We start from the raw sequence: 69,217 nt of genomic DNA on the forward strand, positions 1-69,217 counted from the left end.
CTCTCGTCTGAGGACAACAACTGCAGGGAGACCACATCTTTTCAGATGAACATGGGAGGGCGGAAGGCTGCCTAATACTGAAGCACCCTCAGACATTAAACCATATGCAACAACTATTGCAAGCATTCCTGGGGGAAGGTCTGCAGCAGACGGATTTGCATTCGGTGATGTCATCCAAGCAGTGGGCCAAAGTTGGCTGGAACCCTCATCTGTATATGAAAAGAGAAAAGGGGCATGCGGGGCATGGCGGTCTTTTGCGGCGCTTGGATAACCCCAAGTTTGCATTAAACACCCCCACCCTCCTTCGGTGTGGGGCTCATGTTGGCCATGCCCAAGCCCCTGAAGCATTCAAGCTGATTTCTTGCAGCAGCTGGGCACTGTAACAGCTTCAGAGCTGCTCTACAAGACAAGTAAAAGGGTGTGGGCCCTGCAGCACCACCGGTAGTTTGCATACACACATATATAGGACAGCATCTCTTATATGCCCCAGGGTCAATAAAATAGTATCCTTGTCTAGGCTATCCATCCCCTCAGATAAGGCATTTGTCCATGCCGCTACAGCACTACACACCCAGGTCGACGCAATTGCCGGTCTGAGTAAGGTACCTGAATGTGTATAAATGGACTTCAGGGTAATCTCCTGTTTGTGGTCAGCACACTCTTTGAGGGTAGCCGTATCCTGGGACGGGAGGGCTACCTTCTTGGATAAGCGTGTTAATGCTTTGTCCACCCTAGGGGAGGATTCCCATCGTAACCTATCCGTTGATGGGAAAGGATACGCCATAAGAATCCTTTTGGAAATCTGCAGTCTTTTATCTGGAGATTTCCAAGCTTTTTCACATAACTCGTTCAGCTCGTGTGAGGGGGGAAAGGTACCTCAGGCTTCTTTCCCTTGTACATATGTACCCTCTTGTCAGCGACAGGGGGTTCCTCTGTGATGTGCAAAACATCTTTTATTGCCATAATCATAAATCGAATGGATTTTGCCAATTTTGGCTGTAACTTTGCATCATCGTAATCGACACTGGAGTCAGAATCCGTGTCGGTATCTGTGTTAACAAACTGGGATAGTGGGCGCTTATGAGACCCTGACAGTCCCTGCAACATAGGATCAGGCATGGGTTGAGACCCTGACTGTCCCAAAGCTTCTGCCTTGTCTAATCTTTTGTGCAATGAGTTTACACTAGCATTTAAAACATTCCACATATCCATCCAATCAGCTGTCGGCGGAGACACCACATTCATTTGCTCCCGCTCCTCTCTAATATAGCCTTCTTCCTCAGACATGTCGACACACGTGTACCGACACACCACACACACAGGGAATGCTTTTTCTGAAGACAGTTTCCCCACAAGGCCCTTTGGAGAGACAGAGAGGGAGTATGCCAGCACACACCCCAGCGCTATATAACCCAGGAATAAAACAGTAACTTAATGTTTGCCCAGTAGTGCTGCTGTATGTAATTTGCGAATTATGTGCCCCCCCCCCCTCTTTTCAACCCTCTTGTCTAACGTGGTATAAGCAGGGTAGAGTCCGGGGAGCTTCCTCTCAGCGGTGCTGTGGAGAAAAAATGGCGCTGGTGAGTGCTGAGGGAGAAGCCCCGCCCCCTCGGAGGCGGGCTTCTGTCCCGCTTAAACTGTAAAATTGGTGGGGGCTCATACATATATACAGTGCCCAGCTGTATATATGTTATATTTTTGCGAAAGAGGTTTATATTGCTGCCCAGGGCGCCCCCCCTGCGCCCTGCACCCTTACAGTGACCGGAGTATGTGAGGTGTATGGGAGCAAAGGCACACAGCTGCAGTGCTGTGCGTTACCTCAGTGAAGATCATGAAGTCTTCTGCCGCCTCTGAAGTCTTCTTTTCTTCTCATACTCACCCGGCTTCTATCTTCCGGCTCTGCGAGGGGGACGGAGGCGCGGCTCTGGGATGGACGGCGAGGGTGAGATCCTGCGTACCAATCCCTCTGGAGCTAATGGTGTCCAGTAGCCTAAGAAGCAGGACCTTGCAACTCAGAGAGTAGGGCTGCTTCTCTCCCCTCAGTCCCTCGATGAGGGAGTCTGTTGCCAGCAGTGCTCCCTGAAAATTAAAAACCTAACAAAATACTTTCTGTCAGAAAGCACAGGAGAGCTCCTGAAAAGCACCCAGTCTCCACTGGGCACAGTATCAAACTGAGGTCTGGAGGAGGGGCATAGAGGGAGGAGCCAGTGCACACCCAGAACTAAAGTCTTTCTTAAAGTGCCCATGTCTCCTGCGGAGCCCGTCTATCCCCATGGTCCTTACGGAGTCCCCAGCATCCTCTAGGACTTTAGAGAAAATAGGATTTTAATACCTACTGGTAAATCCTTTTCTCTTAGTCCGTAGAGGATGCTGGGCACCCGTCCCAGTGCGTACTGTGTCTGCAGTTATTAAATGGCCCTTAACTCCAGAACATTTATGTGGAGACAACTTTCCTGACTTGACCATCTTCCTTGGATGTTTTCCCCCTGTGTGACTGCTCCCCAGCCTCGGAGGGTTGCATCCGTGGTCCCTAGGATCCCGTCCTGGATCCCAAACCATCGCCCCTCTAGGTGGTGAGAACTGTGCAGCCACTAATGGAGTGAGATTCTGGTCTTGGAAGACAGGATTATCCTCCGGTGCATGTGTAGGTGGGATCCGGACCACTTGTCCAACAGGTCCCACTGGAACACTCTGGCATGGAGCCTGCCAAACTGAATGGCCTCGTAGGCCGCAACCATCTTCCCCAGCAACCGAATGCATTGATGGATTAACACTCTTGCTGGTTTCAGAATTTGTTTGACCAGACTCTGGATCTCCAGAGCCATTCCACTAGAAGAAAACCTCTTCTGTGTCCAGTATCACTCCCAAAAACAACAACCGCGTCATTAGGATATCGGATTTTTCTGTATTTTGGAATAATTGCATACCATAACGAGATATTATGGTGATGGGACCTAAATCTAAGCACAGAATGCATTTATGTTTCATATATACCATATACACACAGCCTGAAGGTCATTTTAGCCAATATTTTTTATAACTTTGTGCATTAAACAAAGTGTGTGTACATTCACAGAATTCATTTATGTGTCATATACACCTTATACACACAGTCTGAAGTTCATTTAATACAATATTTTTAATAACTTTGAGTATTAAACAAAGTTTGTGTACACTGAGCCATCAAAAAACAAAGGTTTCACTATCTCAGTCTCACTCAAAAAAGTCCGTATTTCGGAATATTCCGTATTTCGGAATATTTGGATATGGGATACTCAACCTGTATTACTTTTTTCTGCTACTGGTTCTTTACCTATGCAAACAAGCATCTGACTTGCCTTTCCTATTGCTTTGTTACATTGCTCACCTGAAATAGTAATACTTAGATAGCTTTCCTCTTGCCATTATAATGCCCTTAATATTATAGTTAGCCTTTGTATTTTTGAGACGTGTATGATTTTGCATTTTTTGGCATTAAATGTTGCCATGTTCTTGACCATTCCTCTAGTCCAGGGGCGGAACTGCCAGAGACAACGGAGTCAGTTGCCGCCGGGCTCCAGCCCTAAAGGGGCTTCCTCCATTGCCCTCCGGCTGTTACGTGCCCTTCCTACTAAATAGACAAAGGCGCTACCAGCAGGGTCTCGCAGTTTGTACATTCCATGCCGTAACACCCTTCTTTCCACCTTTTTAAAGACCCAGCCCAGCAGCCTCGCCGCTGCCACCACCGCTAGCTGCAGCACTGCCAGCGGTGGGGTGCCCCTGCTTCTTCTCACACCACAGATAGCTGGGCAGCACTGCAACTGCCTGCCTGATTGCTCCGCCCCCTTCCGGCTCCCAAGCACCTCTGCTGCCCAGTGATCCAGGAGCCTGCTGCTAGGAAGAAGTGGCCGAGCTTCAGCAAGCGAGTCTGGACACTGGCGGAGGAAGCCATGATAACCAGATAATGGGGAGTGGAGAGCCAGTTCCAAGGTAATACTTTTTACAGCTGGTTGAGATCCTGGTCGGTGGATATGGATTCCAAGAAAACCCTGGAGGTGCTTCCTTTCAAGGGAGACACTCTCTTTGGAGAAGACCTCAATAAGATTGTAGCTGATCTGGCTACCGCTAAAACAGCTTGCCTACCTAGTATGACTCCTACCACGCAGAAGGCTAAAAGTACTTTCCCTTGGCCCTTTCATCCTCAAGGTAAAGCGTACCCAAGGTCAGGCATACCCAAAGCAAGCTCATGCTTCCAGACCTGCCAAGCCCAGACTGAAGCAATCCTGGGCTGCCCATCAGCCTGCTTCCAAAACGGACAAGCCTGCCGCATGACGGTGCAGGCCTCCCTCTGGGGGATCCCAGGGTGGGGGGCCCGACTTCTAGGTTTGGCATAATTCTAAGCTAGAGAATTCTGTTTGGAGCTCACCTTGTACTTTGTGAAGAAATAATCAGCATTGTGGCTGAGCAGATACATGTAGTGTGTGGCTGCAAACTGCATGGATCTGCTGCGTTGTAATGCTGATACTTTTTTTTTCAAAGTACCAATAGCTTCATATAATGTTCACAATTTTTATGCAGGATCAAATAGCTCAATAGGTAGGGTGTTTGATTAGAATTCAACAGGTTATAGGTTTGAATCCTGGGTATGGTAGTTTGAGATGTGTTATTTAATAAAGTATGTTGTTCTGACTGCCGGCATCCTATCACCTGGGATATCATACTAAATAAATGGAGTTGATCAATTTTTTTTTATTTTTTTTTTAAACTAGGGACAATTTCCAGATACTTTTCTTTATAACTGAGATTGCCCCCTGGAACTTCACATCAGTTGACAACTATGCATGAGTGGGCAGTGCTTGCTCTGGATCTGCCCACCCATTTATGTGCCGTCATAAAAGAAAGCACAACTGACAGTTATCCTGGGCGTACACTACACAATTATCTGTCAGGCTATCTATCCAGTCTGGATGGATGGAATGAAAATCTGGTAATGTATAGGAGCAAATGTCAATTAACCATTTGCTCCCAAACACTAGAAAAGTGGTCAAAAATGGTCATTACACAAATTGGTTAAACCCAAAATTTAACCAATTTGTTTAGGGGACCATTTTTGTCCATTTTCTAGTGTTTGAGAGTAAATCGTTGATGGTCATTTGCTCACATAGATAACCGGATTTCTATTCCAACCAGCCAGTGTTGGAGATATGGTCTGCCAGATTACATAATGCATACCAGAGCCATAACTAGACTTTTTGGTGCCCTGTGACAGATAATTATATGCCCCCCCCCCCTCCCCATTTTTGCAATATGGACAAAAGGCGCATGCCTTGTGGGGAAGGGGCATAACAAGATTGGTCTCAGAGAAAGCACATGAGATATGAAGATATATCTAGTATACTTGACACTCAATGGTTTGTGGTATTGCCGGGGTGCCCTCCTTAAATGCATATACAGTCACACATGGCGTGTTTGTGCAAATGGCATATCAGCAGTCAGCACTAACTGGTGACATGCCATTTGTACAAGTAAGCCATGTGTGACTAGTATATAAACATACTTTATTAAATAACACCTCAAACTATCATACCCAGGATTCAAACCTATAACCTGTTGAATTCTAATCAAATACCCTACCCATTGAGCTACTTGATCCTGCATCTATTCTAACCTCCAAAAACAGATTCAGTTGCATTTTCCAGCGTGTTTTGTTTGCGCCTTTGCAAATGTCTTACATCGACAAACTTATTTAGTACTATTTTGCAAATAGGGTTACATTGTCGCAACATTGTGTTCCCTAATTGCTTGATTTTTTTAAATGCAACAATTGATAAAGACACCTGATAATTGCTCTGTGGAGTCTTATTTTGTGTCTACTTCTTATCTACATTTAATTCCCTACCTCTAATCAAGGCATTTTTAAATGCTTGGGGCTGCCAGGACGTGAGGCCTACCTAGACTTTAGATCTGAATTTGAATGTACTTGTGAACTAACTTAATTTCCTACTTCTAAATTCATTCCTAAATTCACTACTTACATTAATCCTGTAGTTGGGCATTTTGAGCCTTCAATTGTGGGCATTGTTTTGTGTCCAGACCAGCAGCTGGTGGTGTGCATTTGCTGGAAAGGCATCGAAGACCTCCGATATGCTGCATCTCCTGATGTGTGTCTCCCTCAAGTGGCTGTCAGCAAATGCATGCTAGACACCCCATTCCAAGCTGATTGTGACATCACGGAACATGCATCATAGAACAGGCATGCTAGAATATGGGTCTTCAACCTGCGACCCTCCAGCTGCTGTGGAACTACATATACCAGCATGCCCTGCCTCAGTTTTAGCATACCTTAATAGCAAAACTGTGGCAGGGCATGCTGGGATGTGTAGTTTCACAGCAGCTGGAGGGCCACAGGATGAAGACCCATGTGCTAGAGCCAAGCCGCAGGTACATTGAATGCTAGCAAGCTGAATGTTTAAATCATTTTTGTTCCGCAGCATTCCAATGCGGAAGATTCCATGGAACCAGAGATTATTCCATTGAGAAGGACATGCTGCCTGGATGACTGCACTGTGCAAATTAAATCACGGAGCCAGTTGGCTTGTGGGTGGCTCTGGTGACTGGGTGGTTGGGTGGGCGGTGTGTCGGAGGTGGAGCACATGCAAATGAATGTGTATCATCCAGCTAGTGAGAGTGAAAACTCATGCAGGAGTGTGCCTGCTTGTCAGTGGGTTATGCACCTTGCCAGGCGTCAAATCTACATGGAGCAGCTGGAGGGGACAAGAGCAGGTTTGCAAAATATAGATAGAAGAGCATATATGCTGGCGCATTCTCCATGATTGTGTCAGCTTATGTTTTGGTGCACTGCACTTTCCTTCACTAAGTTTTAGCCATTTTGGTTAAATGCAAGTGTAGTTGCTTCTCGCCCTTTTGGCTGTGATCTTGTATCGTGGTTGAAGAGTCTGCTGGAGGGATTGTTTTCTTCATTAGCGAGAGACTGAAGATATTCCAGGATGGAAGGCTTGGGAACACTATCCGTTTTTCAGTTGTGGAAGAGTTGAAAGACCGGATTGGACTACATTCTATAGTAAAGGATATCTTTGTATTTATTAATCCTCCCTTTATATGTGTCTGTCTTTCAATAAAGCTTCGGGCTTGTGATTCCCTCACCCTCTTACACTCCACACACATAGCCTTATTAACTGTTGTATTATTGTATTGTTTAAATGTATAGTGCAGTTCATGATTTATAGTGTAGGCTGGCCTGTGCTGTAGTTCTTGAACTGTACTATACCGACAGCATTTGTATTGTGTTTTGGCTGTGCTGCAAAACGGTACTTATGTGTGTAATGTTTATGTATGTTTTTTTGCTTCTTTATGTCAATAAAGACTGCTTTTTCAATCCAATATCTGAAAACAATCAATGTTTATCTTTGATGGCAATAGAAGTGGTATGATATTTGCTGCTTTTGAAAGGCAATATCTGATATGTCCCCTATCTGGGAACCATATATTAAATGGCTTTTCAGAAAAGGGAGATGGGAGAAGAGCTTTCAGTACTTGTAGGACCGATGCTCATTTCCTATTCTAGCCTCCAAAAACAGATTCAGTTGCATTTTCCAGCGTGTTTTGGATGCGCCTTTGCAAATGTCTTACATCGACAAACTTATTTAGTACTATTTTGCAAATAGGGTTACATTGTTGCAACATTGTGTTCCCTAATTGCTTGATTTTTTAAATGCAACAATTGATAAAGACACCTGATAACTGCTCTGTGGAGTCTTATTTTGTGTCTACTTCTTATCTACATTTAATTCTCTACCTCTAATCAAGGCATTTTTAAATGCTGGGGGCTGCTAGGACGTGAGGCCTACCTAGACTTTAGATCTGAATTTGAATGTACTTGTGAACTAACTTAATTTCCTACTTCTAAATTCATTCCTAAATTCACTACTTACATGAATCCTGTAGTTGGGCATTTTGGGACTTCGATTGTGGGCATTGTTTTGTGTCCAGACCAGCAGCAGGTGGTGTGCATTTGCTGGAAAGGCATCGAAGACCTCCGATATGCTGCATCTCCTGATGTGTGTCTCCCTCAAGTGGCTGTCAGCAAATGCCTGCTAGACACCCCATTCCAAGCTGATTGTGACATCACGGTACATGCATCATAGAACAGGCATGCTAGAACATGGGTCTTCAACCTGCGACCCTCCAGCTGCTGTGGAACTACACATCCCAGCATGCCCTGCCTCAGTTTTAGCATACCTTAATAGCAAAACTGTGGCAGGGCATGCTGGGATGTGTAGTTTCACAGCAGCTGGAGGGCCACAGGATGAAGACCCATGTGCTAGAGCCAAGCCGCAGGTACATTGAATGCTAGCAAGCTGAATATTTAAATCCTTTTTGTTCCGCAGCATTCCAATGTGGAAGATTCCATGGAACCAGAGATCCTTCCATTGAGAAGGACATGCTGCCTGGATGACTACACTGTGCAAATTAAATCACGGAGCTAGTTGGTTTGTGGGTGGCTCTGGTGACTGGGTGGTTGGGTGGGTGGTGTGTCGGAGGTGGAGCACATGCAAATGATTGTGTATCATCCAGCTAGTGAGAGAGAAAACTCATGCAGGAGTGTGCCTGCTTGTCAGTGGGTTATGCACCTTGCCAGACGTCAAATCTACATAGAGCAGCTGGAGGGGACAAGAGCAGGTTTGCAAAATATAGATAGAAGAGCATATATGCTGGCACATTCTCCATGATTGTGTCAGCTTATGTTTTGGTGCACTGCACTTTCCTCCACTAAGTTTTAGCCATTTTTGTTAAGCTCAAGTGTAGTTGCTTCTCGGCCTTTTGGCTGTGATCTTGTATCGTGGTTGAAGGGTCTGCTGGAGGGAGGGATTGTTTTCTTCATTGGCGAAAGACCAAAGATATTCCAGGATGGAAGGCTTGGGAACACTATCCGTTTTTCAGTTGTGGAAGAGCACAGAGGTCGGATTGGACTACATTCTATAGTAAAGGATACCTTTCTATTTATTGCCCCTCCCCTTATATGTGTCTGTGTTACAATAAAGCTTCGGTCTTGTGATTCCCTCACCCTCTTACACTCCACACACATAGCCTTATTAACTGTTGTATTATTGTATAGTTTAAATGTATAGTGCAGTTCATGATTTATAGTGTAGGCTGGCCTGTGCTGTAGTTCTTGAACTGTACTATACCGACAGCATTTGTATTGTGTTTTGGCTGTGCTGCAACACAGTACTTATGTGTGTAATGTTTATGTATGTTTTTTTGCTTCTTTATGTCAATAAAGACTGCTTTTTCAATCCAATATCTGAAAACAATCAATGTTTATCTTTGATGGCAATAGAAGTGGTATGATATTTGCTGCTTTTGAAAGGCAATATCTGATATGTCCCCTATCTGGGAACCATATATTAAATGGCTTTTCAGAAAAGGAAGATGGTAGAAGAGCTTTCAGTACTTGTTGGACCGATGCACATTTCCTATTCTAGCCTCCAAAAACAGATTCAGTTGCATTTTCCAGTGTGTTTTAAATGCGCCTTTGCAAATGTCTTACATCGACAAACTTATTTAGTACTATTTTGCAAATAGGGTTACATTGTTGCAACATTGTGTTCCCTAATTGCTTGATTTTTTAAATGCAACAATTGATAAAGACACCTGATAACTGCTCTGTGGAGTCTTATTTTGCGTCTACTTCTTATCTACATTTAATTCCCTACCTCTAATCAAGGCATTTTTAAATGCTGGGGGCTGCCAGGACGTGAGGCCTACCTAGACTTTAGATCTGAATTTGAATGCACTTGTGAACTAACTTAATTTCCTACTTCTAAATTCATTCCTAAATTCACTACTTACATGAATCCTGTAGTTGGGCATTTTGGGACTTCGATTGTGGGCATTGTTTTGTGTCCAGACCAGCAGCAGGTGGTGTGCATTTGCTGGAAAGGCATCGAAGACCTCCGATATGCTGCATCTCCTGATGTGTGTCTACCTCAAGTGGCTGTCAGCAAATGCCTGCTAGATACCCCATTCCAAGCTGATTGTGACATCACGGAACATGCATCATAGAACAGGCATGCTAGAACATGGGTCTTCAACCTGCGACCCTCCAGCTGCTGTGGAACTACACATCCCAGCATGCCCTGCCTCAGTTTTAGCATACCTTAATAGCAAAACTGTGGCAGGGCATGCTGGGATGTGCAGTTTCACAGCAGCTGGAGGGCCACAGGATGAAGACCCATGTGCTAGAGCCAAGCCGCAGGTACATTGAATGCTAGCAAGCTGAATGTTTAAATCCTTTTTGTTCCGCAGCATTCCAATGCGGAAGATTCCATGGAACCAGAGATTATTCCATTGAGAAGGACATGCTGCCTGGATGACTGCACTGTGCAAATTAAGTCACGGAGCCAGTTGGCTTGTGGGTGGCTCTGGTGACTGGGTGGTTGGGTGGGCGGTGTGTCGGAGTTGGAGCATATGCAAATGAATGTGTATCATCCAGCTAGTGAGAGTGAAAACTCATGCAGGAGTGTGCCTGCTTGTCAGTGGGTTATGCACCTTGCCAGACGTCAAATCTACATGGAGCAGCTGGAGGGGACAAGAGCAGGTTTGCAAAATATAGATAGAAGAGCATATATGCTGGCGCATTCTCCATGATTGTGTCAGCTTATGTTTTGGTGCACTGCACTTTCCTCCACTAAGTTTTAGCTATTTTGGTTAAACGCAAGTGTAGTTGCTTCTCGCCCTTTTGGCTGTGATCTTGTATCGTGGTTAAAGAGTCTGCTGGAGGGATTGTTTTCTTCATTGGCGAGAGACTGAAGATATTCCAGGATGGAAGGCTTGGGAACACTATCCGTTTTTAAGTTGTGGAAGAGTTGAAAGACCGGATTGGACTACATTCTATAGTAAAGGATATCTTTGTATTTATTAATCCTCCCTTTATATGTGTCTGTCTTTCAATAAAGCTTCGGGCTTGTGATTCCCTCACCCTCTTACACTCCACACCCATAGCCTTATTAACTGTTGTATTATTGTATTGTTTAAATGTATAGTGCAGTTCATGATTTATAGTGTAGGCTGGCCTGTGCTGTAGTTCTTGAACTGTACTATACCGACAGCATTTGTATTGTGTTTTATCTGTGCTGCAACACAGTACTTATGTGTGTAATGTTTATGTATGTTTTTTTGCTTCTTTATGTCAATAAAGACTGCTTTTTCAATCCAATATCTGAAAACAATCAATGTTTATCTTTGATGGCAATAGAAGTGGTATGATATTTGCTGCTTTTGAAAGGCAATATCTGATATGTCCCCTATCTGGGAACCATATATTAAATGGCTTTTCAGAAAAGGGAGATGGTAGAAGAGCTTTCAGTACTGGTAGGACCGATGCACATTTCCTATTCTAGCCTCCAAAAACAGATTCAGTTGCATTTTCCAGCGTGTTTTGGATGCGCCTTTGCAAATGTCTTACATCGACAAACTTATTTAGTACTATTTTGCAAATAGGGTTACATTGTTGCAACATTGTGTTCCCTAATTGCTTGATTTTTTTAAATGCAACAATTGATAAAGACACCTGATAACTGCTCTGTGGAGTCTTATTTTGTGTCTACTTTTTATCTACATTTAATTCTCTACCTCTAATCAAGGCATTTTTAAGTGCTGGGGGCTGCCAGGACGTGAGGCCTACCTAGACTTTAGATCTGAATTTGAATGTACTTGTGAACTAACTTAATTTCCTACTTCTAAATTCATTCCTAAATTCACTACTTACATGAATCCTGTAGTTGGGCATTTTGGGACTTCGATTGTGGGCATTGTTTTGTGTCCAGACCAGCAGCAGGTGGTGTGCATTTGCTGGAAAGGCATCGAAGACCTCCGATATGCTGCATCTCCTGATGTGTGTCTCCCTCAAGTGGCTGTCAGCAAATGCCTGCTAGACACCCCATTCCAAGCTGATTGTGACATCACGGTACATGCATCATAGAACAGGCATGCTAGAACATGGGTCTTCAACCTGCGACCCTCCAGATGCTGTGGAACTACACATCCCAGCATGCCCTGCCTCAGTTTTAGCATACCTTAATAGCAAAACTGTGGCAGGGCATGCTGGGATGTGTAGTTTCACAGCAGCTGGAGGGCCACAGGATGAAGACCCATGTGCTAAAGCCAAGCCGCAGGTACTTTGAATGCTAGCAAGCTGAATATTTAAATCCTTTTTATTCCGCAGCATTCCAATGTGGAAGATTCCATGGAACCAGAGATCCTTCCATTGAGAAGGACATGCTGCCTGGATGACTACACTGTGCAAATTAAATCACGGAGCCAGTTGGCTTGTGGGTGGCTCTGGTCACTGGGTGGTTGGGTGGGTGGTGTGTCGGAGGTGGAGCACATGCAAATGATTGTGTATCATCCAGCTAGTGAGAGAGAAAACTCATGCAGGAGTGTGCCTGCTTGTCAGTGGGTTATGCACCTTTCCAGACGTCAAATCTACATGGAGCAGCTGGAGAGGACAAGAGCAGGTTTGCAAAATATAGACAGAAGAGCTCTCCAGCCTAGTTTGCTGTCTGTTTCCACTTCTCTTTTCTTGAGCCGCTCCCTTCTATGCCCTTGCGCACTATCCTGACTTCTCCCATCTGCTTACTTTGTGCCTTCCAACGCACAATGCGAACTACAGGTAGTGCTGCAGGGCCCACACCCTTTTACTTGCCATACAGAGCAGCTCTGGAGCTGTTACAGTGCCCAGCTTCTGCAAGAAATCAGCTTGAATGCTTCAGGGGCTGGGGCATAGCCAACATGAGCCCCACACCGAAGGAGCGTGGAGGTGTTTAATGCGAACTAGGGGTCATCCAAGCGCTGCAAAAGGCCGACATGCCCTGCACGCCCCTTTTCTCTTTTCATATGCAGACGAGGGTTGAAGCCAACTTTGACCCACTGCTTGGATGACATCACCATATGCAAATCCATCTGCTGCAGGCCTTCCTCCAGGAATGCTTGCACTAGTTGTTGCATTTGGTTTGTTGTTTGGGGGTGCTTCAGTATTAGGCAGCCTTCTGCCCTCCCATGTTCATCTGAAAATATGTGTTCTCCCTGCAGTTGTTGTCCCCAGATGAGAGTTCCCTTGTGCTGCCTCAGTTGAATCTTCTTTACTTGACAGAGATGTGCCTGAGCAGCGGCCCTCCCCAGCCCTATCCCAAATCATACTTATTTTGCATAGGAGATACCATGGTCATGAAGATTGTTCTCCCAGGGTGAGGTTCATTCATTGCATTCTGGGTATGCTGACCCCTGTGATTTCCCCAAATGTGGGAAACTTGACTGCATTATTTGTGGTAGTGGGGGACTGTGTTTGTGCTTTCCTCTGGTCAGCTCTGGTAAAAGTCAGATTTCTTTGTCTCAGATCTTCCTCTAGCCTTGTTCTTCTTTCGAGAGTTCCCTTGTGCTGCCTCAGTTGGATCTCCTTTACTTGACAGGGGGGTGCCCAAGCAGCGACCCTCCCCAGCTCTAGCCCAACTCCTACTTACCTGCCAGGTGAGATACTATGATCATGAAGGTGCTTCTCCCAGGGCAAGGCTCACCCATTGCACTCTGGGTGTGCTGCCCCTGTGATTTCCCCAAATGTGGGAAACTTGACTGCATAATTTGTGTTTCCACTGGTCGGCTTTCATATAATTCAGATCTCTTTGTCTCAGGTCTCTCTCCAGCCTAGTTTGCAGTCTGTTTCCACTTCTTTTTTTTTGAGCCCCTCCCTTCTATACCCTTGTGCACTATCCTGACTTCTCCTCCTGTCTGCTTACTTTGTGCCTTCCAATGCACAATGCAAACTACAGGTAGTGCTGCAGGGCCCACAAACTTTTACTTGCATTACAGAGCAGCTCTGGAGCTGTTACAGTGCCAAGCTGCTGCAAGAAATCAGCTTGAATGCTTCAGGGGCTGGGGCATTGCCAACATGAGCCCCACACCGAAGGAGGGTGGGGGTGTTTAATGCGAACTAAGGGTCATCCAAGCGCCGCAAAAGGCCGCCATTCCCTGCATACCCCTTTTCTCTTTTCATATGCAGATGAGGGTTCCAGCCAACTTTGGCCCACTGCTTGGATGACATCACTGTATGCAAATCCGTCTTCTGCAGACCTTCCCCCAGGAATGCTTGTACTAGTTGTTGCATTTGGTTTGTTGTTTGGGGGTGCTTCAGTATTAGGCAGCCTTCTGCCCTCCCATGTTCATCTGAAAATATGTGTTCTCCCTGCAGTTGTTGTCCCCAGATGAGAGTTCCCTTGTGCTGCCTCAGTTGAATCTCCTTTACTTGACAGAGATGTGCCTGAGCAGCGGCCCTCCCCAGCCCTATCCCAAATCATACTTATTTTGCATAGGAGATATCATGGTAATGAAGACTGTTATCCCAGGGTGAGGTTCATTCATTGCATTCTGGGTATGCTGACCCCTGTGATTTCCCCAAATGTGGGAAACTCGACTTCATTATTTGTGGTAGTGTTTGTGCTTTCCTCTGGTCAGCTCTGGTAAAAGTCAGATTTATTTGTCTCAGATCTTCCTCTAGCCTTGTTCTTCTTTCGAGAGTTCCCTTGTGCTGACTCAGTTGGATCTCCTTCACTTGACAGGGAAGTGCCCGAGCAGCGACCCTACCAAGCTCTAGCCCAACTCCTACTTACCTGCCAGGTGAGATACTATGATCATGTAGGTGCTTCTCCCAGGGCAAGGCTCACCCATTGCACTCTGGGTGTGCTGCCCCTGTGATTTCCCCAAATGTGGGAAACTTGACTGCATAATTTGTGTTTCCCCTGGTCGGCTCTCGTATAATTCAGATCTCTTTGTCTCAGGTCTCTCTCCAGCCTAGTTTGCTGTCTGTTTCCACTTCTCTTTTCTTGAGCCGCTCCCTTCTATGCCCTTGCGCACTATTCTGACCTCTCCTGTCTGCTTACTTTGTGCCTTCCAACGCACAATGCAAACTACAGGTAGTGCTGCAGGGCCCACACCCTTTTACATGCTTTACAGAGCAGCTCTGGAGCTGTTACAGTGCCCAGCTGCTGCAAGAAATCAGCTTGAATGCTTCAGGGGCTGGGGCATAACCAACATGAGCCCCACACCGAAGGAGGGTGGAGATGTTTAATGCGAATTAGGGGTCATCCAAGCGCCGCAAAAGGCCGCCATTCCCTGCACATCCCTTTTTTCTTTTCATATGCAGATGAGGGTTGAAGCCAACTTTGACCCACTGCTTGGATGACATCACCATATGCAAATCCATCTGCTGCAGGCCTTCCCCAGGAATGCTTGCACTAGTTGTTGCATTTGGTTTGTTGTTTGGGGGTGCTTCAGTATTAGGCAGCCTTCTGCCCTCCCATGTTCATCTGAAAATATGTGTTCTCCCTGCAGTTGTTGTCCCAAGATGAGAGTTCCCTTGTGCTGCCTCAGTTGAATTGCCTTTACTTGACAGAGATGTGCCTGAGCAGCGGCCCTCCCCAGCCCTGTCCCAAATCATACTTATTTTGCATAGGAGATACCATGGTCATGAAGATTGTTCTCCCAGGGTGAGGTTCATTCATTGCATTCTGGGTATGCTGACCCCTGTGATTTCCCCAAATGTTGGAAACTCGACTGCATTATTTGTGGTAGTGGGGGGCTGTGTTTGTGGTTTCCTCTGGTCAGCTCTGGTAAAAGTCAGATTTCTTTGTCTCAGATCTTCCTCTAGCCTTGTTCTTCTTTCGAGAGTTCCCTTGTGCTGCCTAAGTTGGATCTCCTTCACTTGACAGGGGGGTGCCCGAGCAGCGACCCTCCCCAGCTCTAGCCTAACTCCTACTTACCTGCCAGGTGAGATACTATGATCATGTAGGTGCTTCTCCCAGGGCAAGGCTCACCCATCGCACTCTTGGTGTGCTGCCCCTGTGATTTCCCCAAATGTGGGAAACTTGACTGCATAATTTGTGTTTCCCCTGGTCGGCTCTCGTATAATTCAGATGTCTTTGTCTCAGGTCTCTCTCCAGCCTAGTTTGCTGTCTGTTTCCACTTCTCTTTTCTTGAGCCGCTCCCTTCTATGCCCTTGCGCACTATCCTGACTTCTCCCGTCTGCTTACTTTGTGCCTTCCAACGCACAATGCGAACTACAGGTAGTGCTGCAGGGCCCACACCCTTTTACTTGCCTTACAGAGCAGCTCTGGAGCTGTTACAGTGCCCAGCTGCTGCAAGAAATCAGCTTGAATGCTTCAGGGGCTGGGGCATAGCCAACATGAGCCCCACACCGAAGGAGGGTGGAGGTGTTTAATGCGAACTAGGGGTCATCCAAGCGCCGCAAAAGGCCGCCATGCCCTGCATGCCCCTCTTCTCTATTCATATGCAGATGAGTGTTGAAGCCAACTTTGACCCACTGCTTGGATGACATCACCATATGCAAATCCATCTGCTGCAGGCCTTCCCCCAGGAATGATTGCACTAGTTGTTGCATTTGGTTTGTTGTTTGGGGGTGCTTCAGTATTAGGCAGCCTTCTGCCCTCCCATGTTCATCTGAAAATTTGTGTTCTCCCTGCAGTTGTTGTCCCCCGATGAGAGTTCCCTTGTGCTGCCTCAGTTGAATCTCCTTTACTTGACAGAGATGTGCCTGAGCAGCGGCCCTCCCCAGCTCTATCCCAAATCATACTTATTTTGCATAGGAGATACCATGGTCATGAAGATTGTTTTCCCAGGGTGAGGTTCATTCATTGCATTCTGGGTATGCTGACCCCTGTGATTTCCCCAAATGTGGGAAACTGGACTGCATTATTTGTGGTAGTGAGGGACTGTGTTTGTGCTTTCCTCTGGTCAGCTCTGGTAAAAGTCAGATTTCTTTGTCTCAGATCTTCCTCTAGCCTTGTTCTTCTTTCGAGAGTTCCCTTGTGCTGCCTCAGTTGGATCTCCTTCACTTGACAGGGGGGTGCCCGAGCAGCGACCCTCCCCAGCTCTAGCCCAGCTCCTACTTACCTGCCAGGTGAGATACTATGATCATGAAGGTGCTTCTCCCAGGGCAAGGCTCACCCATTGCACTCTGGGTGTGCTACTCCTGCGGTTTCCCCAAATGTTGGACACTTGACTGCATAATTTGTGTTTCACCTGGTCGGCTCTCGTATAATTCAGATCTCTTTGTCTCAGGTCTCTCTCCAGCCTAATTTGCAGTCTGTTTCCACTTCTCTTTTCTTGAGTTGCTCCCTTCTATGCCCTTGCGCACTGTCCTGACTTCTCCCGTCTGCTTACTTTGTGCCTTCCAACGCACAATGCAAACTACAGGTAGTGCTGCAGGGCCCACACCCTTTTACTTGCCTTACAGAGCAGCTCTGGAGCTGTTACAGTGCCCAGCTGCTGCAAGAAATCAGCTTGAATGCTTCAGGGGCTGGGGCATAGCCATCATGAGCCCCACACCGAAGGAGGGTGGAGGTGTTTAATGCGAACTAGGGGTCATCCAAGCACCGCAAAAGGCCGCCATGCCCTGCATGCCAATTTTATCTTTTCATATGCAGACGAGGGTTGAAGCCAACTTTGACCCACTGCTTGGATGACATCACCATATGCAAATCCATCTGCTGCAGGCCTTCCCCCAGGAATGCTTGCACTAGTTGTTGCATTTGGTTTGTTGTTTGGGGGTGCTTCAGTATTAGGCAGCCTTCTGCCCTCCCATGTTCATCTGAAAATATGTGTACCTCCTGCAGTTGTTGTCCCCAGATGAGAGTTCCCTTGTGCTGCCTCAGTTGAATCTCCTTTACTTGACAGAGATGTGCCTGAGCAGCGGCCCTCTCCAGCCCTATCCCAACTCATACTTATTTTGCATAGGAGATACCATGGTCATGAAGATTGTTCTCTCAGGGTGAGGTTCATTCATTGCATTCTGGGTATGCTGACCCCTGTTATTTCCCCAAATGTGGTAAACTTGACAGCATTATTTGTGGTAGTGGGGGACTGTGTTTGTGCTTTCCTCTGGTCAGCTCTGGTAAAAGTCAGATTTCTTTGTCTCAGATCTTCCTCTAGCCTTGTTCTTCTTTCGAGAGTTCCCTTGTGCTGCCTCAGTTGGATCTCCTTCACTTGACAGGGGGGTGCCCGAGCAGCGACCCTCCCCAGCTCTAGCCCAACTCCTACTTACCTGCTAGGTGAGATACTATGATCATGAAGGTGCTTCTCCCAGGGCAAGGCTCACCAATTGCACTCTGGGTGTGCTGCTCCTGCGATATCCCCAAATGTGGGAAACTTGACTGCATAATTTGTGTTTCCCCTGGTCGGCTCTCGTATAATTCAGATCTCTTTGTCTCATGTCTCTCTCCAGCCTAGTTTGCTGTCTGTTTACACTTCTCTTTTCTTGAGCCACTCCCTTCTATGCCCTTGCGCACTATCTTGACTTCTCCCGTCTGCTTACTTTGTGCCGTCCAACGCACAATGCGAACTACAGGTAGTGCTGCAGGGCCCACACCCTTTTAGTTGCCTTACAGAGCAGCTCTGGAGCTATTACAGTGCCCAGCTGCTGCAAGTAATCAGCTTGAATGCTTCAGGGGCTGGGGCATAGCCAACATGAGCCCCACACCGAAGTAGGGTGGAGGTGTTTAATGCGAACTAGGGGTCATCCAAGCGCCGCAAAAGGCCGCCATGCCCTGCACGCCCCTTTTCTCTTTTCATATGCAGACGAGGGTTGAAGCCAACTTTGACCCACTGCTTGGATGACATCACCATATGCAAATCCATCTGCTGCAGGCCTTCCCCCAGGAATGCTTGTACTAGTTGTTGCATTTGGTTTGTTGTTTGGGGGTGCTTCAGTATTAGGCAGCCTTCTGCCCTCCCATGTTCATCTGAAAATATGTGTTCTCCCTGCAGTTGTTGTCCCCAGATGAGAGTTCCCTTGTGCTGCCTCAGTTGAATCTCCTTTACTTGACAAGGGAGGCATTTTGGATTTTTTCTTTGGGTACCCTTACACCTGATGGTCTGAATGAGAGCATCGAACTGAACAACATTGGCAGTCTCTGAAGATTTTATCTATTGATTTACCTAATATATTATTTATTGAATATCCATTTATTGTATGTTTAATAAATAAACAAAATTATTAGAAGTAGCTATTTTGGAAACAGCTTTCCTCTTAGGATGAAACTGTATAATCCTGTTGTGTGTGTTCCTTTAAAGTTCTTTAGTAAAATCCACTAGTAATGATGAACATCAGATTTCTTCCTCCATCCTCTTTTTACACTTTCTCTTGGTTCTATATATATTTTTTTTTCTATTTTTATTTTTTTCCCCTCCTTCTCCCAAAAGGCCCCCCCCCTCCCTGTTTTAAATTTTAAAATCTTTAAATATTTAAATCTTCAAATCCTTAAATTGTCTGTTTAATATTTATTTTTTCTTCAATTCTTTTTGTTGTTTAAACAGCAATGTAGTTATTCCAGGGGTTAAAATAATGAAATATAGAAATAATATTAACAAAAATTAAAGGTAAAAATGAATTGATAGAATGATCCCATTAAAAGTAAATAAATAATATGGATGTTAAGCTGAGCAGGTTGGATTCGAACATGGGACTAGCTGCATAGAGTGCATTTGATGTTTCCCCTGCGCCACAAGAACTGCTTTAGTAGTGGCATGGATTTATGTTACCCTAAAAGGTTTTATATAAGTAAATGGGGATCCTTAGTGCTGAGTCTCTGAATTATGTATATGTGATTATAGATATGAGGTATTGATTGAAAGATTATAGGTTAATCTGTATATAGATTATATATTTTCTGTTATTTTTTAAACCACCTTGTTGCTTATTTTATTATTATTTTTAATCACCATGTTGCTTATTTTTATATTATGAAATGCCTTTATATGTGCAATTGCAATTAGAAAGTTGTTCCATATGTGAGTCATTACATGTATGCATCCAATTAGTACATGTATGTATCCAATCAACTAATTAGTAATGCTATTGGTCCGGTGCATTTTAAAAAGAGCCTGCTAGGCTGCTGATGTATCCTCTGACGAAACCGCTCTTGGATAACAGCGGAAAAACGCGTAAGGAAGGTGATTACCGGACACTCTGATTGCTGAGATATAAGCCCGTTCATGAACGAGCTACATCACGGCGGACGTCTGATGTAAAGACAGCGGTGAAGGGGAAAAAGCAATTTGAGACCGAGCAAAAGGAGGTCTCTACCCCACGGCAGGGAGAAATATCCCGACCGCGAGTGCCAATAAGATCCAGCCACGGTTAACGGGGGTCGTAGCATACCGCTGTGTTTCACCAACCATCACAGCGCTCTCCCCCTGTTTTCTTTCATTACTCACGTGAGTTACATATGAACTTTAACTGCAGTAAATAAGAGGCGTTGGTTACAACTGTTGCTGTTCATCCACAAGAAGGAATTTAATGTATCAATTACAATTGGAAAGTAATGATTAAATTACAACAGCTGTATCCAGGAGGATTTTTTGGACACTTTAATAAACATTCCGTTGTCATCAAGGGCAATATGAAATAGATCCTGATTACATTTAGATATGGATAGTGGTGCCTATATATGTTGACTCCTTTGTATTTTATTGAATGTGGGTTTCTTCTGTCTATATATATTTTTTAAAAATAAAGAGCTTGTATATTTTATTTTTTGTGCTCCCTTAATAACAAGTGTGATTATCTTTAAAATTTGGTTTATTATTGGTAGAACAGTACTACCTATGGGAGCAGCATTTTATAATATATGGTGAAAATTAATAGATGTATAAAGATTAAATAAGCAACAAATTGGTGAAATAGATAAGTTTTGATAGGAGCGCTGGGTTCTATATATATATATTGACATTTGGTTATATATATGTATAGACTTTATAAATTCTTGACAGAGATGTGCCTGAGCAGCGGCCCTCCCCAGCCCTATCCCAAATCATACTTATTTTGCATAGGAGATACCATGGTCATGAAGATTGTTCTCCCATGGTGAGGTTCATTCATTGCATTCTGGGTATGCTGACCCCTGTGATTTCCCCAAATGTGGGAAACTCGACTGCATTATTTGTGGTAGTGGGGGACTGTGTTTGTGCTTTCCTCTGGTCAGCTCTGGTAAAAGTCAGATTTATTTGTCTCAGATCTTCCTCTAGCCTTGTTCTTCTTTCGAGAGTTTCCATGTGCTGCCTCAGTTGGATCTTCATACACTTGACAGGGGGGTGCCCGAGCAGCGACCCTCCCCAGCTCTAGCCCAACTCCTACTTACCTGCCAGGTGAGATACTATGATCATGAAGGTGCTTCTCCCAGGGCAAGGCTCACCCATTGCACTCTGGGTGTGCTGCTCCTGCGGTTTCCCCAAATGTTGGACACTTGACTGCATAATTTGTGTTTCCTCTGGTCGGCTCTCGTATAATTCAGATCTCTTTGTCTCAGGTCTCTCTCCAGCCTAGTTTGCTGTCTGTTTCCACTTCTCTTTTCTTGAGTTGCTCCCTTCTATGCCCTTGCGCACTATCCTGACTTCTCCCGTCTGCTTACTTTGTGCCTTCCAACGCACAATGCAAACTACAGGTAGTGCTGCAGGGCCCACACCCTTTTACTTGCCTTACAGAGCAGCTCTGGAGCTGTTACAGTGCCCAGCTGCTGCAAGAAATCAGCTTGAATGCTTCAGGGGCTGGGGCATAGCCCCACACCGAAGGAGGGTGGAGGTGTTTAATGCGAACTAGGGGTCATCCAAGCGCCGCAAAAGGCCGCCATGCCCTGCACGCCCCTTTTCTCTTTTCATATGCAGACGAGGGTTGAAGCCAACTTTGACCCACTGCTTGGATGACATCACCATATGCAAATCCATCTGCTGCAGGCCTTCCCCCAGGAATGCTTGCACTAGTTGTTGCATTTGGTTTGTTGTTTGGGGGTGCTTCAGTATTATGCAGCCTTCTGCCCTCCAATGTTCATCTGAAAATTTGTGTTCTCCCTGCAGTTGTTGTCCCCAGATGAGAGTTCCCTTGTGCTGCCTCAGTTGAATCTCCTTTACTTGACAGAGATGTGCCTGAGCAGCGGCCCTCCCCAGCCCTATCCCAAGTCATACTTATTTTGCATAGGAGATACCATGGTCATGAAGATTGTTCTCCCAGGGTGAGGTTCATTCATTGCATTCTGGGTATGCTGACCCCTATGATTTCCCCAAATGTGGGAAACTCGACTGCATTATTTGTGGCAGTGGGGGACTGTGTTTGTTCTTTCCTCTGGTCAGCTCTGGTAAAAGTCAGATTTATTTGTCTCAGATCTTCCTCTAGCCTTGATCTTCTATCGAGAGTTTCCTTGTGCTGCCTCAGTTGGATCTACTTCACTTGACAGGGGGGTGCCCGAGCAGCGACCCTCCCCAGCTCTATCCCAAATCCTACTTACCTGCCAGGTGAGATACTATGATCATGAAGGTGCTTCTCCCAGGGCAAGTCTCACCCATTGCACTCTGGGTGTGCTGCTCCTGCGATTTCCCCAAATGTGGGAAACTTGACTGCATAATTTGTGTTTCCCCTGGTCGGCTCTCGTATAATTCAGATCTCTTTGTCTCAGGTCTCTCTCCAGCCTAGTTTGCTGTCTATTTCCACTTCTTTTTTCTTGAGCCGCTCCCTTCTATGCCCTTGCGCACTATCCTGACTTCTCCCGTCTGCTTAATTTGTGCCTTCCAACGCACAATGCGAACTAAAGGTAGTGCTGCAGGGCCCACACCCTTTTACTTGCCTTACAGAGCAGCTCTGGAGCTGTTACAGTGCCTAGCTGCTGCAAGAAATCAGCTTGAATGCTTCAGGGGCTGGGGCATAGCCAACATGAGCCCCACACCGAAGGAGGGTGGAGGTGTTTAATGCGAACTAGGGGTCATCCAATCGCCGCAAAAGGCCGCCATGCCCTGCACGCCCCTTTTCTCTTTTCATATGCAGACGAGGGTTGAAGCCAACTTTGACCCACTGCTTGGATGACATCACCATATGCAAATCCATCTGCTGCAGCCTTCCCCCAGGAATGCTTGCACTAGTTGTTGCATTTGGTTTGTTGTTTGGGGGTGCTTCAGTATTAGGCAGCCTTCTGCCCTCCCATGTTCATCTGAAAATATGTGTTCTCCCTGCAGTTGTTGTCCCCAGATGAGAGTTCCCTTGTGCTGCCTCAGTTGAATCTTCTTTACTTGACAGAGATGTGCCTGAGCAGCGGCCCTCCCCAGCCCTATCCCAAATCATACTTATTTTGCATAGGAGATACCATGGTCATGAAGATTGTTCTCCCAGGGTGAGGTTCATTCATTGCATTCTGGGTATGCTGACCCCTGTGATTTCCCTAAATGTGGGAAACTCGACTGCATTATTTGTGGTAGTGGGGGACTGTGTTTGTGCTTTCCTCTGGTCAGCTCTGGTAAAAGTCAGATTTCTTTGTCTCAGATTTTCCTCTAGCCTTGTTCTTCTTTCGAGAGTTCCCTTGTGCTGCCTCAGTTGGATCTCCTTCACTTGACAGGGGGGTGCCCGAGCAGCGACCCTCCCCAGCTCTAGCCCAACTCCTACTTACCTGCCAGGTGAGATACTATGATCATGAAGTTGCTTCTCCCTGGGCAAGGATCACCCATTGCACTCTGGGTGTGCTGCCCCTGTGATTTCCCCAAATGTGGGAAACTTGACTGCGTAATTTGTGTTTCCCCTGGTCGGCTCTCATATAATTCAGATCTCTTTGTCTCAGGTCTCTCTCCAGCCTAGTTTGCTGTCTGTTTCCACTTCTTTTTTCTTGAGCCCCTCCCTTCTATACCCTTGTGCACTATCCTGACTTCTCCTCCCGTCTGCTTACTTTGTGCCTTACAATGCACAATGCAAACTACAGGTAGTGCTGCAGGGCCCACACCCTTTTACTTGCCTTACAGAGCAGCTCTGGAGCTGTTACAGTGCCCAGCTGCTGCAAGAAATCAGCTTGAATGCTTCAGGGGCTGGGGCATGGCCAACATGAGCCCCACACAGAAGGAGGGTGGGGGTATTTAATGCGAACTAGGGGTCATCCAAGCGCCGCAAAAGGCCGCCATGCCCTGCATACCCCTTTTCTCTTTTCATATGCAGATGAGGGTTCCAGACAACTTTGGCCCACTGCTTGGATGACATCACCGTATGCAAATCCGTCTTCTGCAGACCTTCCCCCAGGAATGCTTGTACTAGTTGTTGCATTTGGTTTGTTGTTTGGGGGTGCTTCAGTATTAGGCAGCCTTCTGCCCTCCCATGTTCATCTGAAAATATGTGTTCTCCCTGCAGTTGTTGTCCCCAGATGAGAGTTCCCTTGTGCTGCCTCAGTTGAATCTCCTTTACTTGACAGAGATGTGCCTGAGCAGCGGCCCTCCCCAGCCCTATCCCAAATCATACTTATTTTGCATAGGAGATACCATGGTCATGAAGATTGTTCTCCCAGGGTGAGGTTCATTCATTGCATTCTGGGTATGCTGACCCCTGTGATTTCCCCAAATGTGGGAAACTGGACTGCATTATTTGTGGTAGTGAGGGACTGTGTTTGTGCTTTCCTCTGGTCAGCTCTGGTAAAAGTCAGATTTCTTTGTCTCAGATCTTCCTCTAGCCTTGTTCTTCTTTCGAGAGTTTCCTTGTGCTGCCTCAGTTGGATCTCCTTCACTTGACAGGGGGGTGCCCGAGCAGCGACCCTCCCCAGCTCTAGCCCAACTCCTACTTACCTGCCAGGTAAGATACTATGATCATGAAGGTGCTTCTCCCAGGGCAAGGCTCACCCATTGCACTCTGGGTGTGCTGCTCCTGCGATTTCCCCAAATGTGGGAAACTTGACTGCATAATTTGTGTTTCCCCTGGTCGGCTCTCGTATAATTCAGATCTCTTTGTCTCAGGTCTCTCCCCAGCCTAGTTTGCTGTCTGTTTCCACTTCTCTTTTCTTGAGCCGCTCCCTTCTATGCCCTTGCGCACTATCCCAGGATAATTATTGTAGCTGGTCTGCGGGTAACAGCTCTCAGATCCACTTCTAGAAAAAATGCAACAATGTAATTTGAGTGACAAACTGCAGAGATGAACCCTTTCTGTGACTGCTGCACAGGGATCACACAAACTCTATTCATAGGGCTGACTTCACTTAGGGGAGATGTTCTCGCCCCGCAAAGAAGTGCGAGTATATACCGCACTTACGGTACCATTGGATTTACAGATATTTTCTTGCAATACACTATGGGGGTCATTCTGAGTTGATTGCTCGCTAGCAGTTTTTAGCAGCCTTAAAACGGTGGAGTTAACATATCTCACGTGGAAGGTGGTCATGTTATTAGCCTTGGCTTCGGCTAGGCGAGTGTCGGAATTAGCGGCTTTGTCACATAAAAGCCCATATTTGGTGTTCCATGTGGATAGAGCGGAATTGCGGACCCATCCTCAATTCCTACCAAAAGTGGTCTCATCTTTTCATATGAACCAATCTATTGTGGTGCCTTTGGCTACGCGTGACTTGGAGGATTCCGAGTTACTTGATGTGGTCAGGGCTTTGAAAATTTACGTGGCCAGGACGGCTAGAGTCAGGAAAACTGAAGCGCTGTTTGTCCTGTATGCAACCAACAAGATTGGTGCCCCTGCTTCAAAGCAGGCTATTGCTCGCTGGATTTGTAACACGATTCAGCAAGCGCATTCTATGGCTGGATTGCAGTTACCGAAATCGGTCTAGGCCCATTCCACGAGGAAAGTGGGCTCTTCTTGGGCGGCTGCCCGAGGGGTCTCGGCACTACAGCTGTGTCGAGCTGCTACTTGGTCAGGTTCAAACACCTTTTCAAAATACTATAAGTTTGATACCCTGGCTGAGGAGGAACTCATGTTTGCTCAATCGGTGCTGCAGAGTCATCCGCACTCTCCCGCCCGTTTTGGAGCTTTGGTATAATCCCCATGGTCCTTATGGAGTCCCCAGCATCCTCTAGGACGTTAGAGAAAATAAGATTTTAAACCTACCGGTAAATCTTTTTCTCGTAGTCCGTAGAGGATGCTGGGCGCCCGTCCCAAGTGCGGACTACTTCTGCAATACTTGTATATAGTTATTGCTTCAATAAGGGTTATGTTATAGTTGCATCGGTCCTGCACTGATGCTACAGTATGTTGTTTTTTCGTACTCATAACTGGGTAGTTTATCACAAGTTATACGGTGTGATTGGTGTGGCTGGTATGAATCTTGCCCTGGATTAACAAAATCCTTTCCTCATACTGTCAGTCTCCTCTGGGCACAGTTTCTCTAACTGTGGCATAGAGGCGCATAGAGGGAGGAGCCAGTGCACACCCAGAACTAAAGTCTTTCTTAAAGTGCCCATGTCTCCTGCGGAGCCCGTCTATCCCCATGGTCCTTACGGAGTCCCCAGCACCCTCTACGGACTACGAGAAAAAGATTTACCGGTAGGTTTAAAATCTTATTTTCTACTTTATTCTTTTCTATCCTAGTTTATTACGACCAACTCTCATCCAAGGAGTTTGATATTCTACTACCTGCATGCAATTTAAATTGCTTAAATTGTTTATATGGTTGATTTGTCCTTCACAACCCATAATCTGCAACTTGGATGTACTTGTGTCATTGAAAATCTTATAATAAAAATGTTTATATATTGAAAAAAAAAGTTATAAGACATATGCATTCAATATTTGAAGAAACAAAATAAAATAAAGCTATGTATTGGGTTTCACTAACAAGCACATTGGAAGACTTGACTACTGTTAAAAGACATGCATTACATGGTATAGAGCCACAAACCACAATGTAGTAAAATAAAAACAAACTTACATGTGCTAGAGCTGGGGAGGGTCGCTGCTCGGGCAGCCCCCTGTCAAGTGAAGGAGATCCAACTGAGGCAGCACAAGGGAACTCTCGAAAGAAGAACAAGGCTAGAGGAAAATCTGAGACAAAGAAATCTGACTTTTACCAGAGCTGACCAGAGGAAAGCACAAACACAGTCCCCCACTACCACAAATAATGCAGTCGAGTTTCCCACATTTGTGGAAATCACAGGGGTCAGCAAACCCAGAATGCAATGAATGAACCTCACCCTGGGAGAACAATCTTCATGACCATGGTATCTCCTATGCAAAATAAGTATGATTTGGGATAGGGCTGGGGAGGGCCGCTGCTCAGGCACATCTCTGTCAAGTAAAGGAGATTCAACTGAGGCAGCACAAGGGAACTCTCATCTGGGGACAACAACTGCAGGGAGAACACATATTTTCAGATGAACATGGGAGGGCAGAAGGCTACCTAATACTGAAGCACCCCCAAACAACAAACAAAATGCAACAACTAGTGCAAGCATTCCTGGGGGAAGGCCTGCAGCAGATGGATTTGCATATGGTGATGTCATCCAAGCAGTGGGTCAAAGTTGGCTTCAACCCTCGTCTGCATATGAAAAGAGAAAAGGGGCGTGCAGGGCATGGCAGCCTTTTGCGGCGCTTGGATGACCCCTAGCTCGCATTAAACACCTCCACCCTCCTTCGGTGTGGGGCTCATGTTGGCCATGCCCCAGCCCCTGAAGCATTCAAGCTGATTTCTTGCAGCAGCTGGGCACTGTAACAGCTCCAGAGCTGCTCTGTAAGGCAAGTAAAAGGGCGTGGGCCCTGCAGCACTACCTGTAGTTCGCATTGTGCGTTGGAAGGCACAAATTAAGCAGACGGGAGAAGTCAGGATAGTGCGCAAGGGCATAGAAGGGAGCGGCTCAAGAAAAAAGAAGTGTAAACAGACAGCAAACTAGGCTGGAGAGAGACATGAGACAAAGAGATCTGAATTATACGAGAGCCGACCAGGGGAAACACAAATTATGCAGTCAAGTTTCCCACATTTGGGGAAATCGCAGGAGCAGCACACCCAGAGTGCAATTGGTGAGCCTTGCCCTGGGAGAAGCACCTTCATGATCATAGTATCTTACCTAGCAGGTAAGTAGGAGTTGGGCTAGAGCTGGGGAGGGTCGCTGCTCGGGCACCCCCCTGTCAAGTGAAGGAGATCCAACTGAGGCAGCACAAGGGAACTCTCGAAAGAAGAACAAGGCTAGAGGAAGATCTGAGACAAAGAAATCTGACTTTTACCAAAGCTGACCAGAGGAAAGCACAAACACAGTCCCCCACTACCACAAATAATGCTGTCAAGTTTACCACATTTGGGGAAATAACAGGGGTCAGCATACCCAGAATGCAATGAATGAACCTCACCCTGGGAGAACAATCTTCATGACCATGGTATCTCCTATGCAAAATAAGTATGATTTGGGATAGGGCTGGGGAGGGCCGCTGCTCAGGCACATCTCTGTCAAGTAAAGGAGATTCAACTGAGGCAGCACAAGGGAACTCTCATCTGGGGACAACAACTGCAGGAGTTACACATATTTTCAGATGAACATGGGAGGGCAGAAGGCTGCCTAATACTGAAGCACCCCCAAACAACAAACCAAATGCAACAACTAGTGCAAGCATTCCTGGGGGAAGGCCTGCAGCAGATGGATTTGCATATGGTGATGTCATCCAAGCAGTGGGTCAAAGTTGGCTTCAACCCTCGTCTGCATATGAAAAGAGAAAATTGGCATGCAGGGCATGGCGGCCTTTTGCGGTGCTTGGATGACCCCTAGTTCGCATTAAACACCTCCACCCTCCTTCGGTGTGGGGCTCATGATGGCTATGCCCCAGCCCCTGAAGCATTCAAGCTGATTTCTTGCAGCAGCTGGGCACTGTAACAGCTCCAGAGCTGCTCTGTAAGGCAAGTAAAAGGGTGTGGGCCCTGCAGCACTACCTGTAGTTTGCATTGTGCGTTGGAAGGCACAAAGTAAGCAGACGGGAGAAGTCAGGATAGTGCGCAAGGGCATAGAAGGGAGCAACTCAAGAAAAGAGAAGTGGAAACAGACTGCACATTAGGCTGGAGAGAGACCTGAGACAAAGAGATCTGAATTATACGAGAGCCGACCAGGTGAAACACAAATTATGCAGTCAAGTGTCCAACATTTGGGGAAACCGCAGGAGTTGCACACCCAGAGTGCAATGGGTGAGCCTTGCCCTGGGAGAAGCACCTTCATGATCATAGTATCTCACCTGGCAGGTAAGTAGGAGCTGGGCTAGAGCTGGGGAGGGTCGCTGCTCGGGCACCCCCCTGTCAAGTGAAGGAGATCCAACTGAGGCAGCACAAGGGAACTCTCGAAAGAAGAACAAGGCTAGAGGAAGATCTGAGACAAAGAAATCTGACTTTTACCAGAGCTGACCAGAGGAAAGCACAAACACAGTCCCTCACTACCACAAATAATGCAGTCCAGTTTCCCACATTTGGGGAAATCACAGGGGTCAGCATACCCAGAATGCAATGAATGAACCTCACCCTGGGAAAACAATCTTCATGACCATGGTATTTCCTATGCAAAATAAGTATGATTTGGGATAGAGCTGGGGAGGGCCGCTGCTCAGGCACATCTCTGTCAAGTAAAGGAGATTCAACTGAGGCAGCACAAGGGAACTCTCATCTGGGGGCAACAACTGCAGGGAGAACACATATTTTCAGATGAACATGGGAGGGCAGAGGCTGCCTAATACTGAAGCACCCCCAAACAACAAACCAAATGCAACAACTAGTGCAAGCATTCCTGGGGGAAGGCCTGCAGCAGATGGATTTGCATATGGTGATGTCATCCAAGCAGTGGGTCAAAGTTGGCATCAACCCTCATCTGCATATGAATAGAGAAGAGGGGCGTGCAGGGCATGGCGGCCTTTTGCGGCGCTTGGATGACCCCTAGTTCGCATTAAACACCTCCACCCTCCTTCGGTGTGGGGCTCATGTTGGCTATGCCCCAGCCCCTGAAGCATTCAAGCTGATTTCTTGCAGCAGCTGGGCACTGTAACAGCTCCAGAGCTGCTCTGTAAGGCAAGTAAAAGGGTGTGGGCCCTGCAGCACTACCTGTAGTTTGCATTGTGCATTGTAAGGCACTAAGTAAGCAGACGGGAGGAGAAGTCAGGATAGTGCACTAGGGTATAGAAGGGAGGGGCTCAAGAAAAAAGAAGTGGAAACAGACAGCAAACTAGGCTGGAGAGAGACCTGAGACAAAGAGATCTGAATTATATGAGAGCTGACCAGGGGAAACACAAATTATGCAGTCAAGTTTCCCACATTTGGGGAAATCGCAGGAGCAGCACACCCAGAGTGCAATGGGTGATCCTTGTCCTGGGAGAAGCAACTTCATGATCATAGTATCTCACCTGGCAGGTAAGTAGGAGTTGGGCTAGAGCTGGGGAGGGTCGCTGCTCGGGCACCCCCCTGTCAAGTGAAGTAGATCCAACTGAGGCAGCATAAGGAAACTCTCGATAGAAGAACAAGGCTAGAGGAAGATCTGAGACAAATAAATCTGACTTTTACCAGAGCTGACCAGAGGAAAGAACAAACACAGTCCCCCACTACCACAAATAATGCAGTCGAGTTTCCCACATTTGTGGAAATCACAGGGGTCAGCATACCCAGAATGCAATGAATGAACCTCACCCTGGGAGAACAATCTTCATGACCATGGTATCTCCTATGCAAAATAAGTATGACTTGGGATAGGGCTGGGGAGGGCCGCTGCTCAGGCACATCTCTGTCATGTAAAGGAGATTCAACTGAGGCAGCACAAGGGAACTCTCATCTGGGGACAACAACTGCAGGGAGAACACATATTTTCAGATGAACATGGTAGGGCAGAAGGCTGCCTAATACTGAAGCACCCCCAAACAACAAACCAAATGCAACAACTAGTGCAAGCATTCCTGGGGGAAGTCCTGCAGCAGATGGATCCAATAACAGCTCCAGAGTTGCTCTACAAGACAAGTAAAAGGGTGTGAGCCCTGCAGCACCACCTGTACTTTGCATACACACATATAGGACAGCATCTCTTATATGCCCCAGGGTCAATAAAATAGTATCCTTATCTAGGGTATCCATCCCCTCAGATAAGGTATCCGTCCATGCTGCTACAGCACTACACACCCAGGCCGACGCAATTGCCGGTCTGAGTAAGGTACCCGAATGTGTATAAATGGACTTCAGGGTTATCTCCTGTTTGCGGTCAGCAGACTCTTTGAGGGTAGCCGTATCCTGGGACGGGAGGGCTACCTTCTTGGATAAGCGTGTTAATGCTTTGTCCACCCTAGGGGAGGATTCCCATCTTAACCTATCCATTGATGGGAAAGGATACGCCATAAGAATCCTTTTGGAAATCTGCAGTCTTTTATCTTGAGATTCCCAGGCTTTTTCACATAACTCGTTCAGCTCGTGTGAGGGGGGAAAGGTTACCTCAGGCTTCTTTCCCTTGTACTTATGTACCCTCTTGTCAGGGACAGGGGGTTCCTCTGTGATGTGCAAAACATCTTTTATTGCCATAATCCTATATCGAATGGATTTTGCCAATTTTGGCTGTAACTTTGCATCATCGTAATCGACACTGGAGTCAGAATCCGTGTCAGTATCTGTGTCAACAATCTGGGATAGTGGGCGCTTATGAGACCCTGACAGTCCCTGCGACATAGGATCAGGCATGGGTTGAGACCCTGACTGTCCCAAAGCTTCAGCCTTGTCTAATCTTTTGTGCACTGAGTTTACACTAGCATTTAAAACATTCCACATATCCATCCAATCAGCTGTCGCAGAGACACCACATTAATTTGCTCCCGCTCCTCTCTAATATAGCCTTCTTCCTCAGACATGTCGACACACGTGTACCGACACACCACACACACAGGGAATGCTTTTTCTGAAAACAGTTTCCCCACAAGGCCCTTTGGAGAGACAGAGAGAGAGAGTATGCCAGCACACACCCCAGCGCTATATAACCCAGGAATAACACAGTAACTTAATGTTTGCCCAGTAGTGCTGCTGTATGTAATTTGCGCCGAATTATGTGCCCCCCCTCCTCTTTTCAACCCTCTTGTCTACCGTGGTTTCAGCAGGCGAGAGTCTGGGGAGCTGCCTCAGCGGTGCTGTGGAGAAAAAATGGCGCTGGTGAGTGCTGAGGGAGAAGCCCCGCCCCCTCGGCGGCGGGCCTCTGTCCCGCTTAAACTGTAAAATTGGCGGGGGCTCATACATATATACAGTGCTCAGCTGTATATATGTTATATTTTTGGCAAAAAGAGGTTTATATTGCTGCCCAGGGCGCCCTGCACCCTTACAGTGACCAGAGTATGTGAGGTGTATGGGAGCAATGGCGCACAGCTGCAGTGCTGTGCATTACTTCAGTGAAGATCATGAAGTCTTCTGCCACCGCTGAAGTCTCTTTTCTTCTCATACTCACCCGGCTTCTATCTTCCGGCTCTGCGAGGGGGACGGCGGCGCGGCTCTGGGACGGACGGCGAGGGTGAGATCCTGCGTACCAATCCCGCTGGAGCTAATGGTGTCCAGTAGCCTAAGAAGCAGGACCTTGCAACTCAGAGAGTAGGGCTGCTTCTCTCCCCTCAGTCCCTCGATGCAGGGAGTCTGTTGCCAGCAGTGCTCCCTGAAAATTAAAAACCTAACAAAATACTTTCTGTCAGAAAGCTCAGGAGAGCTCCTGAAAAGCACACAGTTTCCACTGGGCACAGTATCAAACTGAGGTATGGAGGAGGGGCATAGAGGGAGGAGCCACTGCACACCCAGAACTAAAGTCTTTCTTAAAGTGCCCATGTCTCCTGCGGAGCCCGTCTATCCCCATGGTCCTTACAGAGTCCCCAGCATCCTCTAGGACATTAGAGAAAATAGGATTTTAATACCTACCGGTAAATCCTTTTCTCTTAGTCCGTAGAGGATGCAGGGCACCCGTCCCAGTGCGTACTGTGTCTGCAGTTATTAAATGGCCCTTAACTCCAGAACATTTATGTGGAGACAACTTTCCCGACTTGACCATCTTCCTTGGATGTTTTCCCCCTGTGTGACTGCTCCCCAGCCTCGGAGGGTTGCATCCGTGGTCCCTAGGATCCAGTCCTGGATCCCGAACCATCGCCCCTCTAGGAGGTGAGAACTGTGCAGCCGCCAATGGAGTGATATTCTGGTCTTGGAAGATAGGATTATCCTCCGGTGCATGTGTAGGTGGGATCCGGACCACTTGTCCAACAGGTCCCACTGGAACACTCTAGCATGGAACCTGCCAAACTGAATGGCCTCGTAGGCCGCAACCATCTTCCCCAGCAACCGAATGCATTGATGGATTAACACTCTTGCTGGTTTCAGAATTTGTTTGACCAGACTCTGGATCTCCATAGCCTTTCCACTGGAAGAAAACCTCTTCTGTGTCCAGTATCACTCCCAAAAACAACAACCGCGTCATTGGGACCAACTGCGATTTTGGCAAGTTTAGGAGCCAACCATGTTGTTGAAGAACTGTCAGGGAGAGTGCAATGTTTTGCAACAACTGGTCCCTGGATCTCGCCTTTATCAAGAGATCATCCAAGTACGGGATAATTGTGACTCCTTGTTTGCGAAGGAGAACCATCATTTCCGCCATCACCCTGGTGAAAATCCTCGGAGCCGTGGACAGACCAAACGGCAACGTCTGAAATTGGTAATGACAATACTGAATTGCAAACCTCAGGTAGCTTGATGCAGTGGCTAAACGGAACATGTAAGTAGGCATCCTTATGTCTACCAAAACCATGAAATCTCCTTCCTCCGGACTGGAGATCCCTACCCTGAGAGATTCCATCTTGAAATTGAATTTCTTTAGGTAGAAATTGAGGGATTTCAGATTTCAGATTGGTCTGACTGAGCCTTCCGGCTTCGGGACCACGAAGAGGCTTGAATAAAAGCCTTCTCCCTGCTGACTAAGGCCGATTTGAACAATCGGTGAGGGGGAACGTCTTGAAACCCCAGTTTGTACCCTTGGGACACTATTTGTAAAACCCACGAGTCCAGGTCCAAATTATTCCAGAACTGACTGAAGTGTTTTAGACGTGCCCCCACTGGTGTGGGCTCCTGCAAGAGAGCCCCAGCGTCATGCAGTGGATTTGGCAGAAGCAGAGGACGATCTCTGCTCCTGCGATCTTGAAGAGGCTACAGACCTCTTCCCTCTTCTCCTTCCTCTACCTGCAAAGAAAGGGGAATCTTAACTTCTTGCATATCTATTGGGCCAAAATGACTGCGTTAGATAATGATGCGTCTTCATCCGTTGAGAGGGAACATAGGGCAAGAAGGTTGACTTACCTGCGGGAGCTGCCGAGATCAAATTAACTAGGCCGTCGCCAAACAAGGCTTCACCTTCATAGGGAAGAGACTCCCTTTCTTCTTGGAGTCAGCATCAGCATTCCCTTGGTGAATCCACAATGCCCTCCTATCCGAGACTGCCATGAAATTGGCCCGTGAACTCAAGAGTCCTATATCCCTTGCAGTCGTAAGTATGCTGCAGTGTCCTTGATATGATCCAACGTAAGGAGCATCCCATGTCTCCAGGATATCTATATCGGATGACAAGGTATTCGACCAATTCTTGAATACTACTACTCACCCATGCGCATGTAATGGCAGGTCTAAGTAATGTACCCGTGGTTACATAACTAGAAATAATGTAGCTTCCTGCATACGATCCGCTGGATTTGTGACAGGGCCCCATGCAGAACAGGGGGTGATTCCCACTTTATTCTGTCCGCGGCAGGAAATGAATAAACAACCGGAAACCTTTTGGGGATTTGAAACCATCTTGTCGAGCTGGCCCAGACTTTCTCAAACAGAGATGGAGGAACGTTACATCAGCTTTCATTATATATCTATATATATACATACATATAGACCCATTTGTCAGGAACAGCAGGGTCCTCAGTGATGTTAATATGTCCTTAATATCCACAATCATGTACTGAATGCTCCTTGCCAATATTGGATCTAATCAGGAAATATTATGGTCGACATAGGAATCAGTATCCGAGTCAGTATCAGTGTGTAGTAACTGGGCAAAATAACATTTTTGCGGGGCCTGAGGGAAAAGAAGCATAGCCATGAACATCACATCTTTTCTCTACGTCTGTGTCTGAGACACAGATTTATCCAACCTCACTCTGATATTACTGAAACTTTCACCCAGTCAGTTATTGGTGGTGCCAACAGGGCCACCATCATATGTCTGCATTCCTAATATAGTTTCCTCTTGGGAAAAACATTCAGCCACCGACATGTTGACACACATGTACCAAGTACCCACAGACACATCGGCTTATGGGGGATAGACCTACAGTAAATCTGTCAGAGGGACAGATGGGATTTTTCAGCTCACAACCCAGCGTCAAAAGTACACAGTCTGGGAAATAATAAACTCTATAGTGATAGACTTGTAACGCTCTATAGATGTGCTGGTGAGGTGAGGAAGAAGCCCCGCCGCTGTAATGGCACGCTTCTGTCCCGCTCAGAAACAAATAATTAATTACGCTGGTGGGGTAAGGACAGTGCCCAGGCACTAATGTCCACTTTTGCCAGCCTTTTGTGAGGAATTTATGCTGCCCAGGGTGCCCCCCCCCCCCAACGCCCTGCACCCTGCAGTGCCTGTGTTTGTGTGGGAGCATGGCGCACAGCATTCCGCTCGCTGCGTGGTACCTCAGAATGCCATCTGTTCTTCTGCTACTCGCCTGTCTTCTGACTTCTGGCTCTGTAAGGGGGTGATGGCAGGCTACGGGAGTGGGCATCTAGGCGTACCCAGCGATCAGCACCCTCAGGAGCTAATGGTGTCCTGTCAGCCAGAAGTAGAGCCATTGAACTCACTAGAAGTTGGTCATACTTCTCTCGCCTAAGTCCCACGAAGCAGGGAGACTGTTGCCAGCAGCCTCCCTGAAAATAAGAAAAACTAACATAAGTCTTTTCAGAGAAACTCAGTAGAGCTCCCCTGTAGTGCATCCAGTCTCACTGGGCACAATTCTAAAACTGGAGTCTGGAGGAGGGGCATAGAGGGAGGAGACAGTTCACACCCTTTGAAAGTCTTAAAGTGCCCATGTCTCCTGCGGATCCCGTCTATACCCCATGGTTCTTAATGTGATCCCAGCATCCTCTAGGACGTATGAGAAAACAAATAACGCACACACGAGGAGAGAACAAAGGAAGGGGGGGGGGAGGGGGGGGGGGGTAAGGTAAGGTAGTAAAGGCATATTGGATAAACTACAACCTTATACATATTCATTAATGTACCAGTAGTTAGAAGTAGAAGAGCTCTAACAGAAACCACAAAGCTTATCTAAAGCCACACCACACTGGATATGCCCAATCTCATTTGATCTTTGAAGCAAAGCAGTATTGGACTTTGTTACTACCAAGCAGTCTCCCATCCATGTATTATCAGATTCTTTAGGTGTTTTTAAACTACCAACACCCTTTTCTTGGTACATTTAATTTTTACATGTATTCTTTTATGTACCAGAAGTTAGAAGTAGAAAAGCTCTAACAGAAACCACCAGCTCATCTACAGCCACAGCACACTGGATTTGCCCAATCTCTCCTGATCATGGAAGCTGAGCAGTGTTGGTCCTGGTTTTAGTACTTGGATGGGAGACCACCAGGAAATACCAGGAGCTGTGTGTATTTTTACAATACCAACACCGTTCTCTTGATGCATTCCATTTTGAAACATTGGGGCAGATCTATTAAGCCTGGTGAACTGATAAAGTGCAAGGTGATAAAGTACCAGCCAGTCAGCTCCTAACTGTCATTTTTCAAACCCAGCCTGTGACATGGCAATTAGGAGCTGATTGGCTGGTACTTTATCACCATGCAAATTATCATTCCACCAGGTTTAATAAATCGGCCGCTTATTCATTTATGTACTAGTAGTTAGAAGTAGAAGAACTCTAACAGAAACCACTAAGCTCATCTACAGCCACACCACACTGTATATGCCCAATATCACCTGATCTTAGGCCTGGTTTGTTCTTGGATGTGAGACCACCTGGGAATACCAGGTGCTGTAGGTAGTTTTATACTACCAACACCGTTCTCTTGATGCATTCTATTTTGAAACTTATTCATTGATGTAGAAGTTAGAAACAGCAAAAATCATCTACAGCCGCATCACACTGGATATGTCCAATCTCATCTTATGTTGGAAGCTAAGCAGTGTTGTGCCTGGTTAGTTTTTGGATTTCAGATCCTGCCTTCTGGTTTGGCCACGGCACCTCGGAAATTCACCAAGGTCATGGCCGTGATGACGACCCTTCACCATCGGTGGACCAGGGAGGAATCTCTCCTCCCGATAAACATTCTGGAATTGCGGGCAGTGTTCAATTCATTGATACTGGCCCTGCCTCTAGTACAGAACAGGCCTGTTCAAGTACAATCGGACAACGCCACCACGGTAGTGTACACAAATCATCAAGTCGGCACTCGAAACTGCATGGCAAAGCTGGAAGTATAAAAAAATCCTCAGTTGGGTAGAACGTCATCTGCCAGCAATATCGGCAGTGTTCATTCCCGGAGTCCTCAACTGGGAAGCGGATTTCCTCAGTCGTCAGGACGTTCACGCTGGAGAGTGGAGAGGCTGCAGCAGAAATATCTACACTGGTGTCAGTAGGTGACTGAGGCAGGGATGACTGGGAGATAGTGGGTGACTGAAGCATGTATGAGTGGGATATAGTGGGTGACTGAAGCCGGGGTGACTGGGAGATAGTGGGTGACTGATGCAGGGGTGACAGTGATAGTGGGTGACTTAGGCAGGGGTGACAGGGAGATAGTTGGTTACTGAGGGAGGGGTGATAGGAAGGGGTTGGGTAAGTATGGGAAGAAAGTGGGTGACAGGGATAATAAATGAATAAGGCAGGGATGATAGGGAGATAGTGGATGACTGTGGCAGGGGTGACAGGGACAGTAAGAGACTGAGGCAGGGGTCGCAGGTATAGTGGTTGACTGAGGCAGCGGTGACTGGGAGATAGTGGGTAACTGAGGCAGGGGTGACAGGGAAAGTGTGCGACTCAGGCAGGGGTGATAGGGAGATAGTGGGCAGCATATCTCTGCCTCACTGCAGCAGCACATTCCTGCTTCACTGACAGCAGCACATCCCTGCAACGTTGACAGCAACACATCCCTGCAACATTGACGGCAGCACATCCCTGCCTCATTGACGGCAGCACATCCCTGCCTCACTTATAGCAGCACATCCCTGCCTCGCTGACAGCAGCACATCACTGCCTCGCTGACAGCAGCACATCACTGCTTCACTGACAGCAGCACATCACTGCTTCACTGACAGCAGAACATCCCTGCCTCACTGGCAGCAGCACATCCCTGCTTTACTGACAGCTGTATATAGGGCCTAATTAAGACCTGATCCCTGCTGTGCATATTCACACAACAGGAGATCAGGTCTGAAGTGCGTGTGTGCTGGTGCCACAGTGCACCGGCACATGCCAGAGATGCGATCAGCATCTCTGCCCAGTGAGCGCCTCAGCCTGATTGACAGGTAGAGGCGGTCACTGGGCAGGAGGAGTCGGGCCAGCGGCGTTGTGCCGCCATTTTGGGGGCACAGTCAGGACAACGCAGACATGACCGGACCGTATGGGGGCGGGGCCGTGACGGCTGTGTGACCCGGACAGCAACAGGCCTTATTTACTAAAATCTAAGATAAATTTTATGGCATTTATGTGCAGTCTAGTTTGCACAGTTGATAGAGTGTTGATCTTGCACTATCAATGTAAGCCTCACATAGGTTTGATACACATGTAAGTTTGTTTTTATTTTACTACATTGTGGTTTGTGGCTCTATACCATGTAATGCATGTCTTTTAACAGTAGTCAAGTCTTCCAATGTGCTTGTTAGTGAAACCCAATACATAGCTTTATTTTATTTTGTTTCTTCAAATATTACATAGTAACATAGTAACATAGTATCTGAGGTTGAAAAAAGACAATTGTCCATCGAGTTCAACCTATTTGTGGTGTCCTATGCATGATGATTTTACTAAAATGTCTGACTGATGCTGCTGTCAGCCATTGCATTTTATCCCTATTTATAGTAATTATAATGCATGACTATGCACCATACCCCTGGATATCCTTATCCAATAGGAATTTATCTAACCCATTCTTAAAGGTGTTGACAGATTCCGCCATTACAACTCCCTCGGGCAGGGAATTCCAAACACGTATTGTCCTTACCGTGAAAAAGCCTTTACGCTGTATTGTGCGGAATCTCCTCTCCTCTAACCTGAGCGAGTGTCCACGAGTCCTCTGTGTTGATCTAACCAGAAACAGGTCCCACGCAAGCTCTGTGTATTGTCCCCTTATATATTTGTAGATGTTGATCATATCCCCTCTTAGTCTCCGCTTTTCCAATGTAAACATGCCTAGTCTTTCAAGCCTTTCCTTGTATGCCATCATCTCCATGCCCTTAATTAGTTTGGTCGCCCTCCTCTGTACCTTTTCAAGCTCCAGGATATCCTTTTTGTAGTACGGTGCCCAGAACTGTACACAGTATTCAAGGTGTGGCCTCACTAGTGATTTATATAACGGGAGTATAATACTCTCGTCCCTAGCATCAATACCCCGTTTTATGCATGCTAATATCTTATTAGCCTTCTTTGCTGCAGTCCTACTTTGGGTACTACTGCTTAGCTTGCTATCTATGAGGACACCTAAGTCCTTTTCCAGTACAGAATCCCCTAATTTTACCCCATTTAGTAGGTAGGCATATGTCTTATAACTTTTTTTTTCAATATATAAACATTTTTATTATAAGATTTTCAATGACACAAGTACATCCAAGTTGCAGATTATGGATTGTGAAGGACAAATCAACCATATAAACAATTTAAGCAATTTAAATTGCATGCAGGTAGTAGAATATCAAACTCCTTGGATGAAAGTTGGTCGTAATAAACTAGGATAGAAAATAATAAAGTAGAAAATAAGATTTTAAACCTACCGGTAAATCTTTTTCTCGTAGTCCGTAGAGGATGCTGGGGACTCCGTAATGACCATGGGGATAGACGGGCTCCGCAGGAGACATGGGCACTTTAAGAAAGACTTTAGTTCTGGGTGTGCACTGGCTCCTCCCTCTATGCCCCTCTATGCCACAGTTAGAGAAACTGTGCCCAGAGGAGACTGACAGTATGAGGAAAGGATTTTGTTAATCCAGGGCAAGATTCATACCAGCCACACCAATCACACCGTATAACTTGTGATAAACTACCCAGTTATGAGTACGAAAAAACAACATACTGTAGCATCAGTGCAGGATTGATGCAACTCTAACATAACCCTTATTGAAGCAATAACTATATACAAGTATTGCAGAAGTAGTCCGCACTTGGGACGGTCACCCAGCATCCTCTACGGACTACGAGAAAAAGATTTACCGGTAGGTTTAAAATCTTATTTTCTCTAACATCCTAGAGGATGCTGGGGACTCCGTAAGGACCATGGGGATTATACCAAAGCTCCAAAACGGGCGGGAGAGTGCGGATGACTCTGCAGCACCGATTGAGCAAACATGAGTTCCTCCTCAGCCAGGGTATCAAACTTATAGTATTTTGAAAAGGTGTTTGAACCTGACCAAGTAGCAGCTCGACACAGCTGTAGTGCCGAGACCCCTCGGGCAGCCGCCCAAGAAGAGCCCACTTTCCTCGTGGAATGGGCCTAGACCGATTTCGGTAACTGCAATCCAGCCATAGAATGCGCTTGCTGAATCGTGTTACAAATCCAGCGAGCAATAGCCTGCTTTGAAGCAGGGGCACCAATCTTGTTGGTTGCATACAGGACAAACAGCGCTTCAGTTTTCCTGACTCTAGCCGTCCTGGCCACGTAAATTTTCAAAGCCCTGACCACATCAAGTAACTCGGAATCCTCCAAGTCACGCGTAGCCAAAGGCACCACAATAGGTTGGTTCATGTGAAAAGATGAGACCACTTTTGGTAGGAATTGAAAATGGGTCCGCAATTCCGCTCTATCCACATGGTACACCAAATATGGGCTTTTATGTGACAAAGCCGCTAATTCCGACACTCGCCTAGCCGAAGCCAAGGCTAATAACATGACCACCTTCCATGTGAGATATTTTAACTCCACCGTTTTAAGTGGTTCAAACCAGTGTGATTTTAGAAAACTTAACACCACGTTAAGGTCCCAAGGTGCCACCGGAGGCACAAAAGGAGGCTGAATATGCAGCACTCCTTTTACAAAAGTCTGAACTTCTGGAAGAGAAACCAATTCTTTTTGAAAGAAAATGGATAAGGCCGAAATCTGGACCTTAATAGAGCCTAATTTTAGGCCCAAATTCACTCCAGTTTGTAGGAAGTGAAGGAAACGGCCCAGATGGAATTCTTCCGTAGGAGCATTCCTGGCCTCACACCAAGAAACATAATTTCACCATATACGGTGTAATGTTTTGACGTTACATCCTTCCTAGCCTTTATCAGCGTAGGGATGACCTCAACCGGAATGCCTTTCACTGCTAGGATCCGGCATTCAACCGCCATGCCGTCAAACGCAGCCGCGGTAAGTCTTGGAACAGACAGGGCCCCTGATGCAACAGGTCCTGTCTTAGAGGAAGAGGCCACGGATCTTCTGTGAGCATTTCCTGCAGATCCGGATACCAGGTCCTCCGTGGCCAATCTGGAACAATGAGGATTGTTCTCACTCCTCTTTGTCTTATTATCCTTAACACCTTGGGTATGAGAGGAAGAGGAGGAAATACATAGACCGGCCGGAACACCCACGGTGTCACTAGGGTGTCTACAGCTACTGCCTGAGGGTCTCTTGACCTTGCGCAATACCTCTGTAGCTTTTTGTTGAGCCGGGACGCCATCATGTCTATCTGTGGCAGTTCCCACCGACTTGTAATCTGTGCAAAGACTTCCTGATGAAGTCCCCACTCTCCCGGATGTAGGTCGTGTCTGCTGAGGAAGTCTGCTTCCCAGTTGTCCACTCCCAGAATGAACACTGCTGACAGTGCGCTTGCGTGATTCTCCACCCAGCGAAGAATTCTGGTGGCTTGTGCCATCGCCACTCTGCTCCTTGTGCCGCCTTGGCGGTTTACATGAGCCACTGCGGTGACGTTGTCTGACTGGATCAGAACCGGTTGGTCGCGAAGTAAGGTCTCCGCTTGACGTAGGGCATTGTATATGGCCCCTAGTTTCAGGATGTTGATGTGAAGACAAGTCTCTTGACTTGACCAAAGACCTTGGATATTTCTTCCCTGTGTGACTGCTCCCCAACCTTGGAGGCTTGCCTCTGTGGTCACCAGGATCCAGTCCTGAATGCCGAATCTGCGTCACTCGAGAAGGTGAGCACTCTGCAGCCACCACAGGAGTGATACCCTGACCCTGGGGGACAGGGTGATCAACCAATGCATCTGCAAATGTGACCCAGACCACTTGTCCAGTAGGTCCCATTGGAAAGTCCTCGCATGGAACCTGCCGAATGGAATGGCTTCGTATGATGCCACCATCTTTCCCAGGACTCGAGTGCAGTGATGCACTGACACAAGTTTTGGTTTCAATAGGTTCCTGACAAGAGTCATGAGTTCCTGGGCCTTTCCTATCGGGAGATAAACTCTCTTCTGGTCTGTGTCCAGAATCATGCCCAAGAAAGACAGACGAGTCGTAGAAACCAACTGCGACTTTGGGATATTGAAAATCCAGCCGTGTTGCTGTAACACTTTCAGTGAAAGTGATACGCTGTTCAGCAACTGCTCTCTTGATCTCGCTTTTATGAGATCGCTCAAGTACGGGATAATTGTGACACCTTGCTTACGCAGGAGAACCATCATTTCCGCCATTACCTTGGTGAAAATTCTCTGGGCCGTGGAGAGACCAAACAGCAACGTCTGAAATTGGCAATGACAATCCTGTACCGCAAATCTGAGGTACGCCTGATGAGATGGATAAATGGGGACATGAAGGTATGCATCCTGTACACAAATGCGGACAACAGGTGTCAAGCCGTGTGTTGCCTTTGTCAAGCTGTAATAAGTAGGGGTAAGGACGTTAACCACCTCAGAACATCCTCCCTTATACGTCACCTGCAGCGCATTAATCATAAGTCAGTGACAAGTTCAAAAACTTTGGATGACAGCGGAAGCAGTCCACTGACCACTAAATCCCTTCCTCTTGTAACCAAGCTCCTGCAAACCACACCACCAACTCCCTCAGTGTCAATTTCCTCCTTAGACAGGAAAGCCAATAGTCCTGCAGGCCATGTCACTGGCAAGTCTGACGAGTCCTCTCCTGCCTGGGATTCCTCCGATGCATCCTTGAGTGTAACGCCTACTGCTGCTGGCGCTGCTGTTGTTGCTGCTGGGAGTCGATCGTCATCCCAGAGGGGAAGTCGGAAGACCACTTGTACTACTTCCAGTAGGCAATTGACTGTCCAACAGTCCTTTGCGAGGAAGATGAAATATCACAGCAGTCATCCTGCTGCAAAGCGGATAACTCAGGTCTTGTCAGCCTGGGTGGTGAGAAACGTGGTTCCGGTATCCATCGTTAATTCAGAGGCAACTAGAGACTTGATTGAGGTACTGTGTCCCCGGTACCAAATGCCATCTAGGTTCCATTTCTCTAGGCAGGCGATACCGAAAATGTACACAGACCTCAGAAAAAGAGTCACCAGTGTCCTAAAAAATGCAGTTGTACCCAAGGTCCACTAGTCCACATGTCCGTGGTTAAGTGGAGCAGGGCAGACTCAGGACTATATGACTGTGACAGCCCACTGGGTAGATGTATTGCCTCCCGCAGCAAGAACAGCAGCGGCGGCACCAGTAGCAGCATCTCGCAAATGCCAACTCGTTCCTAGGCAGACTACGCTTTGTATCACCGCTTTCCATAAGAGGCACACAGCTGACAACCTCTTACGGAAACTGAGGAACATCATCGCAGAATGGCTTACCCCAATTGGACTCTCCTGGGGATTTGTGACATCGGACAATGCCACCAATATTGTGCGTGCATTACATCTGGGCAAATTCCAGCACGTCCCATGTTTTGCACATACATTGAATTTGGTGGTGCAGAATTATTTAAAAAAACGACAGGGGCGTGCAAGAGATGCTGTCGGAGGCCCGAAGAATTGCGGGCCACTTTCTGCATTCAGCCACCGCGTGCCGAAGACTGGAGCACCACCAAACATTCCTGCACCTGCCCTGCCATCCTCTGACGCAAGAGGTGGTAACGAGGTGGAATTCAACCCTCTATATGCTTCAGAGGATGGAGGAGCAGCAAAAGGCCATTCAAGCCTATACATCTACCCACGATATAGACAAAGGAGGGGGAATGCACCTGACTCAAGCGCAGTGGAGAATGATTTCAACGTTGTGTAAGGTTCTGCAACCCTTTGAACTTGCCACACGTGAAGTCAGTTCAGACACTGCCAGGCTTTTGCAGAAGAAGCTGGAGACATTGAAGGAGGAGCTAAAACAGAGCGATTCCGCTAGGCATGTGGGACTTGTGGATGGAGCCCTTAATTCGCTTAACCAGGATTCAATCTGTTGAAATCAGAGCAATACATTTCGGCCACCGTGCTCGATCCTAGATTTAAAACCTACATTGTATCTCTCTTTCCGGCAGACACAAGTCTGCAGAGGTTCAAAGACCTGCTGGTGAGAAAATTGTCAAGTCAAGCGGAACGTGACCCGTCAACAGCTCCTCCTTCACATTCTCCCGCAACTGGGGGTGCAAGGAAAAGGCTAAGAATTCCGAGCCCACCCGCTGGCGGTGATGCAGGGCAGTTTGGAGTGAGTGCTGACATCTGGTCCGGACTGAAGGACCTGGCAACGATTACTGACATGTCGTCTACTGTCACTACATATGATTCTGTCACCTTTGAAAGAATGGTGGAGGATTATATGAGTGACCGCATCCAGGTAGGCACGTCAGACAGTCCGTATGTATACTGGCAGGAAAAAGAGGCAATTTGGAGGCCCTTGCACAAACTGGCTTTATTCTACCTAAGTTGCCCTCCCTCCAGTGTGTACTCCAAAAGAGTGTTTAGTGCAGCCGCTCACCTTGTCAGCAATCGGCGTACGAGGTTACTTCCAGAAAATGTGGAGAAGATGATGATCATCAAAATGAATTATAATCAATTCCTCCGTGGAGACATTTACCAGCAATTGCCTCCAGAAAGTACACAGGGATCTGAGATGGTGGATTCCAGTGGGGACGAATTAATAATATGTGAGGGGGGCGATGTACACAGTGAAAGGGGTGAGGAATCGGAGGATGATGAGGTGGACATCTTGCCTCTGTAGAGCCAGTTTGTGCAAGGAGAGATTGATTGCTTCTTTTTTGGTGGGGACCCAAACCAACCAGTCATTTCAGTCAGCCGTGTGGCAGACCCTGTTGCTGAAATGATGGGTTCGTCAATGTTTTTCTTTTCAATCTAAGCCCCTGCAGTTTTCTGTAAGAATCTGCTTCGCTATGATGATCAACAAGTCACAAGGGCAAACACTCAGGGCTGGAGGTGTAGATCTTAGGACCAGCTGCTACAAGCATGGCAAAGGTGTCACTATCATTGGTGACACCCAGAGAGGCAGCGAGGGAGATTGTAATGCAGTGCGCGCAGATAAGCAGCGCAATGGTAAAAAGGAGGCATGGTCTCATAGGTAGGGGTGTGGCCTGTTTTCCTGAATCTCCATTTTGTTGCTCCGGGTATCCCGGGGGTTGAGTGCTGCACCCGGGGACTAGTGTGTGAGTGGTGCTGGCTCCTGCACAGTGACAGAAACTGGGTGTTGCACGTAATGTTACAGTGAAACACCCATATTCTGTCACTGAAGAGGAGCCGGCACTTTGGTGTCACCCCCCTTGGCGGGTGACACTCGGGTGTGGGCCGCAACCCCGTTGTGATGCCACTGACCCATGGGAAGCTTTACGTGGCTTACCCATGTGTTAGTAGCCCCAAGCATCTTTTGTGTTAGTCCCTGAAGAAAAACTTCAAATATTTACAAATACATTTTGTAATCAATGGGCCTAATTCAGTAAGGATTGCAAATTCTGTAACTTACTTAGTTACTTTGGTTCGCATGCTGGGGCCACCCAGCATGCCGCCTCCCTTCTTGACCACGCTGAAATTGCAGTCTCAGTGCAGTTCAGCGTGATCATAAAAAATGGGTTAGCCTCCTGTTGGTGCAGACTGTATGTGTGCGCAGGAAGCCGCCACCATTTTTGTGATCGCAGCTGCTGCATGTGATGTCATGCAGCAGCTCTGACCACGCCTCCTGTTTCTCCGTTGCCGACCCCATTTTGTAGCCCTGCCCATGCACCGCTCCATCTCCGACTTGGAAATGGATTGTTGCTGCCCCTTCCCCCCAGCACCGATTGACAGTCAGAAGCGATCGCATTATCTGCGGGGTGCCGCAGAAAATGCAGGCGCATGCGTATGCTCTTAGCAATTTTTGCAGTTGGATTGCTTATTGCGATTGCAATCCAACCTGAATCAGGCTCTATTACCTATCACAATGCACTGCGGGTAGTACAAAATGGGGTTAATATAAGAGAAAACCCCCCCAGAGCTGTGCTCCTTAACTGTCCCTGGTGGCTAGTGGAGCGGCTGCCCAGTAATCAGTGTCCACGCCAGTGCGCACATGGCCCACCCCCTACAGCCACGCTGGATCACGGTATAGTGTGGGCACAGAAGTCCCTTACCTCCCTTTCATCAGCGGCCTCGTGATCCCGGAGGGCGGTGTGTGTGTGACTGACCTTAGGAAGAAACCGGAGCCTCCGCTGCAGTGACCCAGCAACCAGGGCACGGGAGTATACTGCGCCGCTGGGAGTGATGGAGCTGCAGTAAAGATGTCTATTAGACCTAACCTGCTGCAGCCCTTGTAGATTCTTATAAAAAAAGTTCTTCTTTTCTTGTCAAAATTAATAGCTAAGAATAGGCTGCCTGAGGCAGCCCCCTGTTAAGTGGCCTGCTACTGAAGGCACCAACTACAAACTGAGCTCCCTGTTCATGGAAGCGAGGTTATAGAGCAGGGGACGCTGAGCATCTTGGGAACAGTCAAAAGCTTTGAGCCTGTTGGTGCCTCAGATCAAGATCCTACTCTACACCCCAATGTGAATCCTTGTGGAGTCCAGTGTACCCCACAGAAGAAATGAATGTGTCACACCCATTGGCAGCAACATTAGAATAGCTGCTGATGGGCACAATTGAGAAAGGAAGGGGGGAAAACATTTGAATCCAGCACATATATGTAATTTGAATATGTAATTTGTACCTTCCTACTTTAAAATGTAATGGATGAACCTCACCCTGTGAGAACTATCTTCATGATCAAGAGATCTCATACGCAAGAAAAGCATGTGTTGGGATAGGGCTGTGGAGGGCGGCTGCTCGAGCACACCCCCGTCAAGTTAAGGAGATTCAACTGAGGAAGCACAAGGGAACTCTTGTCTGGGGACAACAACTGCAGGGAGACCACATCTTTTCAGATGAAAATGAGAGGGCGGAAGGCTGCCTAATACTGAAGCACCCTCAAACATCAAACCATATGCAACAACTAGTACAAGCATTCCTGGGGAAAGGTCTGCAGCAGACGGATTTGCATACGGTGATGTCATCCAAGCAGTGGGCCAAAGTTGGCTGGAACCCTCATCTGCATATGAAAAGAGAAAAGGGGCACTTGGATGACCCCTAGTTCGCATTGAACACCCCCCACCCTCCTTTGGTGTGGGGCTCATGTTGGCCATGCCCCAGCCCCTGAAGCATTCAAGCTGATTTCTTGCAGCAGCTGGGCACTGTAACAGCTCCAGAGCTGCTCTGTAATGCAAATAAAAGGGTGTGGGCCCTGCAACACCACCTGTAGTTCGCATTGTGCGTTGGAAGGCACAAAGTAAGCAGACGGGAGAAGTCAGGATAGTGCGCAAGGGCATAGAAGGGAGGGGCTCAAGAAAAGAGAAGTGGAAACAGACAGCAAGCTAGGCGGGAGAGAGACCTGAGACAATGAGATCTAAATTATACCAGAGCCAACCAGGGGAAAGCACAAATGCAGTCCCCCCCCCCTACCACAAATTATGCAGTCGAGATTCCCACATTTGGGGAAATCACAGAGGTCAGCATACCCAGAATGCAATGAATGAACCTCACCCTGGGAAAACAATCTTCATGACCATGGTATCACCTAAGCAAAATAAGTATGATTTGAGATAGGGCTGGGGAGGGCCGCTGCTCAGGCACACCTCCGTCAAGTAAAGGAGATTCAACTGAGGCAGCACAAGGGAACTCTCATCTGGGGACAACAACTGCAGGGAGAACACATTTTCAGACGAATGTGTGAGGGCAGAAGGCTGCCTAATACTGAAGCACCCCCCAAACAACAAACCAAATGCAACAACTAGTGCAAGCATTCCTGGGGGAAGGCCTGCAGCAGATGGATTCGCATATGGTGATGTCATCCAAGCAATGGGTATAGTTGGCTGCAACCCTCGTCTGCATATGAAAAGAGAAAATGGTCACGCAGGGCATGGCGGCCTTTGTGGGGTTGCGCTTGGATGACCCCTAGATCGCTTTATACACCCCCATCAGTGTGGGGCTCATGTTGGCCATGCCCCAGCCCCTGAAGCATTCAAGCTGATTTCTTGCAGCAGCTGGACCCAGTAACAGCTCCAGAGTTGCTCTACAAGACAAGTAAAAGGGTGTGAGCCATGCAGCACCACCTGTAGTTTGCATACACACATATATAGGACAGCATCTCTTATATGCCCCAGGGGCAATAAAATAGTATCCTTATCTAGAGTATCCGTCCATGCCGCTACAGCACTACACATACACACCCAGGCTGACGCAATTGCCGGTCTGAGTAAGGTACCTGAATGTGTATAAATGGACTTCAGGGTAATCTCCTGTTTGCGGTCAGCAGACTCTTTGAGGGTAGCCGTATCCTGGGACGGGAGGGCTAACTTCTTGGATAAGCGTGTTAATGCTTTGTCCACCCAAGGGGAGGATTCCCATCGTAACCTATCCGTTGATGGGAAAGGATACGCCATAAGAATCCTTTTGGAAATCTGCAGGAGATTCCCAAGCTTTTTCACATAACTCGTTCAGCTCGTGTGAGGGGAAAAGGTTACCTCAGGCTTCTTTCCCTTGTACATATGTACCCTCTTGTCAGGGATAGGGGGCTCCTCTGTGATGTGCAAAACATCTTTTATTGCCATAATCATATATCAAATGTATTTTGCCAATTTTGGCTGTAACTTTGCATCATCGTAATCGACACTGGAGTCAGAATCCGTGTCGGTATCTGTGTCAACAATCTGGATAGTGGGCACTTATGAGACCCTGACAGTCCCTGCGACATAGGATCAGGCATGGGTTGAGACCCTGACTGTCCCAAAGCTTCAGCCTTGTCTAATCTTTTGTGCAATGAGTTTACACTAGCATTTAAAACATTCCACATATCCATCCAATCAGGTGTCGGCGGAGACACCACATTCATTTGCTCCCGCTCCTCTCTAATATAGCCTTCTTCCTCAGACATGTCGACACACGCGTACCGACACACCACACACACAGGGAATGCTTTTACTGAAGACATTTCCCCCACAAGGCCCTTTGGCAGAGCTGGCCCTAACCAATATGATGCCCTAGGCAAGATTTTGCCTGGTGCCCCCTAGCACCACCGCTGGTTCCGCCTCTGACCTTGCACCTCTTTCCCAGCACCATCAACCCTCACCCATAACAGTACTTATTTTGGTGTTTGTACCCCCTATATTTTAAACAGGAACAGTTCGCACATTTGGCGCACAGTCCAAAAAGGGGTGTGTTTTTGCTGGCAATGGGCATGTCCTCACAATAGTACCCCCAATTAAAATTCCGCCACACAGTACTGCAATTTTATTCACATTTGATCACGCGATAGTGTCCATAATTCACATTACATCCCACAGTAGTATTACTTTACCTTATAAACGTTACTTCTCACAGTAGTGCTCCTTATTCACATTACATCACACTGAATTGCTCCTTATTTACATTACACCACACCCTATTGCTCTTTATTCACATTAGACGACACAGTAAATGCCCTTTCTATACGCAACGCTACATATTAGAGCACCTTATACACATAATGCCACACATTAGTAATGCATTTATACACATAATTCCACACAGTAATGCCCCTTACACATATGAGACACATCACTAATGTCCTTATAAACATAATGCGTCTTACACATTATGACAACCTTTATTAATGCCCTTTTACACATAATGGCCCTCATTCCGAGTTGTTAGCTCGCAAGCTGCTTTTAGCAGCATTGCACACGTTAAGCCGCCGCCTACTGGGAGTGAATCTTAGCTTATCAAAATTGCGAACGAAAGATTAGCAGAATTGCGAATAGACACTTCTTAGCAGTTTCTGAGTAGCTCCAGACTTACTCGACAACTGTGATCAGTTCAGTCAGTTTCGTTCCTGGTTTGACATCACAAACACACCCAGCGTTCGCCCAGACACTCCCCCGTTTCTTCAGACACTCCCGCGTTTTACCCAGAAACGGCAGCGTTTTTTCACACACACCCATAAAACGGCCAGTTTCCGCCCAGAAACACCCACTTCCTGTCAATCACACTACGATCAGCAGAACAAAGAAAAAACCTCGTAATGCCGTGAGTAAAATACCTAACTGCATAGCAAATTTACTTTGCGCAGTCGCAGAGCGAACATTGCGCATGCGCAATTAGCGGAAAATCGCTGCGATGCGAAGAAAATTACCGAGCGAACAACTCGGAATGACCACCCTTGCGCATGCGCAATTAGCGGAAAATCGCTGCGATGCGAAGAAAATTACCGAGCGAACAACTCGAAATGACCACCAATGTCCCTTACACATATGCCGCACATTATTAATGCCCTTATACACATAATGACACACATAGTGCCCCTTACCCATATGTTGCACATTATTAATGCATTTTTACATGACACACATAATGCTCCTTACTCATATTCCGAACACTACTGCACAATCAACCCACTCACATGCACACAGCACTCACACTGCCACTAACACTGTGACCTCTGCCTCTGCTTGGATACAGATGTGTCCTCATAAATCTTGCCTCAATGCTAACGTTGGGGCACCTTTTTTTTATTAAAATGCATCTTATTTGCATTGCTATGTTGTTAGGATGCACACGCAGCTTCTGCCGATTAAAATGATATGCAGCACGCCTATATACTGTGTGAGACTGTGGCTGTATCTGCATATGAAATGCTACACACAGAATATAGGCATGCCGCATATCATTTTAATCAGCAGAAGTTGCTGATGCCCCTAGGCATATCAAATGCCCTAGGCAATTGCCTAGTTTGCCTATGCCTATGGCCGGCTCTGCCCTTTGGAGAGACAGAGAGAGAGTATGCCAGCACATACCCCAGCGCTATATAACCCAGGAATAGCACAGTAACTTAATGTTTGCACAGTAGCGCTGCTGTAAGTAATTTGCGCCAAATTATGTGCCCCCCCCTCTCTTTTCAACCCTCTTGTCTACCGTGGTATAAGCAGGGGAGAGTCCGGGGAGCTTCCTCTCAGCGGTGCTGTGGAGAAAAAATGGCGTTGGTGAGTGCTGAGGGAGAAGCCCCGACCCCTCGGCGGCGGGCTTCTGTCCTGCTTAAACTGTACAATTGGCGGGGGCTCATACATATATACAGTGCCCAGCTGTATATATGTTATATTTCTGCCAAAAAGAGGTTTATATTGCAGCCCAGGGCGCCCCCCCTGCGCCCTGCACCCTTACAGTGACCGGAGTATGTGAGGTGTATGGGAGCAATGGCGCACAGCTGCAGTGCTGTGCGTTACCTCAATGAAGATCATGAAGTCCTCTGCCGCCTCTGAAGTCTTCTTTTCTTCTCATACTCACCCGGCTTCTATCTTCCGGCTCTGCGAGGGGGACGGCGGCGCGGCTCTGGGACGGACGGCGAGGGTGAGATCCTGCGTACCAATCCCTTTGGAGCTAATCCCTTTGGAGCTAATGGTGTCCAGTAGCTTAAGAAGCAGGACCTTGCAACTCGGAGAGTAGGGCTGCTTCTCTCCCCTCAGTCCCTCGTTGCAGGGAGTCTGTTGCCAGCAGTGCTCCCTGAAAATTAAAAACCTAACAAAATACTTTCTGTCAGAAAGCTCAGGAGAGCTCCTGAAAAGCACCCAGTCTCCACTGGGCACAGTATCAAACTGAGGTATGGAGGAGGGGCATAGAGGGAGGAGCCAGTGCACACCCAGAACTAAAGTCTTTCTTAAAGTGCCCATGTCTCCTGCGGAGCCGTCTATCCCCATGGTCCTTACGGAGTCCCCAGCATCCTCTAGGACGTTAGAGAAAATAGGATTTTAATACCTACAGGTAAATCCTTTTCTCTTATTCCGTAGAGGATGCTGGGCACCCGTCCCAGTGCGTACTGTGTCTGCAGTTATTAAATGGCCCTTAACTCCAGAACATTTATGTGGAGACAACTTTCCCGACTTGACCATCTTCCTTGGACGTTTTCCCCCTGTGTGACTGCTCCCCAGCCTCGGAGGGTTGCATCCATGGTCCCTAGGATCCAGTCCTGGATCCCGAACCTTTGCCCCTCTAGGAGGTGAGAACTGTGCAGCCACCAATGGAGTGAGATTCTGGTCTTGGAAGACAGGATTATCCTCCGGTGCGTGTGTAGGTGGGATCCGGACCACTTGTCCAACAGGTCCCACTGGAACACTCTGGCATGGAACCAGCCAAACTGAATGGGCTCGTAGGCCGCAACCATCTTACCCAGCAACCAAATGCATTGATGGATTAACACTCTTGCTGGTTTCAGAATTTGTTTGACCAGACTCTGGATCTCCAGAGCCTTTCCACTGGAAGAAAACCTCTTCTGTGTCCAGTATCACTCCCAAAAACAACAACCGCGTCATTGGGACCAACTGCGATTTTGGCAAGTTTAGGAGCCAACTATGTTGTTGAAGAACTGTCAGGGAGAGTGCAATGTTTTGCACTAACTGGTCCCTGGATTTCGCCTTTATCAAAAGATCATCCAAGTACGGGATAATTGTTACTCCTTGCTTGCGATCACCCTGGTGAAAATCCTCAGAGCCGTGGACAGACCAAACGGCAATGTCTGAAATTGGTAATGGCAATACTGAATTGCAAACCTCAGGTAGCTTGATGCAGAGGCTAAATGGGAACATGTAAGTAGGCATCCTTTATGTCTACCAAAACCATGAAATCTCCTTCCTCCGGACTGGAGATCACTGCACTGAGAGATTCCATCTTGAAATTTAATTTCCTTACGTAGAAATTGAGGGATTTCAGATTTCAGATTGGTCTGACTGAGCTGTCCGGCTTAGGGACCACGAAGAGGCTTGAATAAAAACCTTCTCCCTGCTGACTAAAGCCGATTTGAACAATCGGTGAGGGGGAACGTCTTGAAACCCCAGTTTGTACCCTTGGGACACTATTTGTAAAACACACGAGTCCATGTCCGAATGAATCCAGAACTGACTGAAGAGTTTTAGACGTGCCCCCACTGGTGCGGGCTCCTGCAAGAGAGCCCCAGCGTCATGCGGTGGATTTGGCAGAAGCAGAGGATGATCTCTGCTCCTGCGATCTTGAAGAGGATGCAGACCTCTTCCCTCTTCTCCTTCCTCTACCTGCAAAGAAAGGGGAATCTTAACTTCTTGCATATCTATTGGGCCGAAATGACTGCATCAGATAATGATGCGTCTTCATCCGTTGGGAGGGAACATAGGGCAAGAAGGTTGACTTACCTGCGGGAGCTGCCGAGATCAAATTAACTAGGCAGTCACCAAACAACGCTTCACCTTCATAGGGAAGGGACTCCCTTTCTTCTTGGAGTCAGCATCAGCATTCTCTTGGTGAATCCACAATGCCCTCCTATCCGAGACTGCCATGAAATTGGCCCGTGAACTCAAGAGTCCTATATCCCTTGCAGTCTCACGTAAGTATGCTGCAGTGTCCTTGATATGATACAACGTAAGGAGTATCCCATCTCTCCAAGGTATCTATATCGGATGACAAGGTATTCGACCAATTCTTGAATACTACTACTCACCCATGCACATGTAATGGCAGGTCTAAGTAATGTACCCTTGGTTACATAACTAGAAATAATGTAGCTTCCTGCATACGATCCGCTGGATTTGTGACAGGGCCCCGTGCAGAACAGGGGGTGACTCCCACTTTATTCTGTCCGCGGCGGGAAATGAATAAACAACCAGAATCCTTTTGGGGATTTGAAACCATCTTGTCGAGCTGGCCCAGACTTTCTCAAACAGAGATGGAGGAACGTTACATCAGCTTTCATTATATATCTATATATACATACATATAGACCCCTTTCTCAGGAACAGCAGGGTCTTCAGTGATTTTAATATGTCCTTAATATCCACAATCATGTACTGAATGCTCCTTGCCAATATTGGATCTAATCAGGAAACATTATGGTCGACATAGGAATCAGTATCCGTGTCAGTATCAGTGTGTAGTAACTGGGCAAAATAACATTTTTGCGACCCCGCGGGGCCTGAGGGAAAAGAAACATAGCCAAGAACATCACATCTATTCTCTACGGCTGTGTCTGGGACACAGATTTATCCAACCTTACTCTGATATTACTGAAACTTTTACCCAGTCAGTTATTGGTGGTGCCAACAGGGCCACCATCATATGTCTGCATTCCTAATATAGTTTCCTCTTGGGAAAAACATTCAGCCATCGACATGTTGACACACATGTACCAAGTACCCACAGACACATCGGCTTATGGGGGACAGACCGTCAGTAAATCTGTCAGAGGGACACAGAGGATTTTTCAGCTCACAATCCAGCGCCAAAAGTACACAGTCTGGGAAATAATAAACTCTATAGTGATAGACTTGTAATGCTCTAAAGATGTTCTGGTGAGGTGAGGAAGAAGCCCCGCTACTGTAATGGCGCGTATCTGTCCTGCTCAGAAATAATTAATTACGCTAGCGGGGTAAGGACAGTGCCCAGGCACTAATGTCCACTTTTTCCAGCCTTTTGTGAGGAATTTATGCTGCCCAGGGTGCCCCCCCCCCCCCCTGTGCCCTGCACCCTGCAGTGCCTGTGTTTGTGTGGGAGCATGGCGCGCAGCGTTCCGCTCGCTGCTCGGTACCTCAGAATGCCATCACTGGAGAAGAAGTCTTCTGTTCTTCTGCTACTCACCTGTCTTCTGGCTCTGTAAGGGGGTGACGGCAGGCTGCGGGAGTGTGCATCTAGGCGTACCCAGCGATCAGCACCCTCAGGAGCTAATGGTGTCCTGTCAGCCTGAAGCAGAGCTATTGAACTCACTAGAAGTTGGTCATACTTCTCTCCCCTAAGTCCCACGAAGCAGGGAGACTGTTGCCAGCAGCCTCCCTGAGAATAAAAAAAACTAACAAGTCTTTTCAGAGAAACTCAGTAGAGCTCCCCTGTAGTGCATCCAGTATCACTGCGCACAATACTAAAACTGGAGTCTGGAGGAGGGGCATAGAGGGAGGAGACAGTTCACACCCTTTGAAAGTCTTAAAGTGCCCATGTCTCCTGCGGATCCAGTCTATACCCCAAGGTTCTTAATGTGACCCCAGCATCATCTAGGACGTATGAGAAAACAAATAACGCACACATGAGGAGGAGAGAACTAAGGAAGCTATAAGGAGAAGAGGGGAGGGGGGGTTGAAAGGTAAGGTAGTAAAGGCATATTGGATAAACTACAACCTTATACATATTCATTAATGTACCAGTAGTTAGAAGTAGAAGAGCTCTAACAGAAACCACAAAGCTTATCTAAAGCCACACCACACTGGATATGCCCAATCTCATTTGATTTTTGAAGCAAAGCAGTATTGGACTTTGTTAATACATGGATGGGAGACTGCTTGGTAGTATCAGATTCTTTAGGTGTTTTTAAACTACCAACACCATTTTCTTGGTACATTTAATTTTTACATGTATTCTTTTATGTACCAGAAGTTAGAAGTAGAAGAGCTGTAATAAAAACCACCAGCTCATCTACAGCCACAGCACACTGGATTTGCCCAATCTCTCCTGATCATGGAAGCTGAGCAGTGTTGGTCCTGGTTTTAGTACTTGGATGGGAGACCACCAGGAAATACCAGGAGCTGTGTGTATTTTTACAATACTAACACCGTTCTCTTGATGCATTCCATTTTGAAACATTGGGGCAGATCTATTAAGCCTGGTGAACTGATAAAGTGCAAGGTGATAAAGTACCAGCCAGTCAGCTCCTAACTGTCATTTTTCAAACCCAGCCTGTGACATGGCAATTAGGAGCTGATTGGCTGGTACTTTATCACCATGCAAATTATCATTTCACCAGGTTTAATAAATCGTCCGCTTACTCATTTATGTACGAGTAGTTAGAAGTAGAAGAACTCTAACAGAAACCACTAAGCTCATCTACAGCCACACCACACTGTATATGCCCAATATCACCTGATTTTAGGCCTGGTATGTTCTTGGATGTGAGACCACCTGGGAATACCAGGTGCTGTAGGTAGTTTTATACTACCAACACCGTTCTCTTGATGCATTCTATTTTGAAACTTATTCATTGATGTACCAGTAGTTAGAAGTAGAAGTTAGAAACAGCAAAAATCATCTACAGCCGCATCACACTGGATATGTCCAATCTCATCTGATGTTGGAAGCTAAGCAGTGTTGTGCCTGGTTAGTTTTTGGATTTCAGGTCCTGCCTTCTGGTTTGGCCACGGCACCTCGGAAATTCACCAAGGTCATGGCCGTGATGACGACCCTTCACCATCGGTGGACCAGGGAGGAATCTCTCCTCCCGATAAACATTCTGGAATTGCAGGCAGTGTTCAATTCATTGACACTGGCCCTGCCTCTAGTACAGAACAGGCCTGTTCAAGTACAATCGGACAACGCCACCACGGTAGTGTACACAAATCATCAAGGCGGCACTCGAAATTGCATAGCAAAGCTGGAAGTATCAAAAATCCTCAGTTGGGTAGAACGTCATCTGCCAGCAATATCGGCAGTGTTCATTCCCGGAGTCCTCAACTGGGAAGCGGATTTCCTCAGTCGTCAGGACGTTCACGCTGGAGAGTGGAGAGTCCGCAGCAGAAATGTCTGCACTGGTGTCAGTAGGTGACTGAGGCAGGGATGACTGGGAGATAGTGGGTGACTGAAGCATGTATGAGTGGGAGATAGTGGGTGACTGAGGCCGGGGTGACAGAGATAGTGGGTGACTAAAGCAGGGGTGACTGGTATAGTGGGTGACTGAGGCAGGGGTCGCAGGTATAGTGGTTAACTGAGGCAGCGGCGACTGGGAGATAGCGGGTAACTGGGGCAGGGGTGACAGGGAAAGTGTGTGACTCAGGCAGGGGTGATAGGGAGATAGTGGGCAGCAGATCACTGCCTTGCTGACAGCAGCACATCCCTGCTTCACTGACAGCAGCACATCCCTGCCTCACTTATAGCAGCACATCCCTGCCTTACTGACAGCAGCAGATCACTGCCTCACTGACAGCAGCAGATCACTGCTTCACTGACAGCAGCACATCCCTGCCTCACTGGCAGCAGCAGATCCCTGCCTCACTGGCAGCAGCAGATCCCTGCCTCACTGGCAGCAGCAGATCCCTGCCTTACTGACAGCTGTATATAGGGCCTAATTCAGACCTGATCTCTGCTGTGCATATTCACACAACAGGAGATCAGGTCTGAAGTGTGTGTGTGTGCTGGTGCCGCAGTGCACCGGCACATGCCAGAGATGCGATCAGCATCTCTGCCCAGTGAGCGCCTCTGCCAACACATACTTATCTTGCATATGAGATCTCTTGATCATAAAGATAGTTCTCACAGGGTGAGGTTCATCCATTACATTTTAAAGTAGGAAGGTACAAATTACATATTCAAATTACATATATGTGCTGGATTCAAATGTTTTCCCCCCTTCCTTTCTCAATTGTGCCCATCAGCAGCTATTCTAATGTTGCTGCCAATAAGTGTGACACATTCATTTCTTCTGTGGGGTACACTGGACTCCACAAGGATTCACATTGGGGTGTAGAGTAGGATCTTGATCTGAGGCACCAACAGGCTAAAAGTTTTTGACTGTTCCCAAGATGCTCAGCGCCCCCTGCTCTATAACCTCGCTTCCATGAACAGGGAGCTCAGTTTGTAGTTGGTGCCTTCAGTAGCAGGCCACTTAACAGGGGGCTGCCTCAGGCAGCCTATTCTTAGCTATTAATTTTGACAAGAAAAGAAGAACTTTTTTTATAAGAATCTACAAGGGCTGCAGCAGGCAAGGTCTAATAGACATCTTTACTGCAGCTCCATCACTCCCAGCGGCGCAGTATACTCCCGTGCCCTGGTTGCTGGGTCACTGCAGCGGAGGCTCCGGTTTCTTCCTAAGGTCAGTCACACACACACCGCCCTCCGGGATCACGAGGCCGCTGATGAAAGGGAGGTAAGGGGCTTCTGTGGCCACACTATACCGAGATCCAGCGTGGCTGTAGGGGGCGGGCCGTGTGCGCACTGGCGTGGACACTGATTACTGGGCAGCAGCTCCACTAGCCACCAGGGACAGTTAAGGAGCACAGCTCTGGGGGTTTTTCTCCTATATTAACCCCATTTTGTACTACCTGCAGTGCATTGTGATAGGTAATAGAGCCTGATTCATGTTGGATTGTAATCGCAAAGAGCTGCGCATTGGAAAATTCAGGGCTATGCCGTGTAGATGATGGCCTAACAGGAGGCTTTAAAATTTTCTTTCTAGTGTCCTTCGTTTGGAATTTTAAAGCCTCCTGTTAGGCCATCATCTACACGGCATAGCCCTGAATTTTCCAATGCGCAGCTCTTTGCAAAAGAGAGATATTGGCAAGGAAAAGGTGTCTTGTACCTTTGCATTTTTCTCCCAAACGAAGGACACTAGAAAGAAAATTTTAAAGCCTCCTGTTAGGCCATCATCTACACGGCATAGCCCTGAATTTTCCAATGCGCAGCTCTTTGCAAAAGAGAGATATTGGCAAGGAAAAGCTGTCTTGTACCATTGGATTTTTCTCCCAAACGAAGGACACTAGAATGAAAATGTTAAAGCCTCCTGTTAGTGCTTCATCTACACGGTATAGCCCTGAATTTTCCAATGCGTAGCTCTTTGCAAAAGAGAGATATTGGCAAGGAAAAGCTGTCTTGTACCTTTGCATTTTTCTCCCAAGCAAATGTAGTTTGTTTTTGTCAATTACCATTTTAATAATAGGGTAAAAAAAATTAAGTAGATTTTTGAAAGAAAACAATACTGTCAATATACTATTAAAACAAATTAAAATGGTAAAAGTTATTGTACTTTAAGAAAACATAAAAGAGCTAACATATCAATCCCAGTTTTGGATTACTTTAATTAACAAAAAAAATGCATATAGCAGAGGATAGTTTCAATCTGCCTACCTCTGGGTAATGGGCCCAGCATGCTTCCATTGCAGTACTCTGCTGCACATGTAAGTGCAAGAGATCCTAAAGCACTCACTCATCATGGGAAAGTACCAATGTGTTTCTTCGTTGGTTGATGGAAGAAACATCTTCAAAAAAACTCTCCAGATTATTGACTTTTTAAAGTTTTTCTAGGAAAAGTTTTAGATGTATGCTTATTAGCCTTTGTCAGTATGTACTTTTCGCGAAGTGTCTCTGTGGCGCAATCGGTTAGTGTGTCCGGCTACTAACCAAAAGGTTGGTGGTTCAATCCCACCCAGGGATGTAATTGACCATGTTATCAGATTTTGGTGATCTTTAAGTAGACAAGTCAAAATTTCAAACCCCCTGTTATGGTGTAGGGTACCTGGCCTTTTCTGATGTAATCAGAGTTAGATTTGATTCAGTGATTTAATAAAAACAGCTAGGAAGCACAATTTAGCAGTGGGTTGCAGAGAAAAAGAAATATGCTGGCAAAAAAAATCCAATTGAGTGATTAAACAGCTCTTCATTTTCTGGCTTTATTTTTATGCTAACAAATTTGTTCTCTGAAAAGTGTCCACAAAGCCAAGTCTCTGATTAACACCTTTGTAGGGATGGTTTTTCACCTATTACTAAATTAAACTTGCTTCATTGGAAAGGCAGCAAGATGCATCCTCATTTCAATGTCTACTGAAATAATACAGGTTGACACCAGGAAACATTAACGCCACTGCATCCTTGCTGCTTTCTCATGTAGAAGTCTGTTTAATGTGAAAACAAGGTGATATCTAATTAGCACACAGGTAAGGAATTAAGAAAATCTTTATTTAAGGGTGAAGATGTTTCTCACAAAATCGTTGCCCCAATGCATCATTGAAATTCAAGCTGGAAAGATGATTTTAATATATCACTTGTACATTTTGTATTGCTCTTCTGGTGACAATGTAGTTTGTTTTTGTCAATTACCCTTTTAATAATAGGGTAAAGAAAATTAAGTGGATTTTTTAAAGAAAACAATACTGTCAATATACTATTAAAACAAATTAAAATGGTAAAAGTTATTGTACTTTAAGTAAAAATAAAAGAGCAAAAATATCAATCCCAGTTTTGATAACTTAAATTAACAAAAAAAATTCATATAGCAAAGGATAGTTTCAATCTGCCTACCTCTGGGTTATGGGCCCAGCATGCTTCCATTGCAGTACTCTGCTGCACATGTAAGTGCAAGAGATCCTGAAGCACTCACTCATCATGGGAAAGTACCAATGTGTTTCTTCATTGGTTGATGTAAGAAACATCTTACAAAAACTCTCCAGATTATTGACTTTTTAAAGTTTTTCTAGGAAACGTTCTAGATGTATGCTTATTAGACTTTGTCAGTATGTACTTTTTGCAAAGTGTCTCTGTGGCGCAATCGGTTAGTGTGTCCGGCTACTAACCAAAAGGTTAGTGGTTCAATCCCAACCAGGGACGTAATTGACCTTGTTATCAGATTTTGGTGATCTTTAAGTAGACAAGTCAAAATTTCAAACCCCCTGTTATGGTGTAGGGTACCTGGCCTTCTCTGATGTAATCAGAGTTAGATTTGATTCAGTGATTTAATAAAAACAGCTAGGAAGCACAATTTAGCAGTGGGTTGCAGAGAAAAAGAAATATGCTGGCAAAAAAAATCCAATTGAGTGATTAAACAGCTCTTCATTTTCTGGCTTTATTTTTATGCTAACAAATTTGTTCTTTGAAAAGTGTCCACAAAGCCAAGTCTCTGATTAACACCTTTGTAGGGATGGTTTTTCACCTATTACTAAATTAAACTTGCTTCATTGGAAAGGCATCAAGATGCATCCTCATTTCAATTTCTACTGAAATAATACAGGTTGACACCAGGAAACATTAACGCCACTGTATCCTTGCTGCTTTCTCATGTGGAAGTCTGTTTAATGTGAAAACAAGGTGATATCTAATTAGCACACAGGTAAGGAATTAAGAAAATCTTTATTTAAGGGTGAAGATGTTTCTCACAAAATCGTTGCCCCAATGCATCATTGAAATTCAAGCTGGAAAGATGATTTTAATATATCACTTGTACATTTTGTATTGCTCTTCTGGTGACAATGTAGTTTGTTTTTGTCAATTACCATTTTAATAATAGGGTAAAGAAAATTAAGTGGATTTTTGAAAGAAAACAATACTGTCAATATACTATTAAAACAAATTAAAATGGTAAAAGTTATTGTACTTTAAGTAAAAATAAAAGAGCCAAAATATCAATCCCAGTTTTGGATTACTTTAATTAACAAAAAAAAATGCATATAGCAGAGGATAGTTTCAATCTGCCTACCGCTGGGTTATGGGCCCAGCATGCTTCCATTGCTGTACTCTGCTGCACATGTAAGTGCAAGAGATCCTGAAGCACTCACTCATCATGGGAAAGTACCAATGTGTTTCTTCGTTGGTTGATGGAAGAAACATCTTACAAAAACTCTCCAGATTATTGACTTTTTAAAGTTTTTCTAGGAAACGTTTTAGATGAATGCTTATTAGCCTTTGTCAGTATGGACTTTCACAAAGTGTCTCTGTGGCGCAATCAGTTAGTGTGCATGACTATTAACCAAAAGGTTGGTGGTTCAATCACACCCAGGGACGTAATTGACCTTGTTATCAGATTTTGGTGATCTTTAAGTAGACAAGTCAAAATTTCAAACCCCCTGTTCTGGTGTAGGGTACCTGGCCTTCTCTGATGTAATCAGAGTTAGATTTGATTCAGTGATTTTATAAAAACAGCTAGGAAGCACATTTTAGCAGTGGGTTGCAGAGAAAAAGAAATATGCTGGCAAAAAAAATCCAATTGAGTGATTAAACAGCTCTTAATTTTCTAGCTTTATTTTTATGCTAACAAATTTGTTCTCTGAAAAGTGTCCACAAAGCTAAGTCTCTGATTAACACCTTTGTAAGGATGGTTTTTAACCTATTACTAAATTAAACTTGCTTCATTGGAAAGGCAGCAAGATGCATCCTCATTTCAATGTCTACTGAAATAATACAGGTTGACACCAGGAAACATTAACGCCACTGCATCCTTGCTGCTTTCTCATGTGGAAGTCTGTTTAATGTGAAAACAAGGTGATATCTAATTAGCACACAGGTAAGGAATTAAGAAAATCTTTATTTAAGGGTGAAAATGTTTCTCACAAAATCGTTGCCCCAATGCATCATTGAAATTCAAGCTGGAAAGATGATTTTAATATATCACTTGTACATTATGTATTGCTCTTCTGGTGACAATGTAGTTTGTTTTTGTCAATTACCATTTTAATAATAGGGTAAAGAAAATTAAGTGGATTTTTGAAAGAAAACAATACTGTCAATATACTATTAAAACAAATTAAAATGGTAAAAGTTATTGTACTGTAAGTAAAAATAAAAGAGCCAACATATCAATCCCAGTTTTGGATTACTTTAATTAACAAAAAAAAATGCATATAGCAGAGGATAGTTTCAATCTGCCTACCTCTGGGTTATGTGCCCAGCATGCTTCCATTGCTGTACTCTGCTGCACATGTAAGTGCAGTAGATCCTGAAGCACTCACTCATCATGGGAAAGTACCAATGTGTTTCTTCGTTTGTTGATGGAAGAAACATCTTACATAAACTCTCCAGATTATTGAATTTTTAAAGTTTTTCTAGGAAACGTTTTAGATGAATGCTTATTAGCCTTTGTCAGTATGTGCTTTTGCAAAGTGTCTCTGTGGCGCAATCAGTTAGTGTGTATGGCTATTAACCAAAAGGTTGGTGGTTCAATCCCACCCTGAGACGTAATTGGCCTTGTTATCAGATTTTGGTGATCTTTAAGTAGACAAGTCAAAATTTCAAACCCCCTCTTATGGTGTAGGGTACCTGGCCTTCTCTGATGTAATCAGAGTTAGATTTGATTCAGTGATTTTATAAAAACAGCTAGGAAGCACAATTTAGCAGTGGGTTGCAGAGAAATAGAAATATGCTGGCAAAAAAATCCAATTGAGTGATTAAACAGCTCTTCATTTTCTGGCTTTATTTTTATGCTAACAAATTTGTTCTCTGAATAGTGTCCACAAAGCCAAGTCTCTGATTAACACCTTTGTAAGGATGGTTTTTCACCTATTACTAAATTAAACTTGCTTCATTGGAAAGGCAGCAAGATGCATCCTCATTTCAATGTCTACTGAAATAATACAGGTTGACACCAGGAAACATTAACGCCACTGCATCCTTGCTGCTTTCTCATGTGGAAGTCTGTTTAATGTGAAAACAAGGTGATATCTAATTAGCACACAGGTAAGGAATTAAGAAAATCTTTATTTAAGGGTGAAAATGTTTCTCACAAAATCGTTGCCCCAATGCATCATTGAAATTCAAGCTGGAAAGATGATTTTAATATATCACTTGTACATTTTGTATTGCTCTTCTGGTGACAATGTAGTTTGTTTTTGTCAATTACCATTTTAATAATAGGGTAAAGAAAATTAAGTGGATTTTTAAAAGAAAACAATACTTTCAATATACTATTAAAACAAATTAAAATGGTAAAAGTTATTGTACTTTAATGAAAAATAAAAGAGCAAAAATATCAATCCCAGTTTTGGATTACTTTAATTAACAAAAAAAAATGCATATAGCAGAGGATAGTTGTAATCTGCCTACCTCTGGGTTATGGGCCCAGCATGCTTCCATTGCAGTACTCTGCTGCACATGTAAGTGCAAGAGATCCTGAAGCACTCAGTCATCATGGGAAAGTACCAATGTGTTTCTTCGTTGGTGGATGGAAGAAACATCTTACAAAAACTCTCCAGATTATTGACTTTTTAAAGTTTTTCTAGGAAACGTTTTAGATGAATGCTTATTAGCCTTTGTCAGTATGTACTATCGCAAAGTGTCTCTGTGGTGCAATCAGTTAGTGTGTACAGCTATAAACCAAAACGTTGGTGGTTCAATCCCACCCAGGGACGTAATTGACCTTGTGATCAGATTGTGGTGATCTTTAAGTAGACAAGTCAAAATTTCAAATCCCCTCTTATGGTGTAGGGTACCTGGCCTTCTCTGATGTAATCAGAGTTAGATTTGATTCAGTGATTTTATAAAAACAGCTAGGAAGCACAATTTAGCAGTGGGTTGCAGAGAAAAAGAAATATGCTGGCAAAAAAATCCAATTGAGTGATTAAACAGCTCTTCATTTTCTGGCTTTATTTTTATGCTAACAAATTTGTTCTCTGAAAAGTGTCCACAAAGCCAAGTCTCTGATGAACACCTTTGTAAGGATGGTTTTTCACCTCTTACTAAATTAAACTTGCTTCATTGGAAAGGCAGCAAGATGCATCCTCATTTCAATGTCTACTGAAATAATACAGGTTGACACCAGGAAACATTAACGCCAATGCATCCTTGCTGCTTTCTCATGTGGAAGTCTGTTTAATGTGAAAACAAGGTGATATCTAATTAGCACACAGGTAAGGAATTAAGAAAATCTTTATTTAAGGGTGAAGATGTTTCTCACAAAATCGTTGCCCCAATGCATCATTGAAATTCAAGCTGGAAAGATGATTTTAATATATCACTTGTACATTTTGTATTGCTCTTCTGGTGACAATGTAGTTTGTTTTTGTCAATTACCATTTTAATAATAGGGTAAAGAAAATTAAGTGGATTTTTGAAAGAAAACAATACTGTCAATATACTATTAAAACAAATTAAAATGGTAAAAGTTATTGTACTTTAAGTAAACATAAAATAGCTAACATATCAATCCCAGTTTTGGATTACTTTAATTAACAAAAAAAATGCATATAGCAGAGGATAGTTTCAATCTGCCTACCTCTGGGTAATGGGCCCAGCATGCTTCCATTGCAGTACTCTGCTGCACATGTAAGTGCAAGAGATCCTGAAGCACTCACTCATCATGGGAAAGTACCAATGTGTTTCTTCGTTGGTTGATTTAAGAAAATTCTTACAAAAACTCTCCAGATTATTGACTTTTTAAAGTTTTTCTAGGAAACGTTCTAGATGAATGCTTATTAGCCTTTGTCAGTATGTACTTTTTGCAAAGTGTCTCTGTGGCGCAATCGGTTAGTGTGTCTGGCTACTAACCAAAAGGTTGGTGGTTCAATCCCACCCAGGGACATAATTGACCTTGTGATCGGGTTTTGGTGATATTTAAGTAGACAAGTCAAAATGTCAAACCCCCTCTTATGGTGTAGGGTACCTGGCCTTCTCTGATGTAATCAGAGTTAGATTTGATTCAGTGATTTTATAAAAAAACAGCTAGGAAGCACAATTTAGCAATGGGTTGCAGAGAAAAAAAATATGCTGGCAGAAAAATCCAATTGAGTGATTAAACAGCTCTTCATTTTCTGCCTTTATTTTTATGCTAACAAATTTGTTCTCTAAAAAGTGTCCACAAAGCCAAGTCTCTGATTAACACCTTTGTAGGGATGGTTTTTCACCTATAACTAAATTAAACTTGCTTCATTGGAAAGGCAGCAAGATGCATCCTCATTTCAATGTCTACTGAAATAATACAGGTTGACACCAGGAAACATTAATGCCACTGCATCCTTGCTGCTTTCTCATGTAGAAGTCTGTTTAATGTGAAAACAAGGTGATATCTAATTAGCACACAGGTAAGGAATTAAGAAAATCTTTATTTAAGGGTGAAGATGTTTCTCGCAAAATCGTTGCCCCAATGCATCATTGAAATTCAAGCTGGAAAGATGATTTTAATATATCACTTGTACATTTTGTATTGCTCTTCTGGTGTTTTTGTCAATTACCCTTTTAATAATAGGGTAAAGAAAATTAAGTGGATTTTTTAAAGAAAACTATACTGTCAATATACTATTAAAACAAATTAAAATGGTAAAAGTTATTGTACTTTAAGTAAAAATAAAAGAGCAAAAATATCAATCCCAGTTTTGATTACTTAAATTAACAAAAAAAGTGCATATAGCAAAAGATAGTTTCAATCTGCCTACCTCTGGGTTATGGGCCCAGCATGCTTCCATTGCAGTACTCTGCTGCACATGTAAGTGCAAGAGATCCTGAAGCACTCACTCATCATGGGAAAGTACCAATGTGTTTCTTCGTTGGTTGATGGAAGAAACATCTTACAAAAACTCTCCAGATTATTGACTTTTTAAAGTTTTTCTAGGAAACGTTCTAGATGTATGCTTATTAGCCTTTGTCAGTACGCACTTTTTACAAAGTGTCTCTGTGGCGCAATCGGTTAGTGTGTCTGGCTACTAACCAAAAGGTTGGTGGTTCAATCCCACCCAGGGACGTAATTGACCTTGTTATCAGATTTTGGTGATCTTTAAGTAGACAAGTCAAAATTTCAAACCCCCTGTTATGGTGTTGGGTACCTGGCCTTCTCTGATGTAATCAGAGTTAGATTTGATTCAGTGATTTTATAAAAACAGATAGGAAGCACAATTTAGCAGTGGGTTGCAGAGAAAAAGAAATATGCTGGAAAAAAAATCCAATTGAGTGATTAAACAGCTCTTCATTTTCTGGCTTTATTTTTATGCTAACAAATTTGTTCTCTGAAAAGTGTCCACAAAGCCAAGTCTCTGATTAACACCTTTGTAGGGATGGTTTTTCACCTATTACTAAATTAAACTTGCTTCATTGGAAAGGCAGCAAGATGCATCCTCATTTCAATGTCTACTGAAATAATACAGGTTGACACCAGGAAACATTAACGCCACTGCATCCTTGCTGCTTTCTCATGTGGAAGTCTGTTTAATGTGAAAACAAGGTGATATCTAATTAGCACACAGGTAAGGAATTAAGAAAATCTTTATTTAAGGGTGAAGATGTTTCTCACAAAATCGTTGCCCCAATGCATCATTGAAATTCAAGCTGGAAAGATGATTTTAATATATCACTTGTACATTTTGTATTGCTCTTCTGGTGACAATGTAGTTTGTTTTTGTCAATTACCCTTTTAATAATAGGGTAAAGAAAATTAAGTTGATTTTTTAAAGAAAACTATACTGTCAATATACTATTCAAACAAATTAAAATGGTAAAAGTTATTGTACTTCAAGTAAAAATAAAAGAGCAAAAATATCAATCCCAGTTTTGATTACTTAAATTAACAAAAAAAATGCATATAGCAAAGGATAGTTTCAATCTGCCTACCTCTGGGTTATGGGCCCAGCATGCTTCCATTGCAGTACTCTGCTGCACATGTAAGTGCAAGAGATCCTGAAGCACTCACTCATCATGGGAAAGTACCAATGTGTTTCTTCGTTGGTGGATGGAAGAAACATCTTACAAAAACTCTCCAGATTATTGACTTTTTAAAGTTTTTCTAGGAAACGTTTTAGATGAATGCTTATTAGCCTTTGTCAGTATGTACTTTTGCAAAGTGTCTCTGTGGTGCAATCAGTTAGTGTGTACGGCTATAAACCAAAAGGATGGTTGTTCAATCCCACCCAGGGACGTAATTGACCTTGTTATCAGATTTTGGTGATCTTTAAGTAGACAAGTCAAAATTTCAAATCCCCTCTTATGGTGTAGGGTACCTGGCCTTCTCTGATATAATCAGAGTTAGATTTGATTCAGTGATTTTATAAAAACAGCTAGGAAGCACAATTTAGCAGTGGGTTGCAGAGAAAAAGAAATATGCTGGCAAAAAAATCCAATTGAGTGATTAAACAGCTCTTCATTTTCTGGCTTTATTTTTATGCTAACAAATTTGTTCTCTGAAAAGTGTCCACAAAGCCAAGTCTCTGATGAACACCTTTGTAAGGATGGTTTTTCACCTATTACTAAATTAAACTTGCTTCATTGGAAAGGCAGCAAGATGCATCCTCATTTCAATGTCTACTGAAATAATACAGGTTGACACCAGGAAACATTAACGCCAATGCATCCTTGCTGCTTTCTCATGTGGAAGTCTGTTTAATGTGAAAACAAGGTGATATCTAATTAGCACACAGGTAAGGAATTAAGAAAATCTTTATTTAAGGGTGAAGATGTTTCTCACAAAATCGTTGCCCCAATGCATCATTGAAATTCAAGCTGGAAAGATGATTTTAATATATCACTTGTACATTTTGTATTGCTCTTCTGGTGACAATGTAGTTTGTTTTTGTCAATTACCATTTTAATAATAGGGTAAAGAAAATTAAGTGGATTTTTGAAAGAAAACAATACTGTCAATATACTATTAAAACAAATTAAAATGGTAAAAGTTATTGTACTTTAAGTAAACATAAAATAGCTAACATATCAATCCCAGTTTTGGATTACTTTAATTAACAAAAAAAATGCATATAGCAGAGGATAGTTTCAATCTGCCTACCTCTGGGTTATGGGCCCAGCATGCTTCCATTGCAGTACTCTGCTGCACATGTAAGTGCAAGAGATCCTGAAGCACTCACTCATCATGGGAAAGTACCAATGTGTTTCTTCGTTGGTTGATGGAAGAAACATCTTACAAAAACTCTCCAGATTATTGACTTTTTAAAGTTTTTCTAGGAAACGTTCTAGATGTATGCTTATTAGCCTTTGTCAGTATATATTTTTTGCAAAGTGTCTCTGTGGCGCAATCGGTTAGTGTGTCCAGCTACTAACCAAAAGGTTGGTGGTTCAATCCCACCCAGGGATGTAATTGAACTTGTTATCAGATTTTGGTGATCTTTAAGTAGACAAGTCAAAATTTCAAACCCCCTCTTATGGTGTAGGGTACCTGGCCTTCTCTAATGTAATCAGAGTTAGATTTGATTCAGTGATTTTATAAAAACAGCTAGGAAGCACAATTTAGCAGTGGGTTGCAGAGAAAAAGAAATATGCTGGCAAAAAAAATCCAATTGAGTGATTAAACAGCTCTTCATTTTCTGGCTTTATTTTTATGCTAACAAATTTGTTCTCTGAAAAGTGTCCACAAAGCCAAGTCTCTGATTAACACC

General features: G+C 45.3%; 26 non-coding genes and 2 pseudogenes across 26 annotated transcripts; 20 read left to right on the forward strand and 8 right to left on the reverse strand.

Annotated features, from left to right (window-relative positions):
- The first annotated feature begins 13,196 nt into the window (after positions 1-13,196).
- Positions 13,197-13,360, forward strand: LOC134950543 (U1 spliceosomal RNA). Its single transcript, XR_010183444.1, has one exon. It is a non-coding gene; the product is annotated as a U1 spliceosomal RNA (small nuclear RNA).
- A 152-nt stretch (positions 13,361-13,512) lies between these two features.
- Positions 13,513-13,675, forward strand: LOC134952230 (U1 spliceosomal RNA). Its single transcript, XR_010184799.1, has one exon. It is a non-coding gene; the product is annotated as a U1 spliceosomal RNA (small nuclear RNA).
- Positions 13,676-14,349: 674 nt separating this feature from the next.
- Positions 14,350-14,506, forward strand: LOC134953540 (U1 spliceosomal RNA). The gene has a single exon (XR_010185623.1). It is a non-coding gene; the product is annotated as a U1 spliceosomal RNA (small nuclear RNA).
- A 149-nt stretch (positions 14,507-14,655) lies between these two features.
- On the forward strand, positions 14,656-14,818 carry LOC134952544 (U1 spliceosomal RNA). The gene has a single exon (XR_010185044.1). It is a non-coding gene; the product is annotated as a U1 spliceosomal RNA (small nuclear RNA).
- Positions 14,819-15,488: 670 nt separating this feature from the next.
- On the forward strand, positions 15,489-15,652 carry LOC134951732 (U1 spliceosomal RNA). Its single transcript, XR_010184417.1, has one exon. It is a non-coding gene; the product is annotated as a U1 spliceosomal RNA (small nuclear RNA).
- A 152-nt stretch (positions 15,653-15,804) lies between these two features.
- Positions 15,805-15,967, forward strand: LOC134953451 (U1 spliceosomal RNA). Its single transcript, XR_010185589.1, has one exon. It is a non-coding gene; the product is annotated as a U1 spliceosomal RNA (small nuclear RNA).
- Positions 15,968-16,638: 671 nt separating this feature from the next.
- LOC134951488 (U1 spliceosomal RNA) lies at positions 16,639-16,802 on the forward strand. The gene has a single exon (XR_010184218.1). It is a non-coding gene; the product is annotated as a U1 spliceosomal RNA (small nuclear RNA).
- A 152-nt stretch (positions 16,803-16,954) lies between these two features.
- LOC134953037 (U1 spliceosomal RNA) lies at positions 16,955-17,117 on the forward strand. Its single transcript, XR_010185381.1, has one exon. It is a non-coding gene; the product is annotated as a U1 spliceosomal RNA (small nuclear RNA).
- Positions 17,118-17,788: 671 nt separating this feature from the next.
- Positions 17,789-17,952, forward strand: LOC134951690 (U1 spliceosomal RNA). The gene has a single exon (XR_010184384.1). It is a non-coding gene; the product is annotated as a U1 spliceosomal RNA (small nuclear RNA).
- A 152-nt stretch (positions 17,953-18,104) lies between these two features.
- LOC134953260 (U1 spliceosomal RNA) lies at positions 18,105-18,267 on the forward strand. The gene has a single exon (XR_010185525.1). It is a non-coding gene; the product is annotated as a U1 spliceosomal RNA (small nuclear RNA).
- A 2,614-nt stretch (positions 18,268-20,881) lies between these two features.
- LOC134950856 (U1 spliceosomal RNA) lies at positions 20,882-21,045 on the forward strand. Its single transcript, XR_010183701.1, has one exon. It is a non-coding gene; the product is annotated as a U1 spliceosomal RNA (small nuclear RNA).
- Positions 21,046-21,198: 153 nt separating this feature from the next.
- On the forward strand, positions 21,199-21,361 carry LOC134952755 (U1 spliceosomal RNA). The gene has a single exon (XR_010185188.1). It is a non-coding gene; the product is annotated as a U1 spliceosomal RNA (small nuclear RNA).
- Positions 21,362-22,022: 661 nt separating this feature from the next.
- On the forward strand, positions 22,023-22,186 carry LOC134950708 (U1 spliceosomal RNA). Its single transcript, XR_010183581.1, has one exon. It is a non-coding gene; the product is annotated as a U1 spliceosomal RNA (small nuclear RNA).
- Positions 22,187-22,338: 152 nt separating this feature from the next.
- On the forward strand, positions 22,339-22,501 carry LOC134952426 (U1 spliceosomal RNA). Its single transcript, XR_010184951.1, has one exon. It is a non-coding gene; the product is annotated as a U1 spliceosomal RNA (small nuclear RNA).
- Positions 22,502-23,171: 670 nt separating this feature from the next.
- Positions 23,172-23,335, forward strand: LOC134950417 (U1 spliceosomal RNA). Its single transcript, XR_010183339.1, has one exon. It is a non-coding gene; the product is annotated as a U1 spliceosomal RNA (small nuclear RNA).
- Positions 23,336-23,487: 152 nt separating this feature from the next.
- Positions 23,488-23,629, forward strand: LOC134953320 (U1 spliceosomal RNA; annotated as a pseudogene).
- A 695-nt stretch (positions 23,630-24,324) lies between these two features.
- On the forward strand, positions 24,325-24,488 carry LOC134951141 (U1 spliceosomal RNA). The gene has a single exon (XR_010183935.1). It is a non-coding gene; the product is annotated as a U1 spliceosomal RNA (small nuclear RNA).
- A 152-nt stretch (positions 24,489-24,640) lies between these two features.
- Positions 24,641-24,803, forward strand: LOC134952478 (U1 spliceosomal RNA). Its single transcript, XR_010184991.1, has one exon. It is a non-coding gene; the product is annotated as a U1 spliceosomal RNA (small nuclear RNA).
- A 2,075-nt stretch (positions 24,804-26,878) lies between these two features.
- LOC134950831 (U1 spliceosomal RNA) lies at positions 26,879-27,042 on the reverse strand. Its single transcript, XR_010183682.1, has one exon. It is a non-coding gene; the product is annotated as a U1 spliceosomal RNA (small nuclear RNA).
- A 671-nt stretch (positions 27,043-27,713) lies between these two features.
- On the reverse strand, positions 27,714-27,876 carry LOC134953406 (U1 spliceosomal RNA). Its single transcript, XR_010185561.1, has one exon. It is a non-coding gene; the product is annotated as a U1 spliceosomal RNA (small nuclear RNA).
- A 152-nt stretch (positions 27,877-28,028) lies between these two features.
- LOC134951288 (U1 spliceosomal RNA) lies at positions 28,029-28,192 on the reverse strand. The gene has a single exon (XR_010184056.1). It is a non-coding gene; the product is annotated as a U1 spliceosomal RNA (small nuclear RNA).
- Positions 28,193-28,863: 671 nt separating this feature from the next.
- LOC134953221 (U1 spliceosomal RNA) lies at positions 28,864-29,026 on the reverse strand. Its single transcript, XR_010185497.1, has one exon. It is a non-coding gene; the product is annotated as a U1 spliceosomal RNA (small nuclear RNA).
- Positions 29,027-29,178: 152 nt separating this feature from the next.
- Positions 29,179-29,342, reverse strand: LOC134951192 (U1 spliceosomal RNA). The gene has a single exon (XR_010183978.1). It is a non-coding gene; the product is annotated as a U1 spliceosomal RNA (small nuclear RNA).
- A 694-nt stretch (positions 29,343-30,036) lies between these two features.
- LOC134952804 (U1 spliceosomal RNA) lies at positions 30,037-30,178 on the reverse strand (annotated as a pseudogene).
- A 152-nt stretch (positions 30,179-30,330) lies between these two features.
- LOC134950986 (U1 spliceosomal RNA) lies at positions 30,331-30,494 on the reverse strand. Its single transcript, XR_010183808.1, has one exon. It is a non-coding gene; the product is annotated as a U1 spliceosomal RNA (small nuclear RNA).
- A 17,332-nt stretch (positions 30,495-47,826) lies between these two features.
- On the reverse strand, positions 47,827-47,993 carry LOC134951180 (U1 spliceosomal RNA). Its single transcript, XR_010183968.1, has one exon. It is a non-coding gene; the product is annotated as a U1 spliceosomal RNA (small nuclear RNA).
- A 17,357-nt stretch (positions 47,994-65,350) lies between these two features.
- Positions 65,351-65,424, forward strand: TRNAS-ACU (transfer RNA serine (anticodon ACU)). The gene has a single exon. It is a non-coding gene; the product is annotated as a tRNA-Ser (tRNA).
- A 1,082-nt stretch (positions 65,425-66,506) lies between these two features.
- Positions 66,507-66,580, forward strand: TRNAS-ACU (transfer RNA serine (anticodon ACU)). Its single transcript has one exon. It is a non-coding gene; the product is annotated as a tRNA-Ser (tRNA).
- Positions 66,581-69,217: the final 2,637 nt, after the last annotated feature.

The sequence above is a fragment of the Pseudophryne corroboree genome, chromosome 8 (assembly GCF_028390025.1).
Source record: "Pseudophryne corroboree isolate aPseCor3 chromosome 8, aPseCor3.hap2, whole genome shotgun sequence".
Classification (NCBI taxonomy): Eukaryota; Metazoa; Chordata; class Amphibia; order Anura; family Myobatrachidae; genus Pseudophryne; species Pseudophryne corroboree.